We start from the raw sequence: 72,089 nt of genomic DNA, 5'->3' as shown, positions 1-72,089 counted from the left end.
TGCAATTTGGTTGCCTGTGGAGAAATATACAATATAAGCAAATTCAGGCTATCAAATTCAGGCTTTACAGACTCATTTCATATATAGGCACCAGATTTATACTTTATACTTGGGAACCTCAAACTAATGCATTTAACAGCAAGCGGCACAGACTAAAAATCAGATGTACAGCTTTTTTTGCCTTATTTCATGTCACAGAAGGGGCCTTATTTACATATGTCCCAAACACATGTATTAGAGTGAGTCTGGGGGGGGGGGGACCTGGTGATCATAGACAGACTGTCATGTTTTGTGCAATCAGGCATATTTGTGTAATTTGTACTGATTTCTGGAAGGTCAGACAGTGTTTCTGCACCTTTCCTACAAAACCCTTAAAGGGGTGATTCACCTTCAAGTCAACTTTTAGTGTTATAATGTTATAAGCAACTTTTCCATAGCCAGGGCGCCCCCTAGGCCCACTGCCGTTCATCAGCCCTGTCCCCTCCAGGGGGACAGGAGCAATGGGGATTGGTGCACACGAATTAAAAAAATTATTGTATCCCCAGCGCATCCCCAGTGTTTTTGAACCAATGTGGGTGTGGTTGGGCAGCATGCTGCCCCCCTAAAATCCTGCTGCCCTAGGCCCAGGCCTAGGTGGCCTTTCCACAAATCCAGGTCTGTCCATAGCTCTTTATTGTTTCTTCATTATAGTTTTTGAATTAATTGCCTTCTTCTTCTGACTCTTTCCAGCTTTCAATTTGGAATCACTGACCCCATCTAAAAGACAAATGCTCTGTAAAGCTATAAATAGATTGTTATTACTATTTGCTATTGCTCATCTTTCTATTCAGGCCCTCTCCTATTCATATTCCAGTCTCTAATTCAAATCAGTGCATGGTTGCTAGGTTCATTTTGACCCTGTCACGAGACTGGTGAAATTGCAAACTGGAGGCTGAATAAAAAGCTAAACATCTAAAAAAAACACAAATCATAAAAAACAATTGTAAATTATCTCAGAATATAACACTCTACATCATACTAAGAGTAAATTTAAAGGTGAACAACCCCTTTAACAAGCACATGTAAAAAGGGGGAGAAATATTTGAGCTGTAAGCAGTTTAAACTTTTAATTTTTAAACAGCACACCATAAATCGTTTTAGAGTTGCTTTTTATTTTCTAAAATTTAAAGAATATTACTTAATTCTCTTCCTATTCTTATAAACTGTCAGCTAAAGTTGCTACTTTAGTTGATACATTTCTTGGTGCCATCACAGAAATGTCTGTAACTAATGTAGCAGTAGCAACAGTTACTTTGTAACAGACTTTAGTCAGTAAAATATGAAGTATCTCCTGATGCTCAGCATCACATGTTAATACTGTAGGTGAACTGTAAAAACAAAACAATATTTTTTAAAATGTAAACACTTTAGAAAGAATAGAAATGTGTATGTACATACATGGAATTAGTACAGGACTTGGCTGTGTCTAGTGGCCACTGACTGGCACTGCCTAACTTGTGTGGCTCAATGGCCCACCGCTCATGAATACAGTACTACCAAAAGCAGGCAGTGCTGTATTCCTTGAGGAGGTGCAGAACTTTGTGCTCCATTATGGATCTCAAACACCTGTGCATATGGGCAATGAACACAGGGCAAGCTGTAGGGTGCAAAAATATGGTGAGTTTTTTTGGCACCCTAAATGAAGCCTCTAAACTACCAAGTTAATGTGCAGTTATGGGTGTTTAACCTAATATTGTGCCATTACATGTGTTTTCCCTAATGAAACAAATGTAAAAGGAGGTCCAAGACACACCACTTATAATACAATTGAGAAATCAAATAAGTAGGAAGAGAGCAATTAATATCTGTAAGGGGGCATAAAACATAATATAAAAAATGTATGTGTAAAGCAGCAATGAAACTGGGACAAAGAGAAAATAAAGGAATTGATTGCCACGAAAACAAACAACCTCAAAAGTTCTTATGAAGAGGAACTATGACCACAATAAGAAAAAGCAGAATTCTAATGGATCTTTAATAAATGTGATTTGCAAAAATGATTGTGCCCTGATGGGATTCTGGGGTGCAGATCTATAAGAGCTGGAGGTTGGCATATTTGATGTAAAATTAGCTTAATTGGGGGTTCTAAGCATATGCGCTTTCTGCCCTGCTCTAAAACTGGCCCTGGTCTGTGCAAGTGGAAAGATCCTACATCTACCATACAGCATGCTTGGGATCTGTGCACAGGAGGGGAGGGGGTGTCTGCTAGAGCTGCTTTCATGGGGGGAGAAAGTTCTCTCTCTTCAATTGCAGTCTGATTTTTTTTCCCGTGACATTATTCTGTGCAGGACAGTGTGATTTCAGAAGCAAAACAATTATTGTGTTGTGGGCCATGCTACTTCCTCATGTTCTGTGGTACTTCTAGACCTGTGATCCAAACCAGAGGCTTGTGAGCAACACGCTGCTTAACATCCTTAACATCCCCTTTTATGTTGCTCAAAGTCCCCTAAAAGCAGCTTATTTTTTATTACTGGCTTGGAGGCAAGTTTTGGTTGTATAAAACCCAGATGTACTGCCAAACAGATCAGTGCACATAGGGTCTACCAGATAGCCAATCACAGCCCTTATTTGGCACCCACAGGAACTTCATGCTTGTGTTGCTCCCCAATTCTTTAAATTTAAATGTGGCTCATGAGTAAAAAAAAGTTTGGGGATCCCTGGTCTAGACCAATGGTTTTGCAATTTTGGTTTTTGGGGATATTGCCAATATTAGCAGACAGCATTTATTGAAAAATAAAAATGGCATACCTCTTCAGCCCTGAAACTATATACAATGTATTATTCACAAAGGGCTTATATGCCTCCTACTCTAATTATTCTCAGATATATAATTAAAATCTAAGAAACAGCAACACCAGAAAATGAAAGTGTATCAATGTAATTAAAATATAATGTACTGCTGCCCTGTACTAGTAAAGGTTCTCTGTTTGCTTCAGAAAGACTACTGTAGTTTATATAAACTAGCTGCTGTATAGCCATGGGGGATGCAATTCAGGCTGGAAAAAAGGAGAAAGGGTGCAGGTTGCATAGCAGATAACTGAATACTCCTGGTAAAACACATATCTATTTTAAAGTTCATATCTACTGTGTAACCTGTGCCGTCCCACCCTTTTTTTTTCAGACTGAATGTCTGCCCCTATGACTACACAGCAGCTTGTTTATATAAACAATAGTAGTCTTTCTGAAGCAAACACACCAGTTTTACCAGTGCAGGGCAGCAGCATATTATATTTTAATTACATTGATACACTTTAATTTTTTTGGTAATGCTGTTCCTTTAAGAGAGATTCCAACAAATGGAATGGCTTAGGGGTAAGATGAGCAGCCCCTCTTTCTTTTTGGCTGCCAGTTTGGTAGAGGAATTCTGTGAAGGAGAAAGAGAGCTTGGAATAAACTCAGTTGGGGTGAGTCGGACTGGATGAGTCGGCAGGAAACTGGGACAAATCCCAGTGGGCCCCGGCCCAGTTTGCTCCCCGACTGGCCCGAACTAAAACAAAAATATGTGCGCGGAGCAGGCTGGCTTTTGCACAGGTGTGTGGGGGCCCCCAAGGTTTGGAACCTGTGGGCCCCAAGTGCTCCAGTCCCACCCTGGTGGGGAGCAGGACCTGAGAAGCTCTGAAGCGAGAGGCAGGAACTGTAGAGAATACTTGGGTGCTGCTGAACATTAACAACCAGAATAATTGTTGCAGTAAAGCAGTATGTAGGTCTACATACACCTGTTAGATCTATGATGAATTATGTTCATTCTCCAATGTTATGGTTGCAGTAATTAGGACTGAAGTGCCATAGTGTGATAAAGGATTTTTAAAAGCAAAATTGAGGCCTGCACAATCCACATTGCTACACCAATTAATTTAAACCACCCCCCTTGTAGCCACCTCCCTTTTAACCAAGCCCTTTAAAGCCACAACTGCATGGTTTACAATTCTAATTCTAATTGAAGTATTGGTATTATTTTAAGCCCCTTATTCAGGCAGACAGGCATGGTATTCCTATAATAAACTAAAGCTTGTTCTATTGTTTTAAAGGTCAAGCAGTGTGTAAACCAGTGTTTATTTATAGCATTACAAACAAATATGACAGCACACACAACGCAATGGGATATGAAGGAAAGGACGTAGCCTCAAAATGGAGCCACAGCTAATCATACAAAGTGGGTCATTTATTAAAACGATGTTAATTCTGCAGCAAATATTTCACTAACTGGAAAGTCTGTTTCTTATGCAGAATCTGGTGACTGCTGGACTCAAGGGCCTCACTAACAAGTCAACCATTTTAAAGCCATTCTCAAATAGCATTTGTAGAAATAAATTACACAGAAGCCACACTACATACAGCTACAAATCTGTCACCATTATGAATTGTAACAATAATTTGCCACAATATTTCAATTTCTGGGTAGTGCCAATGTTCTTTCCACAGTATTTGTAAACATTACTGCTTCTTTAACCTTCACTTCACTTAAGAAATTATAGGTGGAAACATGCATTTTACTTTTTAATGTCCCTGTGGCCAACTATGCATCCAGAACCACTGGTTTTATAGCACAGATACAGCCTCAAAATCCAGAGCCATATAACCAAACTTGCAGACAGCCTGATTCAGTTTTGTTAGCTCTCATCGGGCCAAAATATTGGAACATGGCTTCTGAGAAGGTAGGACTTGAAAAGTAGCAAATCAAATGAATCTTCGTAAAATAATAGGTATTTTCATGCATTAAAACCTAATTTTTGTTTTCAATGCAGTGCTTATACCTTCTGCTTCAAGAAGGCTCTCAGTGCATGGCTTACATTTGAGAAGGGCACTTTGGCTCCATTTAGCCCTTCTCACCTAACCAATATGGTTCTTTTGCTTTGCTGCTATTCAATTCCTACCCACTCAGAAGCCATGTTGCAATATCTTGCACTGACGAGATCTGAGAAGATAGAAACCAGCTGTCTGCATCTATCTGTTAAACTGGAGGTTCTTGATTCATAGTTGACCACAGGGACATTAAGGTGTAACTTGCATGACTCTGCCTATAATTCCTTAAGCAAAGGTAAAAACCTCTCATTTGTGATTTTAAAGAGATGCTGACACCAGCAATTAATATCTATTATAACATATTAGAGAAGGGCTCTTTGGCTCGTTTCAGCCCTTCTTACCCTAACCAATATGGTGCTTTTGATTTTTTAATATAAATCACAAAGCGAGTGCATTGTATTGTTACTTTTCCTAAAGCCTAAATAACAGGAACATTTAACACTCTGTTTCCTTTTGTCTTGAATTGATGAGGGAAATCTAATGCTCCCTGCATGCCATTATTATGATAGAACAGGGAAGAACGTGTTTATAAACTAAGGTAAAGGAAAGTAAAATCTGTGGACACCTGGCATGCATTTTTTGACCACTCAAGCTTCAGCACACACGCTCAAGGCCACAAAGTTCCATTTGATTTTAAAAAAAGGGGGCGTGGCCTGGAAGCCGAGGAAGATGGCTGCCTAAACGGCAGCTCCATCGCCAAAACCCGCCTTGAGCTCACATTAGCACCCTAAAACAGCTCAATTCTTCCGCCATCCGGTCTGCTAGGTTGCAGAGTCTCTGTGGACGCATGGGACGCACGAACAAAAATCAAACCAACGGTGCTGTTGCTATATCGGCGACGGGCGGCCTCCGCATCCTGTGAAGCGCACCTGAACACTTACCCGAACGCTGAAGGAAGCGGCTGCTTCCCCTGGGGAAGGAGTGCACCGATAGTCGCGCACATAGACTGCAGCTCGGGTGCCCCCTACACAGGTACTGTGAGTGGGTAAATCTAGTAGCCCCTTCTTAACCGGGCACATACAGCACGTGGCGGTGGGGAGGCCCTGCCTGCTTATAGCAGAGTAGCGGTTACGCCATTTCAGCGCCGCTCACAAGGCCCTGAACTACATCACTGCTGTACGACTAGGAGTGGAAGTGTTACCGTTTTTTTTTTGTTTTTTTTGTGACTCATCTGCAGTTCCTCCACGCTGAGTACCGGCGCTGTCCGGAGGTCAGTAGAAAGCCAGTATACGCAGACCCCGAGCACAAGGAGCATATTGCACAGTCACTCTCGCCTTTTTTCCACTACTGTCTATTTCGCCAGTCCGTGAGGCTGCAAGGTGGGGTCCATCCTATACACCTGCGGGGTTCTACTGAGCTATACGGTGCTTTTCACCCCCACACACGATTTACCACGCTATAGGCCTTATTGGGCCCACCACGATAACAAGCTCCACAAACAATATCACTCCTCTCTCCTCCCATGCGATCACTCTGCCGGAGAGACAGCACGATTGCCCATTATTTTGCACTTAATCTTGTGCACTGTCGGGGTCTTCCTGTGACTAATAATCAGCCTACAAGCTTGCACAGCTACCCCTCGCACCGCTTGTTTTTTCTCCCGTACCCGATACGCCATGGCTAGCGGCAGACAGAAACAGGCCACAAATCCAACCGAAGGAACAGCGGATTTCTTCAAAAGTCGGGCCTCTACGACCAGGACCACGAGACAACTCTCCTCTACAACTGACTCAGATTCGGAGGCCCCGAGCACCAAAAAAGATATGAATGAACTGAAATCGCTCCTTCTTTGCTTCAAGGAAGAGATCCAGAGTGAAATAAGGCAGTCCCTTACAGAGATTAAATCGGATCTCGCAGCAATGGATGGTAGAGTGCAACATCTGGAACAAGTTCAAAGCTCGTTTCAAGAATCCTCCTCCAATATGGAAACCTTAGTCCAGGATTTACAATTCCAACTGAGGGACCTCCAGGATGCACACGAGGATCTAGAAAACCGCACCAGACGGAATAATCTGCGGTTTCGAGATGTACCGGAATCAGTACAAATAGACTCTTTTTTGCCTAGACTTTTTAGAGCCCTGGTTCCGGATATCGAGGATAAATTTCTTTTATTGGACAGAGCACACAGGGCATTACGAGCCAGGCCTAAACCGAATTCACCACCTAGAGACATCATAGTACGCTTCCATTACTTCCAAACTAAAGAGGCTATACTGAAAGCATCTCGAACTTCTCCAGTGGATTTAGATGGAATACATCCGAAAGTTTACGCTGATTTGGCCCAAACCACCTTGCAAAAGCGGAAAGAGTTAAAGCCTTTGACAGATGTCCTCCGCCAAAAAAACATCCCGTACAGATGGGGTTTCCCATTTAAGCTCGTCTATCAACAAAACGGGCTCACTTACACTGTTCGACATCCCAATGATATTGAGGAGGCCTTGCCCTTTCTCCAAGGCAGCGCGGACATCCCCGTGGTGACTGCGGAGCAAAACCAGATCACTTAGATGCCTAACCTTTTCTTTCTAACTGTTTTTTGATGACCCACAGTTATAGCTGATATGGAACACTTTCTGTTCACACATTTATATTCGTCTCAGCGCTGCCTGGTCACCGAGCCTTATCATCTTAGCATCTTCCAGTTATCTGATTGTTGTCTTGTTAGATATATGTGTATGTTGCTCTCCACGTATCTACCATAAGGGTACTGGACAGTTAGAGAGAAATACCTTTTTAGATAAGAGATTGTAACATGTTTGCCAGTGTGGCGGGTCATGCGGACGTATTCACTCCTTCGACTCCGTTCTGTGACCCCCTCTCTAAAAAAGAGTTTTCCCAGAGGGCTGCAATTGAATTGCTCCCCCCCTCGGAAACCAGACGTCGCCTCATATTAGAAGACGACGCATTGTTTATTTTTGTTTGTTTGTTTATTACCACACCTTGATTACCATTCTGTTGTTCTTTTGTTCTTAACCTTTACTCTTTATACTTTCAGTTGCGCTCCACCTCGCTCTCGTCTAGGACCACCCCAGATTGGCTTACGATGGGTCCCGGGACCCCCTCCGGTTCCTCCTCTTTCGACCTGAAGGTAGGCTCCCATAATGTCAATGGTTTGAGCACTCCTCAAAAACGCACCATGGCCTTCTCGGACTATCACAGACAAAGGGTAGATGTCTTGCTGCTGCAGGAAACTCATTTTAGTAGAACATCATCACCTAAATATCTGTCGAAATACTACCCTCATTTCTATTTGGCTAATTCATCTACCAAAACGAAAGGGGTGGCCATCCTCCTGACAAAACAGATTAAGTTTCAACTTAAACAGAAGCAGGTAGATCCAGAAGGCCGATATATTATAGTCACGGGATTCCTTCAGAATCAACTGACCACATTGGCCTCAGTTTATGCCCCTAACACTTCTAAGCAGGCTTTTTTCAAAACTTTCTTTGACAAACTCGCGGAGATCTCGGAGGGCAGAGTTATAGTAGGGGGAGACTTTAACACTACTCTTAATAACAATTTGGACAGATCCCGAACCATCTTAGACCCTCTGACTCCCATCGCTTCAGACAGAGATTCCAAACACTTGGCTAAATTTCTAACCGCTGAAGCGTTAGTGGACTCTTGGAGAGAGAAACACCCGATAGACAGAGATTATTCCTACTACTCTAATGTTCACGATACTTACTCCCGCATTGACTTTATCTTCACCAAGGCGACACAGATACAATATGTCCAATCGGTCACGATCCACGACATCACTTGGTCAGATCACGGGATGGTAGAGATTATATTCACTAAATGGGATCAGCTGAGAGGGACAGGGAGCTGGAGACTAAATGAATCCGTACTTTTGGATGTAGATACTTACACTGACGTGACTAAGGCGATCACTGAATACTTCCAACTAAACAGCCCATCGGAGACATCGATAGCGATCCGTTGGGATGCACACAAAGCAGTGATCCGGGGAATACTGCTTAAACATGCCGCACGTTTGAAAAAGAGTAGGGAGGAGAAAACTCGACAGCTCTCGCTTAAACTTCATGAGCTCGCTGTTTTGCATAAATGTAACCCAAACAGAGACAGCCTCGAGAAAATACAGAATACAAGAGCGCAACTGCTTCAAGTGCTTTCGGATAGGGCAGCATATGTTATGCAGAAAACTAAACATGTATATTATGAATACGCTAATAAACCCCACACCATGCTTGCTCGTAAACTTAAAGCCCTCCAGACCTCACAAACTATACATGCAATTCGTACCTCAGACGGGACAACAACTAGAGACACACTACGAATCCTTAAGTCATTCCACACATTTTATACTAGCTTATACCCGGCAGACAAGGCCCCGTCCGCGACTTTAGCACATTGTTCAGATTTTTTGTCCGATTGGACTCCCCCCCCTTTGTCAAAAGATGTCCAAGATATGCTAGCTGCACCTATTGACACTGAGGAGATAGAGGTAGTGCTCAAAGGCTCTAAACCGAATAAGGCTCCCGGCCCTGATGGCTTTACCGCCGTTACTATAAAAGATTCTCCACCCAGCTGATCCCTCACTTAAAAGAACTCTTTCAAGCTCTCATGGAAGGTGCACCCTTAACACAACACATGCAAACGGCGAATATTATTATGATATTAAAACCGGGAAAAGATCCCCAAAACTGTGATAGCTATAGACCCATCTCCCTTATCAACACTGATGTCAAGATTTTTGCGAAGATATTGGCCAATAGACTCTCCACAACACTTCCACAACTCGTACATCAAGACCAAGTAGGATTCGTACCAGGCCGTCAAGCAGCTGACAGTATACGCAAGGCAATAAATCTAATAAGCCTGGCTCCTAGAGAAAAGTCTTCTTCCCTCCTCTTGTCTCTGGATGCACAGAAGGCGTTTGATAGGTTGGACTGGAGGTACATGTTTGCGGTTCTGGAAAAAATACAGCTACCACGACTTTTTCTGACTGGTTTTAAACAACTATATGTAGCTCCGTCAGCCCAAGTGGTGAACATGGGCCTCCAGTCGGACCGTATTGAGATTAGAGGAGGGACACGTCAAGGCTGCCCTCTATCGCCTTTGGTGTTTGCTCTATCTCTAGAACCTCTAGCTCATGCCATTCGGAATAATCCCAATATTAAAGGCTTTCAAGTAGGTGGACAAATTCACAAGATAAACCTGTTTGCTGACGATATCTTTCTTACGCTTACCTCCCCTCAAACCACACTGCCGAACTTAATCCACACTCTCGATCAGTTCCAACGTGTTTCTGGTTACAAAATCAACCCCACGAAATCGCATGCGCTTCCACTGAAAATGTCAATTTCAGAACTAAAGTTGTTGCAACTTAACTTTGATTACAAGTGGGGGACTGACTCCATAACGTACCTGGGAATCCAACTGACCTCATCGTACGACACTTTATACCAGGCCAACTACCCCAAGATGCTAGATAAACTTAAAAGGGACTTACTCACCTGGCATACATACCACCTCTCTTGGTTTGGTAGAATTGCTGCGATCAAAATGACATTACTGCCGAGATTGTTATATCTATTCAGAACACTGCCAATACACTTCCCAGAACGGACAGCTCTTGTCCTACAAAAGGCAATGTCGGACTTTATCTGGGGGGGTAAAAAACCCAGAATCAAAGCAGAGATCATGTCCAAGCCTAAATCTGTGGGAGGGTTGGGGGTCCCTAACATATACCGATATTATGTAGCTAGCAGATTGGAGGCCATGATACACATACACGCCCCAACCAACGAACCCTGGAAGGAAATTGAAAATCATTATGTCTCTCCTCTTCAGCTAGCTCACCTTTTCTGGATACCTAAAGCTTCCAGAAGTGCCCCCCTGGCCATTCTACCCACGTCACAACAAGCTTTAGATTTATGGGATGCAATTCACATAAAAACAGGACTGAGTACTTCTGACTCCAGATTTAGGACTATCTTTTACAACTCAGATTTCATACCAGGCTGCACCCCGCATGACTTCACTCCCTGGATAGCGGCAAACTTGACTACCCTTACTGCCTTCCATGTAGATCAGACGATGCTCTCGTTTCAGCAATGTAAAGAGAAATATGATATCCCTCATTCGCAATTTTTCAGATACTTACAAATTAGACACTATGTGGAAACTACACTCAAGACCAATACGAACCGTACGCTAACGTATTTTGAGACCATCTGTCACAACCGATCGTACCCCGACACACCTGATCACTAGCCTATATAGCAATATTGCATCAGACACAACGACTTCCCACCAACCCTACATGGCGAAATGGGAAGAAGACCTAGGTTTTCAGATTTCGGACAAAACCTGGTCGTGCATATGGGATACGGTCAAAAAGACATCCATTTGTGCAGTCTCTGCTGAGAGGGCATATAAGATTATATTTCGATGGTACTACACCCCGTCACGCATCAGTAAACTTAGTGGCAATCCCGACCATGCTAAATGTTTCAGGGGTTGTGGTGAACGGGGATCATTTTTACACACTTGGTGGACGTGCACAATTGCCCAAGAATTTTGGAAGAAAGTAGCTACTCTGCTCTCCAAGGTCCTCCATCTCACTATACAAGCCTCCCCACACACCTTTCTTCTAGGTATGAGAATCCCAACAATACACTCAAAAAGCTCGCACAAACTGGCCACGCATATTCTAACAGCAGCAAGATCATTACTAGCAGCTAACTGGAAACAGTTACAAATCCCGGGACTGCAAACACTTATCACTAAAGTGAATTGGATTAAAGCGATGGAATCCATCCGTGCCAGACTTTTAGACAGGAGTTATGAGGAGGAGCTGGAGTGGCATCCCTGGACCCGACACTTGGAATTGCTTCAGATGGGGCAGAATATCACGTTGTGAGGTACTACACACAGGTTGTGTGGAACGCGATCCTTTCACTTTGATGTACGTGAATGGTTGAACGCATTACTCTTCCTGACTCTTTCTTCTTCTTTCTTTTCTTCTTCCCTCCCATTTTAATTATTGATACAGTCACTTTAAAGCTTTCATAATGATAGTTCATATGTGGACACCACATTTTTTGATCTGCTACGTTGATACTTTTCATGTCTTACCATAAGCTGATATTTTCTTTTTGGACTTCGTTCCGCATTCTACACTGTATTGAAATAATTCAATAAAAATTTCAAATATTAAAAAAAAAACAAAAAAAAACAGAAAATGAATTTGTTAGCATGCTATAATTTGCAAGTGGAGTCATTACTGCTGTCAATGCTAAGGCAGCTCTCCATAGCAGAATTGTGATGGGAACCCTCTAAATTTTGCCTTCTTCATAAAATTTCCAAAAGAAAGGCGTGATGATACTCTTAATCAGGCCTGGACTGGTATTTTAAGTAAACAGAGGCCCAAACCCTAACGCCAGCCCAATGGCATAATGCAGCAGCCCCTCATTTTCCAGAACCCTCAGATTGCCAGTCAGGCCTACTGTTCACTCTAAACTATGCACCTATGCATAATACCTGGGCACGCTAAAAAACCTGTAGTGTAATGCAAACACACCAGTTTTACCAGTGCAGGGCAACAGTGTCATTGCTTTTAAACACTTTTTTTGGTGTTACTGTTCCTTTATCTTAAATCATTGGGAATATTCTTCCTTTAAGTGTGCAAAATGTAGATATTTATGTCTTTGAACTTTGAAGGGAAAAAAACATTCCCATCAATCCAATGAATCCAGTTGAATCCAGAGTGCTAAAATGTTTTCCAGCTTCATCAATGGAAATGGACAAGATACTCTTAGGGGGTTATTTACAAAACGCCGGTCGGGCTTTTTCTCAAATTTTTCATGGTTTTTTTTTTTTAACAAATTTTTTGAGATTTATTAAAGCCTGAATCCAAAAATCTGGTATCTCAGACCTGCCAAGGTTGTGAAAATCCAACCTTTTCGGGCAAAAATCCTAAAAATTCGGGCTTTTCAGGAAGAAGCCCGAAAAATTTAGTGATTTAGGAAAAAACTCAGAAATAAACGTACAATTTAGGTTTTCGTTCGATTTTATTTAGTTTTTACCCAAACCAATTAAATTGGGCTTTTTCTATAATGAGGTTAAATCATGGATTCGAAATCAGAAAATTTTGGATTTTGATAAATAACCCCTTACTGTCTGACACAGAAGAAGGAGTTTGAAGCCCAAAAGAGTTTAAAAGGAGAGTGAGAGCTCATCTGAAAGCTAAGCTGACAAAGTTTAATGACAAATGAAGGATTGCAACTCAGTATAAATTAACAGTTTTGCTTATGCATGAAAATATCGGTTTAGGTTTGATTCAACCTTTTTCTACTGACTGTTTGCAATTTTATGATATTCCGCAATCCTTTTCTGGAAATGTACATTCATCCAGACACCACATTACTGACCTTGTATCAGAAATGTAAACAACACTGTCTGTAACTGTCAGGGTGAATTTCTTCTGGATCAGTGGCAAGTTGTCTGCCACTTACCCTGGGTACAGTACACTGCAAAACTTTTAGACAAATGAAAAGAATTCCAGCCAGCTAAACATTGACTGCAGGCACCAGCTCTACACAGATCAGTAGCACAAAGCCAGGAAAGATCTGCCACCCCCTGGGTCATATACAACTGCTTTGTCATTGGCTTGAATGCAACAAGGTGCTCACAATCATTCTCTGTCTAGTTACATGACCTTTCACTTGACGTTTTGGGGGTTATATACTAAACTCCAATTTTTTTTTAGTCGGAGTTTAAAAGGGAAAAAAAATATTGTAAACCAGGCTTATCTATAGAACTACAGAAGTCGGGGCTTCTAATAGTTATCTCTGGGGCCCCATTCTAATAAGTAAGTGGGGCCTACAATGGGCTCCATGATGACAACCCTGATTGAAGCCACAGAATGGTTCCTTAAACATATATGGGGGAATGTAATAAAAGTCTGTAATGGAAAAAATATTCGCAATCTGAAAAGTTATGCCTTTGTGTGAACAAATTTGCCTTTGTGCGAATTTAATATAGCTTTTGCGACCACTTCCGACTGGGGAATAAAGTTTGCATATTTTATATTTTGAGCCAGTGCGCAGTGAATGTAATAAAACTTCTTACTGAAAAAGTTCCAAAAGATAACGACATCTTCAAGCACTAAAAGTGGGCAATGCGCAAATCCTATGGATTAATTAAATCTTAGATGGGGTCAAGTACAAGGTACTACTTTATTATTGTAGAGAAGAAGGAAATAAGTTCTAAAATTTTGAATTATATAATTAAATTGTGTCAATGGGAGATGGCCTTCCTGTAATTTGGATAATAGGTTTCCAGAAAACGGACCCCATGGCTGTAGTTGCTTGCAATAGATATGCTGTATCCAGGTCTGGGAGTAAAATTAGGCCCTGGCATTTCAAGTACACAGAGGTCAACCAGTCTCCCACCAGCCCACTAAATAGTGACTGTCTATGACATCTTAAAGCAGCCCCTATGGCATCTGCCAGAACTCACAGATTGCCAGTCCGGGCCAGGCTGTATCATTGCCCTTGTATCCCTTTTTCTGTATTAGTCACATGCTTTTGGTAATACTTATTATTGCACCAACAGTCCTAGGCTGGGGAAGCAGAACGCACAGACTCAAAACCAAGCTAATCCTCATTGTTTTAGCAGACTTCAAATGGCCCTAAGGCTCACAGGCTGCCAAGTACATCGGCTGGAATCCATTCACGCAGTTTAATTAGCTTGTTTTGATGAAGAGCTCACACATATTACCAAAGAGGTGCTGGTCACAGCTAAAATCACAGATTTGACATTCCTTGGTCAGGATACACAGGGCAGCTAGGAATGAAACATACAGCTTAGCACATAAACAACTTTTATTAGTTTTTCCTGTACAAAGTGTTGTGAGCCTATTTCCCTTTTCTGTGGGCTTATAAAAGATTGCATTGAGATGCACACCATCAACATTAAAGTAGACATGTTAGTACTTATTTTTACAGACGCGATAACGTGAAAGGAGAACCGTGTATTAAAACTTAAAATTAATGAATCCACCCAAAACCATTTTTTTTGAATAATGGAAAAGAAAATGTAATTCTAAGAATTTTTTTTTTTTTTAAAGCAGAACTGGAGATTAAATAGATTATGGCTAGAAATGCTTTATTTTATATACTGAACTTACTGTAACAGCAGCTCTTTAATATTAATGATCCAGGCCTTTAAAGTTGTCCTCAGCACTCCCCATCTCTGAACTTGTCAGGCCATCCTCTGCTTGCCATTGGCTCTGCACATGCTCAGTGTGCTCTGGGTTGCTACTGAGAAAGAAGCTAAGCTTAGGGGGGCTTTTCAAAACATCAGAAGAAAATGAGGTTAAATATGTCATAGTAGCCGACACTTCCAATCAACGGTGGCCATAGACGCAAAGATCCATTCGAGCGGATCTTTTCCCGATATGCCATTCACGAGCATGGCGATGTGCCATGGGCTCCGGCGGGATTTGTCGGGTCAAAATCAAACCTGTCCGATCGACCAATCAACCAATCTCCGCCGGACGAAAGATGTCGGCACTCTCCACACACGATCCGAAAATCATACGAATTCTCGATTCGTACGATAGGATCTGTGCGTCTATGGCCAGCTTTACTCTTCAGTTCGCTTTTAAATTTTGGTGCACGTTATAAAGCTTCTCCATAGCATACATGTATTTTCCCAGTGACAGCACTCTTCATTTTCATTAATATTGCCTTCAATTATTACATTTCTGGGCAACAAAAGATATGCAACGTTTCGAGTGCCACTTAATACTTGCATATGTTTTGCTGAGGCTCTGTTTTTTGTGGCTCAACTGTAAAGAGCAGCCGATTGTTGCCAGCAATCCCGGGTCTTCTGTTCCTCCACGACTTTAGGTTTGCCGGGGGGCTTTGAGGGCTCTTGTCGGAGCTGGGGTCGGAGTTGCTGCGAACTCTGGGCTTGGATGCAGGCCGAGGTGCCGACTTCTTATTTTCCTCAGGCTTGTCATCAGCTGCCTGCTAGCATGGGAGAGAGCACTGGGGCAGCGCTCAGTGTTCCACAGTCCTGCACTACGAGGTAAGCTGGGGGGAAAAAAGGGGATCGCTGCCACTTCCCACAAAATCCGGCTTGTATGCTGTGTAATAGAATGGGCTGCTGTCACAGTTGTAGCGCTTAGCTTCCGGTTTTGGCAGAAGTCGGGTTAGGGGAAAGATGCAGAGCTGCAGAGTGAGTCGACTTATTGCCGTTTTGCAGTACACAGGAAGTAGTGTTTTCAAACAGTATTTTTTTAATAAAGTATTGATTTTAATAAACTTTATGCAGGGTAGACCTATTATTCGTGTGGGGGGGAATGGATTTTTAATACAACATTTTTTAGTGTTACTGTTCCTTTAAAGGGATACTGTCATTATTTTATGGTGTAGTTTTTATTTTCTAAATTACATTGGTTACACTGCAAATAATTCATTGTACCACATAAAATTTGCTTCCTGAACCAAGAAGTATATATATTTTTTTTACTTGCAATATTGGTGTCTAGGCAGCCATCTCAGGTCATTTTGCCTGTACTTTCAGAAAGAGCCAGCACTTCAAGATGGAACTGCTTTCAGGCAGGCTATTGCTCCTCTTACTAAATGTAACTTGAGTTGCAGTGGGAACTTCTCAAGGTTCTATAAGGTTACCTTCTCATTATTCTATTGTTGGGCTGCTGGGGTGAAGGGAGGGGAATATCACTCCAACTTGCAGTGCAGCATTAGGGTTAGTTCACACGCCTGGCGACTAATCGCCTCTTCTAGGCGACAATCTTCCCGAACTCACGAGGAAACTTCGGCGACTTCGGAAAATGAAGCGCTGCGTGTGCTTTAGCGCAGGCAACTTTTTATTATAGAGGATGGGAAGACACGCAGAGGCAGTCTCCCCGAATCTCCTCGCGTGAACTCTCCTTTAAGGACAGAGACACACTGTCAGATTCGGGGAGATTAGTCGCCTGGCAACAAATCTCCTCTTCTTCGGGGCGACTAATCTCCCCAAACTGCCTTCACACCAGCTAGAATGTAAATCACCAGCTGGATGGCACTCAAAGAGCTTCGTTTTCCAAAGTCGCACAAAGTTTACTTGTGAGGCAACTGTGGGCAACCTCGGGAAAACAACTAATCTCCCCAAATCTGACCGTGTGTCTCTGCCCTAAAGAGTGACTAAAGTTCACCAGTCATATGACAGGGGGCACCTAGAAAACTAACAACATGTCTAGCCCCATGTTTCAGTGCAGAATTCTGCTGTAGCAGCACTATTAATTGATGCATTTTGTAAAAAGCATATCCCGTGACAGAATCCCTTTAACACACCTGAAGGAGAATTGACTTCTGTCACATTGTTTGATGCATTAGAACCAGAGAACAGAAAGGAAGAAACAAATGCTAAACAATACTTTTCAATTGCAATTACTTGTAAAAATCTTTAAAGTTACTGAATGTTTAAATTGCTAAAAATGTAAATCTCTGCATTTCTCCACAGGCCAAGAAAAGGTGATACACTGCCATGTGTTTAGCTGCACTCACAGGCACATCGTTGGACTGATATACAGAGTGGATTTTGGCACAAAATACTTACTTTTGCCTTTCTGCACAAAAATCCATTCCTTGTACACAGGCAGACTGTGTTTGTCAGTGAAACTACACAAAGGAGCAGATGGGAGTGCATCAGCTTCTCTATGCATGCAGAGAAAACGGACATGGAGAGAAGCTGAGGCACAACACAGTGTCCTTAGCTTAATAAAATTTACTGTACATAGGATATTTTTTTGCCAACATACCCCTTTGTTCAGAAATAAGAATCGTGCTATACAAAGTTGTTGCCTGTTTTAATTTTGAATTATCTAGGATTTTATTATTGCACTAAACAAGCAAAATCTGAAACTGAAAGTCTCACTACCAAGCCCCTTTTAATCTGAAAGCCTAACAAGAAAAGAGCTGAGAGAAGGGAGGGGTTTGTTTATACAGAGCTCATTTGGGAATAACTACTGATAAAGTAAACCCTGTGACAGCTGGGGGACCCAGCAGACTAAGTTTCATTATATATTAATGAAGTGTCTTATTGCCAAAGTTTAGGGGGTCCTTAAAATCAAATTGTTGTGGGTTCCAGAAACTTCTAGTTATGCCACTGGAGCTCATTATTTCAATTTAAATATCTTTATATATCTATATATATATATATATATATATATATATATATATACACACACATATATATAGATTTTGGTGTAGAAAAGAGATTTTTTTTTAAAAACACTTTTGCAATACACACATTCAGGTATGAAAACAGCAGATCGGCCCTTCTCTTATGGTGTATACTATATATATTCTAATGGAGAAAGAGTCACCCATGTCAGTTAGCCTAAGAGAAATGGAAAAAGTATAAATAAAACAATGAACCTTTAGTGCTTTTCAACAGAAAATGTGCATTTGATGAATTCGAATGGGCAGAATAGCTTTTCAACAGACATCCTATATATTGTAGCAGGGAGAGGGTCATGGGGGCAGACAGTGATAAGACATGGGCAAAATCTAGTGTTTTTATAACAGGAATAGTATGAGTTAGTAAACAGGTGGACATTTGGAAAGAAATGTTGTGACAGTGAGAAGGTAGATTATTAATAGATGAAAAGGAGACCGGGTGAAAGACAGTATCAGAGGCACAGAGGAAAAGTTGTTTGAGGATAGGAAAAAGGGGTGACACAAGAACAGTGTGAATAGGTGAACTCTGAGGGATACAGTGGAATCATGGGAAAACTCTATGCCTAAAACCACTCTCTGTGACATTGCCCTGTAAGCAACACCACATGGCATTTCTCTCATCTTTCCTGATGTTACAGAATATTCACACTATTTCTTGGTAAAATCTCCCCCCCCCCTCCCAAACCTCTCATATGGGTTCCTAACGGGATCATTGCTAATGCCGCTATATTTCTAAATCGACTCTGCATTTACAAAAGCTAGTTTCTTCCTTTAGTACTATATCTATGAGGATGACATTCAATTTACTTCCTTTGCCCTGAACTTTTTTTCATCTCTTACGTCTCAAGTGTCCATTTTCCTGTCTGCTATATCCTCCTGGATGTCCTCTCGTTACTACAAACTTGACTAAAACACAAAATGTTTGCATGCCTATACATTCCCAAACATTAAGTTGGTTGTGGGTGTTCCAGTCCCTGGAGTAAGTACATCATGGACAAAGCTTAAAGGTGGGGAATTTATTCTAATATGTACACAGTACTGGTGTCTACTGCAGCTGTTGGGCAGTTTGCAATCGTAGTTTCAGCCACCACATATAAAATGTCAGGGTGCAGAGGTTTCATCCCCGGCACACGTTGGCTGCGGACACTGCTCCAATATCAGGAGTGTAGCAGTTAAGATTTTGCTGTATGAAATAATTTTTATACCTTTAAAACAAAAAGTGCCCCAAGGACCAGTGTTTGTCGTTACACTAGACACCAGTTTTATAAAGGAGTTTGTTGTAGTAATGTGTGGGTCAGGAATAATTCAGCCCACACTCAACCCTAGCCCACAAAACCTTAACCTTCAAAATGCTGCCATTGTAGGACCTGCACCCAACCAGTAACCACTAGTGATGTGCAGGCCGACCAATAAATTGTGTGTTTGGGTGGACTACCACAAACAATTTGTGAGCGGGTTCAGGTGGAGCTCTTCCTCCCGCTCTTGGGAGCTAGCAGGTTAGGGTCGGGTCCACCTACACATCACTATTACCCACGTCTTCTTGCCTCTGTTTCAAGATAGAGAATCTTCAGGAGCAATCGAGTAGTGCACTTCCCCGATCTGCACTCAAACCAAACATGCACTGGTTGGCCAAATTTCAACCCAAAACCCTCATCCTGTGTCAAACCACACATCATTAGTCCGTATCTTCTTTAAAATGGAAGTCCTGAAAAGACCAACATGTTTTCTTTGACACACAGTGATTTGTTGTTTAAAGTGGACCTGTCACCCAGACATAAAAAGCTGTATAATAAAAGTCCTTTTCAAATTAAACATGAAATCCAAATTTTTTTTTTTATTAAAGCGTTCATGGCTGTTGTAAACTCATTTAAAAATCTCAGCTGTCAATCAAGTATTGCCTGCCCCTCCTCTATGACTTAGGCATAGAGGCAGGGTAAGTAGTTAAAGGGATACTGTCATGGGAAAAACATTTTTTTCCAAAATGAATCAGTTAATAGTGCTGCTCCAGCAGAATTCTGCACTGAAATCCATTTCTCAAAAGAGCAAACAGATTTTTTTTATATTCAATTTTGAAATCTGACATGGGGCTAGACTCTGATAAACTTCAATCACTCTTTACTGCTGTACTGCAAATTGGAGTGATTATCACCCCCTCCCTCCCCCCCAGCAGACAAACAAAAGAACAATGGGAAGGTAACCAGATAGCAGCTCCCTAACACAAGTTAACAGCTGCCTGGTAGATCTAAGAACAACACTCAATAGTAAAAACCCATGTCCCACTGAGACACATTTAGTTACATTGAGAAGGAAAAACAGCAGCCTGCCAGAAAGCATTTCTCTCCTAAAGTGCAGGCACAAGTCACATGACCAGGGGCAGCTGGGAAATTGACAAAATGTCTAGCCCCATGTCAGATTTCAAAATTGAATATAAAAAAAAATCTGTTTGCTCTTTTGAGAAATGAGTGCTGGAGCAGCACTATTAACTGATGCGTTTTGAAAAAAAACATGTTTTCTGATGACAGGATCCCTTTAACTTCACTTTCCATTCAGTCACTGCTCTCCCCCACGTCTCTTAACCATTTAATTGTGAAGCCAGAGCATGGGGATGGACATCAGGTCTCCCATTCTGGTGCACAAACAAGATTCTGAGATGATGCAGAGCTTGTCTTAATAACAGTGTCCACAAAATGGCTCCTGTCTGCTTGCTATAATTATAAGTTCCCAGACCGATGGAAACAATTTAATACAGTGTAATTAAAGTTAATTTTGCTTGACTAACATGATAAAATAGGATTTGGAATATTTTTTTTGGGTGATGGGTCCCCTTTAAGCACTTTAAAATGTGCATTAGCAACATTCGATAATTTCTGTAATCTCCCGAAGATACATCAATTTTAATGAGAATAGAATTTTTATTTACAGTTTTAGATACAAACTCCATACAACAAAACATATAATTACACTGGGCTTCATTCCTAAAGCTAAATAATTTAATCAATACATATATATTTTTTAAAAAGACACTGTAAAACGGGAGGCTAAAATGCACGTTTACAAAAAGCGTCGACAAGAAGCAGGTGAAAAGAGCCATGGATTACTGAAACGAGAGGGAAAAAGAAGTTTATACAAAGAATATAGATTTAAACTAAAGCCCTGAGGGAACAGTGTATTGCTTTAGGCTAGAGAAAGATGGGGCTGAAATCAGCAGGAAGATTTTAGCCCCGACCACTAGCAAACTGCTCTTCTGTTCGCGTCAGGAAGCCTTTTATCGGCTCCGGCATGAAAACACTTGGCAGATTTCAGTAAAGAAACTCAAGACTTTGCATTTCGGGACTATTTTGGTTGGAAAAGCAAAGTCTTGAATTTCTTCGCCAAAACTCACAGGGGTCTGGATTTCAGCAGACTCATTTCAGCCCCATCTGGTTCTAGCCTTAGGGTGGCCATACACGGGCAGAAAAAAGCTGCCTATATTGGTCCGGCAGCTTATCTGCCCATGTATGGGGGCGTCAGATGGGTCACCCCAATCGATATCTGGCCAAAAATCAGCCTGATATTGATCGGTCAGGTTTGATTATTCCGGAGATTGAGGACCGCATTGGATAGATTTACTCACTCAATAAGCAAAGGGGCAAAGACACTATACTTTATTACTTATAATAATGAATGAGATGTAGGAATCGGACCGACAAATAAAGGGGTTGTTCACCTTTGAGAACTTTTAGTATGATGTAGAGTGATATTCTGAGACAATTTGCAATTGGTTTCAATTTTTTATTATTTGTGGTTTTTAAGTATTTAGCAGCTCTTGAATTTCATCTTAAGCAATCTGGTAACTAGAGTCCAAATTACCCTAGCAACCATGCATTGATTTGAAGAAGTGACTGGAAAATGAATAGGAGAGTAGCTGAATAGAAAGATCAATAATAAAAAGTAGCAATAACAATACATTTGTAGCCATTTGTCCGAAGAAAAAGGCAAATAACTATAAAACATAAATAATGAAGACCAATTCAAAAGTTGCTTAGAATTAGCCATTCTATAACATAATAAAAGTTAACTTAAAGGTGAACCACCCCTTTAAAGGAACATTAACACCAAAAAATTTAAGTGTTTTAAAGTAATGAAAATATCATGTAGTGCTGCCCTGCACTGGTAAAACTGATGTGTTTGCTTCAGAAACACTACTATAGTTCATATAAACAAGCTGCTGTGGAGCAATGGCGGAAATTGAAAAACGGCTAAATGGCACAGGTTAACTAATGGATAACAGATAACACTATTAGACAAACAGAGCTTATTTGCTATCTGCAGTGTAACCTGAGCCTTTTCTCCTTTGATTGGCTGCCCCCATTGTTACACAGCAGCTTAGTTATATAAATAATAGTAGTGTTTCTGAAGCAAACACTCCAGTTTTACCAGTGCAGGGCAACACTGCATTATATTTTCATTACCTTAAAACACTTATTTTTTGACGTTACTGTTCCTTTAAGTCAACTTTAGCCCAAGTGCTTGCAGGCCATATTTTATCATTATCTATAAGCAGGGTCTGTAATTACACTGGTTGAATTCGATAACACTTACAGAGGCTGTATATTCCTTGTTCAACATGAGTGCAATGAATAGTGCTTGTGCTGAACAATGCACAGACAATACACTATAATGTAATTCTGCTCTTCTGCGCCATGGCAATCTATTTATCTACTTTGCAAGGACCAAACAATACATAAAATCAATGTACCTGTTTAGCTGAAGAAATGAGCCACAGATTTTGTGTCATTATAGACAAGCCCTATATTCATTGCACTCCTAATCAACCAGCAGTATACTGCCCTTTAAAAGGTCATGCCAACCCCCAAAAAATGTTTTGCCTATTAAATGGATACTGTCATGGGAAAAAACATTTTTTTCAAAATTAATCAGTTAATAGTGCTACTCCAGCAGAATTCTGCACCGAAATCCATTTCTCAAAAGAGCAAACAGATTTTTTTTTATTCAATTTTGAAATCTGACATGGGCTAGACATATTGTCAATTTCCCAGCTGCCCCAAGTCATGTGACTTGTGCTCTGATAAGCTTCAATCACTCTTTACTGCTGTACTGCAAGTTGGAGTGATATCACCCCCTCCCTTCCCCCCCCCAGCAGCCAAACAGAACAGAACAATGGGAAGGTAACCAGATAGCAGCTCCCTAACACAAGATAACAGCTGTCTGGTAGATCTAAGAACATCACTCAATAGTAAAAACCCATGTCCCACTGAGACACATTCAGTTACATTGAGAAGGAAAAACAGCAGCCTGCCAGAAAGCATTTCTCTCCTAAAGTGCAGGCACAAGTCACATGACCAGGGGCAGCTGGGAAATTGACAAAATGTCTAGCCCCATGTTAGATTTAAAAATTGAATATAAAAAAAAATCAGTTTGGTCTTTTGAGAAATGGATTTCAGCGCAGAATTCTGCTGGAGCAGCACTATTAACTAATTCATTTTGAAAAAAATGTTTTCTCCCATGACAGTATCCCTTTAACATACCACATTTATAAGCAACTTTCCAATGTGAATTTATTAGTCCTTCAAAAGTAATTTGTAAATGTAATTGTTAATGAAAGCGGCATTTGCTTAACTCCTGGTAGTTACTTTTTAAACAATGTTGTCTAATCTAGCAAAACAGTCCGTTGGCTTGTGTTACATTATTTCTAAAACCAGAGCCACCGGGGCAGAGAATAGAAAGTGGCATACAAGCACTGCTTTCAATAGCAATACATATACAAATAATGTTTTTTTATGAAAAAAAATATTTTTGGGGTTGACACGTCCTTTAAAGGGATACCGTCATGGTAAAACATGTTGTTTTCAAAACGCATCAGTTAAAGGGGACCCGTCACCCAAAAAAATTATTCAAAATCCTATTTTATCACATTAGTCAAGCAAAATGAACTTTAATTACACTGTTTAAATGATTTGAATCTTGTTTCCTTCAGTCTGGGAATTCAAAATGATAGCAAGTAGGCAGCAGCCATTTTGTGGACACTGTTTTTAAGGAAAGCCTTGCATCATCTCAGAATCTTGTTTGTGCACCAGAATGGGGTTCCCGATGTCCATTCACATGCCCTGGCTACACTATTAAATGGTAAAGAGAACGGGGAAATGTGGGGAGAGCAGTGACATCCAGGAATTGCTGAATGGAAAGTGAAAGTAATTGTCTGCCCCGCCTCTATGCCCATGGCATAGAGGAGGGGCAGACAATATTTGATTGACATCTGAGATTTTTAAATGAGCTTACAGCAGCTATGAATGCTTTAATAAAAAATAGAAATTGGATTTCATCTTTAATTTGAAAAGGACTTTTATTATACAGATTTGTGTGTCTGGGTGACAGGTCCACTTTAATAGTGCTGCTCCAGTAGTCTGCACTGAAATCCATTTTTCAAAAGAGCAAACCGATTTTGTTATATTCAATTTTGAAATCTGACATGGGGCTAGACATATTGTCAATTTCCCAGCTGCCCCCAGTCATGTGACTTGTGCTCTGATAAACTTCAATCACTCTTTACTGCAAGTTGGAGTGATGTCACCCCCTTTCCACCCCAGCAGCCTAACAGAACAATGGGAAGGTAATCAGCTAGTAGCTTTCTAACACAAGATAACAGCTCCCTGGTACAGGACCGGACTGACAACCTGTTTGTTCGGGCGTTTGCCAGAGGGGCCATTACTGCATCCGGCAGGCTATAGGACCGCTCCTTCAGTCTATCTCCCACTATGGTTCCACCCCTCCCACTTCTCTCGTGCTGCTGCCATGCTGTGTGTGTGTCCCAGCATGGTCAGCATGGAGTTTCTGCGACTTCCTCTATTGAGTGGGAAAGCAGTAGGGTGGGTGGGTGTCAGATGAGTTCGGAACAGCGTTATTTGGTCACATTGTACAGTGGGGGCAGGCACAAGCTGTGCTGTTGAGGGACACGGGGCTGCTGGAATGCACAAAGGAGATTCACTACACGTGAGCTTTCTACCTGCCCTGATTGTGCTACATCTCTTTTGTGCCTCTACACACCCCACACAAACGCTTTTCTAGTAGATAAAGTGTAGCATCTCCCTGACATTTCAGTATAGAGATCCAGAACTCTGCCAATGAAATAGTGTCAGGTACTAGAGTTTCCCAACTTCAATCTATTGGTAATCTTTTAGACCCATACTGTACCTATACTTACTTCAATTGTGTGCACATTTGTGAAAGGTTCTTTACTTTATCTATTGTGCTTAAACAATTATATATGTTTTGAACGGATAAGCGCTAGTTGTGGGCAGCAGTGTTTTTGTAGTTGACCAAACAAAAGCAATTTGCTAGGGATTATTACTTCAGACTAAAATTATTTCAGAGTTGTGAAGCACAGTTCAGCAAAATGTACAGAGAAATCCCATAAAACTATGGTACATGGGTATTCCCCTGTACTAAGCACAATTTAGCAGGAACAGCCCCTAATTTTGCTCATAGCCTGTACAGAGAGATACCACAAAACTATGACAACATAGGTATTCCCCCATACTAAGCACAATTCAGCACGAACAGCCCCTAAGTTTGCTCAAAGTCTGTACAGAGAGATCCCATAAAACTATGGCAGCATAGGTATTCCCCTGTACTAAGCACAATTCAGCAGGAACAGCCCCTAAAATTATGGCATAGTAATTCCCCATTTTTGAGGTGGCTCTGATAAACGTGGGTCTGCACCTGTAAGTGGACACAGGTGGGCTTGTTCAGTTTATTTTTGTGTTTTGTGAGGAGGGGTCATTTGAGACATTGCATTTTATTCCATTAATTATAAATTACACTATAGTTTTAATGTTGCTTTACTGTAATATAGGGATATTAGAAGTCTGAGGGGTTCTGTGACCATATAAAGGGACATGGCTGCAGGATCTTTAACATATTTTAAATGAATTACACTTAAGTCAGAAAGGCAGCTCTTTATGTAAATATTTTTTTCAGTTTATATGAGTGGATGAGTACAAGACCATTGCGTGTTTACATGTGGGCTGCTTTGATTTTTTTGCCCGGGCTGCTTTTTACCCCCAGTCTGGCCCTGCCCTGGTAGATCTAAGAGCAGCACTCAATAGCAAAATCCAGGTCCCACTTAGACTGATTCAGCTACATTAAGTATGAGAAATAACAGCCTGCCAGAAAGTAATTCCATCCTAAAGTGCAGGCACAAGTCACATGACTGGGGGCAGCTGGGAAACTGACAAAATACTTTTTAAACTTCATTAGCTTTTTTTTTTTTAATTGGACCATAATAGTAAACTAAAGATTACCTTATCAATAAAAAATATTCAATGCAAACTGCATATAAGGACCAGTAAAGCATCTTTTTTTGCATACCTTAAGACAACAGAGAGATAAGAGCATCCAGGAACTTGCTGCGGTCCTCTGTCCTTAACTCAATTACTAAAACACAAATAGTGTAGTTTACAACAACATTGCATAATACATATAAAAACTGCTAGACGCACACGTTTATCCCAATACAGGTATGATGTTTGTAGGCTTAATTATGAGATTAGAGGGCTTGAGTCAGTGAATGCTTCACACAATACAGGAAGCTAACTTTTTTTCCTCCCTGCCCAAGTACCTATACAGTAACCGTCTTTGTTGGCAACATTCCAAAAACTCCCAACATTTTAAAAGGGACAGGTCAGAATTCCTGTGGCCTGACCTCATTAGAACTCTTGTGACTGGGGTAGACAGCGACTGTGCATGACTACAGTTTTAGTTCAAAAGGAAAATACCACCAGCAATTTGTTTTTAGCTTTGAGGAAATAAAGGGACAGAAACACAAAAAAAAAAACAAAAACAAGTGATTTGTATTTATTTAACTACAATGTATTGTTGCCATGTTAAAAGTACAACCACATGGGGAAGTTTCTCAGCTTGCCTAAAGTATTTTGGCGCAAAAACGCACACTTTCAGAGCTGAAATCCACTCCGTGTGTCTGGACCCAAGCTGACAAGGCACTAGCCTTAAAGATTAATAAACTTTTAAAGATGAATGTCCTAAGATAGGACAATTGTTGCCAAGACAGTTTATTTATAGGTGCAGGAGCAGCAGACACAAAGTTTTAATGTTACTTGTTCTAAGTTTTTGAAAGTCTTATAGCAGAGTGTGAAAAGAAACCAGTCACTTACTGGACATGTCAAAATGGTTGTGGAGCGTCCGAGAACTTGTGCTCTCTGCTGCTTTCTCAAATGCACGGCCAAAGAAACTGCAGCATGACAGAAAAAGGAATATTAATTCACTAATCCAGTATAAAACACCACTGAATATTTCTAGAATTTAAAGTACGACCGTTTAATATCTTGAGAAAATTCTTGGTTTAAATACAGAGGCTACAAAAGGCCTCATTAGTGTCTACAAATCAACATTCTGTAAATATGATAAAGGCAGATTATAGGCAGAACTATAGGTACCACTAAGTACTTCACCAACATCTTGTCTCTTGTTCCAGGGATCCCTTGCTGCCGCCCACAGTAGAGAGTAAATCTCAGATTCTGATTTTTCTCTATTGCTCATGCACTCAGCTCAGAGCAGCTGCAAGGGATCTCTGGGACAGGAGACAAAGATATGTGGCAGTAAATAGTCTAGTACCTCAAACAGTCTGAGGTTAGCAATTATAACTGGGGGGTGCCTAACAAATTGGCAACCCCTGGAGATTAATAAAAAGAAATCTGATTGTTTTCAGAATCATGCAAGTTTGAAGAAAGGAAACCACTATAAAATGACTTACTTCTTCTTGTCTGAGCTCTCTGCTTCAGGGGGGATTCCCACCATGATCACTGTCCCCTTCTCTGCATCCAGAGGAGCAGCCAACACCAGTGGTAGCAACTTACAGCGTTTGTTTTTAGTCTTTAATACAAAAACATACAATAAGGGCCATTTCAAAACACATTTCCGCTTCCTTCTGCCCCATCTGAATGCACGGATAGACATGGGTTTCAGCAAAGAAAAGAAACGTATGCTTTTTCAGAGAAAAATAACCCATCTGTGTTCGATAACAGGTCTGTCCGGGCACCAATAATCATTTTGCCATTTTCTCCCCCGGTCTAGGCAACACCTGGTGTAACAGGGCCCTCAGGTTTTTCTTTTGGCAATAAGGTGGGTAGAGATCATCTAAAAGCTGTTAATGAAAGCTAAACAACCACAGACTATTTTGAGGGGGTGAGGGGGGAGACACTAACTACCCATAACTTTTTTTTTATAGGGGAACTATCGGGAAAATTAAAATTTACTAGAAGCTTCATCATACTGAAATAAGAAACTTGTAAATACAATCCATTAAATATTCTGCATACTGTTTCTCTTCATTCTCTATTCATGCAGCAGTTGCATATCAGATTGCCAGTTAGATCCAATATATCTTATAGAGGGGCTTCCTTTCCTAGCAGATGTATTAGGGCTCATTCAAATAATTGATTCAAGTACAAACAGAATCTAACAAAATAACTGCCTTTTGCACAAATTCTGCATGTAGAGAGATGATGTCTGGTGATTTTAATAGAGTGAGCGCTAATATATCTTCTAGGCAAAAGGAGCCCCCCTATAAGATATATTGGATCTAACTGTCAATGATTATCGACACCCATCTCCTGAATAAAGATAGAATGAGAAGAACAGACGATGAGTGAAATAATGAAGATGAACTTGATTATTTCAGGAACAGTACAGACTATTTAATTGATTACATTTAGAAAGTTTCTTATTTCGGTATTTTATATTAAATTTTCATTTTTGCAATAGTTCCCCTTTAATGTCTTCCCCAGTTTTTCAAATGAATAGATGCAAAGGTTCTGGTATGTAGAAGAGAGATTTATTATTATAAGAGGTATTTGTAAAAATTTGTGACACATACAGTGCTATATAAAGTAACAACTCAGATTAGGATGGCCTGGCACAGCAGCCCTCAGAAAGCATCAGTCCCTAGACACCCATCTGACTACAAACATGTTCCTGATCCATCAAACTCCATGTTCTGTGTGTATGTTGTCCAAAAAAAATGGATTGGTGGACTGCAACACAGTTGACCTACCAAAAAGTAAAAGCGGGCCAAACAGTGATATAATTTTTTGCCTGTGTTGGGTCATTAGATGATCTGGAAATGTAAGGACGATGTGTCCCTTGGTCAATCTGATTAATCCGCCTGCAGTCTGATGGTTTTTGACGTAATCTGGAACATGGCCAGCAAGTGTAAAGAGATATTGTCAATGCATGATGATGTTTGGTACAGCTATTTCACCAGACACACACAAAACCAGTACCATTTCCCCCATCCCTTTTTTTATTTTTTAACAATATTAGATTGAGAGAAATTACTACTTACAGAACACACAAAGGACTTCAGCAAGTATTTACAGAGCAGGCAAAGAGAAATTGGATTGGAAAACATCTTAACATCTGGTGTCCCCTGTTTGGAAAGAAAGTAAATGTGTGTAACAGCAGCTCCTACTGGTAGTTCAACCCAACTGCAGTTTATTTAACTTATTACAGAAACCAAAAACACCTTCATTTGTTTTTTTTAATGCTCTGATAAAACAATATGCATATCAGAGAAAGTGCTTTGAAATAGGTAGGATTTGTTTTTTTAAGATGGCCATACACAAAGATTTGTTCATTTGGTAAGGTTGCCATCTATGTACTGGGCCAAATTGGGCAACCCCATCATCATCCCAGGGGGGAGAGCATGTATGCAGGACCCTCAGGAAAGGACCATGTCAACGTGCCAACGCATTCCTCGTCCACTGGATTTTCAAACCTGCCAGACATTTGTCAAGGGGGCAGTCAGAAAATACACATGTGCTGACTCGGCCTGCTATATTAAAAGTGAAAGTTATTACTTTTAAACCAAATGATACCTACTATGTTGACAGTAACACTTTCTTCCATTAATGTAGTTATATCTTTATAAAATTACAAATATTTGACAGTTTTCTCAAAGCTATGCATGTCCCAGCAGATTCCCCTTTGGTCGGAAAATACCTGAAACTGCTACGACCCCTACCAATGAGTGTTATGGAAACTACCTGTCACTACTAGAAAATACACATTACAGCATACAAACATTAGAACATAGAGACAAGCCACTATGAGGGACAGTAATATTATATATTTGCAACATTCATAATCTGCATCAAAGCCAGGTTCAAAATAGCATACATCATATGGAGCAAGACACTTCCAAAATGGATTACACACAATCTGCAATAGGGACTTTTACATTAAGAAAAATATGTATAAATAAGACCTCATTAAAAATTAACTATACAAATTGAGCCTTACTCTAGAGTGGATAACAGGCAGACAACAAAACATAACAGATTATGCATTACACTGACCTCCATCAGGTAACAGTAGAGGAAGGGGCCCTGGGACAATATGAGGTTTGTGCAGATGCAGCTGGCCACTGTCTGTTGAATAGCACATAAGCACTTTTTGGCCATTTCCAGGCCAGTGTGCAGTTTATCCAGATTACTCCTGAACAAAGAAAAGAGATTACATATGGTTCATCACTATAGCGTGTTTTATTTTCTTGTTGATGTTTCCTATAACATTAAATTTGCTTTAAGATTGCCACACAACTTTCTGGACATAACTTTTGCGGTCTGTCAATAAATGGCCAGAACACAGGCTTGTTTGTGATTTATCTTCGTTGCATAAAAATTGATATTCAAACTTTCATCGTACAACAAACAAAATCTGAAATGACCAGCTTTAGACAGCACAATCAAGTTACAGAAAGCGTAAAACAAAAAAAACCCTCATAAGATACTTAGGGGCAGATTTATCAAAATTTGAGATTAGAACTCACCACCACCTTTTTATCAATGGTTTAGCATTTGATAAATATGCTTTTAAAAATCCTATAGAATCGATAGGGTTGCCACCTGGCCGGTTTTTACCGGCCTGGTCGGTAAAAATCTTGCTTGATGCCAATTTTATTTATAGGGAAAATCCATAAAAATATAGGAAGGCCTGTTTTTTTCAGAAAAGGTGGCAACCCTAAGGATTGAAGAGAAAGTTTTTATGTGGTGATGTCTAATCGTACACTTTGCTAAATCTGCCCCGTAGTGTTGCGGATCATTCTTACTATTCTGTCAGCTGAATGAAGGTTACTATGGGAAGATGGACATACGTACGTACCTTTCAGACACCATAGGGCAACAGACAGTGTATGACAACTTTAAAGCTATGGCAGATGGGTCAGTTTCTCTGCAACTGTATATCCACCAGCAGAGAAAAATAAAATACATCCACTGCCTTCTGTCAATCTGTGCCTGCACTCTTAGTGGACTTTAGCACTAAAATGCAAACCTTAGCATTCTCATATCAAAATTCTCTGTGTGCACCCTGAGGCAGATCAGCTTTTTTCCACTTGCAAAAATTACCCATGTGTCATTAAGCTAACGCCACACAGGGGCACTGTGGAAAAAGCAAGTCGAGAATCAGCGCCTATGCTAGCATCTGCTTGCTTCTACGCCTGCACCCGGAACTACAACATCAGCCCGCACCGCACTTCTGCACCTGGGCCAAAGCAATGGTTCCTGGTGCAGGCAAATTAGGAACCAGAGGCTGAGATCAGCCCTCCCCATGTGGGCTGAACTAAAGGGTGGGGGGGAGGAGTGTAATAAACTACTTACCTGGAGAGGCTATCTAAGGCCTTGATAAAGTTATCTGTTCCCTTCTCATCTCGTTCAGTGTTTTCCAGGAGAGAAAGCACAGCAAAGACTATGTCACTAGCCAGAAACTTGTACTTAAACCCAAACTGTACACTAAAGGTCTGCACCCTCACGTCTTTCATTCTGTCAAAACAAAATCAGCAAAACTGTGGTTGTTATTATAAGGGATCATTAAAATTTAGGGAACATTATTTTAGCGGACAAATTGTTACCAATATATAAAATTCAAAAGATGCATCCATTAATACTGTGAGATATTTAGTGGTAATCATAGCAGATGGATGACATACATTTAAAATCAGTTTTGCAATAACACTTCACTATATATCAGACAAGTGACAAAAAACAACACAACTGCATTCAGTATCCAATACGTTAGATAAGGGGGATCATACTAATTCAATAGTCTACAAATTTGGAGCAGGCTAAACAAATAAACCAAGTTGATATGGATAGGATAAACCGGGGCTGACAATCCACTTTTCTCCACCTGCATTTTGTATACAGATGGAGAAAAGCAGATCTAAACATTAGAGTAGCTAAACTGACAGATGACCGGTGTGCCCTTAGACTTAGTATCCAATTAATTGTTTTCTAATTCTCTGTTAGACATTTAAACATACATTTGGGTGCCTCAGCATTTGAGCTAAATTCATAGTGTATTACAAATCAGTGGCGGCACAGTAGAATGTAGAACCCCATATTCACCAGCTATGTAATTCCTCCTTTGTAAAGGGCATGAGAATTATTTATGTATAGCCACACGCACTCTGGATGAACAAACTTATACAACAGAGCAATTAAACATTTACCCAAATTTGCCGACTCCTCAAGCATTTCTCGAAGATTTTCCTTTAAAGATATGTCCATAGAATTAAACTTCTGTTTTACTTGCTTTAGAGGCATCCTGAAAATATATAAAGAAAATACTTGTACATTTAAAAATTATACCATAAATTTGGCTACGGTGTTAGGATGAAAGGCAGATTCAACAGGCACTGAGTGAGATATTGTAAACAATCAGCAAAACCATGTTTATAAATACAAAGTAAACTAAGCTTACCCCATGTCTGCAAGAAATTCTTGAAGTTTTTTCTGCCCCTGCAGAGACCATAGCTTGAGACTGGCAGATGTATAACAGGAGTTACAGATGCTTTCATACAAGGACCAATGCTGATACAGCGAAAGACGCAGACTGGTACAAATGGGTTAAGGATGTTGCCAAGATCAGTTCCATCATCACATGTTACACTATACAAATGTCAGTTTGTTCCCAGGAACAATATATAGGTCTAGCTCATTCATTTTTAAAAGTAAATCGTGAGGATTAAACGTTTAGGATAAGATACGGATTACTGACCAGTAAGTGCACATTTTTAAATGATTTTGAAAACAATTATGATGCTTACACATTGGCTTGCAATTTGTGAATTCATATTTGAAATATATTTGCAGCACTTAAAAACAAAATGCCAGTCCTATACAAGTCCGTATATATGCTCTGTATGGGTGCAAGCTGGTGGCCAGCTTGACCAATTCAGGATCTATGTGCGGTCATGTGATATTAAGTAGGCTATAACCAATAATAAATAATTAGTAGGTTAAAATACACATAGGTCCCTGCAGTTGTGATGAATGGAAAAACAACATGGTAGTAATCCGCTTAAAAAGGAATTTGCAGGTTACAACTGTCAAACTATGATTTGTAATACTGACTTTTACTCTTAAAGTACACATTGTTTAAATTCCACAGAAAATCTGGTCAAAAGCAACAGTAATATATCTCAACGGTAAAGATCAATTCTAAACTTTTTAATTGTACAGTACTGATGCTTTCATGGAGCACACCCCTTTTGTATTTTAGTTTTCTGGTACAACACCCACTTCTGTTAGTATGGAGTGTTCTGCTGTAGCATTTGTAGCAGCCAGCTATATTGTTATATGTGGTGGCTTGATTATTTAATATACAACATGTTTGGGGACCATACTGCATACTGGGTTTTCCAGCACTATTCAAAGAAAAGGATAATACAGTGGAGGTGCCAATGTGTTACTTTTTTTAGTTTACTTTTTTTCCTGGACCGATGCTTCGGTTTAGTAAAAATTGCACTGGTACAGAGATCTCACTCCATCTTTATAGTATTTTCGATAGCTCCCCAGTGGCCATAATAAATAGGTCATTTTTAAGTGTGCATATTCAAGCAGGAAAACCAGTACAAAAAAAAAAAAAAAAATTCTATGCTTTTAATAAATATATTTTTTATATATATATATATATATATATATATATATATATATATATATATATATATATATATATATATATATATATATATATATATATATATATATATATATATATATATATATATATATATAAAACCACAAACTTCTGATGACGTTTCTTTAACTATAACAATTAAAGAAAGGGATGGGGTGAATAATCATGTCGTTACACATATACACAGAGGTGATTTAAGCAGAGGCACTTGAAACTCAATTTCTTTATGTTGAACCCTATATTACAAGGATACTCATATTCAAACGCTATCCTCATGCAGTCAATAGAGAGTGAATTTTCTTCATCCTCATTGCGGTGGTTGTGCCTGGAAACATGGCGCTGGAGGGTTCCCACATCTGTCACATATTTCATTCTTAGGAGTATAGCAAGTGCAAGTGTCACACTAATTATAGCAAAGTTGAAAGTGCATTCTTCTAGTTTTACGCGTTAAACCATGTATAACAATACATGTACCACTAGCCATATTTTTCTAGTACATATTTTTTTTAAAGGGAAGGCATGCCTGGAACCAGCAACAGTTGTAAGGTCAGGACATGGATACTACTTGTTTCTACTGTTATTTTCACAGTGCCACTCTGCTCTAAAATTCCTAATGTAATGTAACCTGTCATGGGAAAACATTTTTTTTCAAAATGAATCAGTTAATAGTGCTACTCCAGCAGAATTCTGCACTGAAATCCATTTCTCAAATGACCAGGGGCAGCTGGGAAATTGACAAAATGTCTAGCCCCATGTCAGATTTCAAAATTGAATATAAAAAAAATCTGTTTGCTCTTGAGAAATGGATTTTAGTGCAGAATTCTGCTGGAGTAGCACTATTAAGTGAGGTGTTTTGAAAAAAAAAAAAAAAAAAAAAATACATGTTTTCCGATGACAGGATCCCTTTAAAGAAAAACTAAACTCTAGCCTAGTCTCAGGTCTTCCTTTAAGCACCCTCCTCACAACACCTACTCTGTTCGAAAGTTCCAGAGTACCGTTCTTTCATCTGCAGATTTTTTTCCCAATAAAAGAAAACCGTTCTAAGCAAATTTGCAATTTATAATCATTTTGGTTTTTAAGTTATTTGTATATGTATGGCTATTGAAAGCAGTGTTTGTCCCTTTCTATTCTCTGCCCTGATGGCTCAGACTGTTGATACAATGTAAGACAAGCCAGTTGATTAACAGAAAGAACCAAATAAATGGAGCACCGAAGAAGCCAGTATAAAAATTAAAAAAAGTAAAAATGTATTTGATAGCCATTAAAAACTCCAATTACAGCAGCATAGCATCAGTCTTGGCTGCCTGCTTGACGCGCTTCCAAATTGCACCCGGTTGCACGGTTTAAACATAAGTATATGTCCATAGAAAGAAAGCAGCAACCACAGGGTATTCTTAATCAATCAAAAAAGTGTATTAAAGAAAAGCATATACAGCCAACGTGACGTTTCGGTCCCTGTTGGGACCTTTCTCACACACATACACAGGGAAGACAAATCACAAATATATACAGAATCATATCAGGACAAGGAGCTTAAGTGCTATGTGGTAAGAGACTTAGTGGGAAGGAGGTCCCTGCCCTGTAAAGCTTACAGTCTAAGTGGATGGGAGGCCAACATACAGGCACAAATTGGAGATGAAAAAGTGCACAAGGTCAAGCATAACAGTAGGCATAGGACTAGGCTAATCTTTTAGTGCTCCAAAGGGTAGGCTTTTAGTTTTTTCTTGAAGAGATTGAGAGAGGGTTCCTTACAGAGGAATTCATTGATGGAGTTCCAGAGGTAAGGAGCAGCAAGATAGAAGGGTTTGAGACGAGAGGTGGAAGTGGATGGTGTGAAGAGAAGGTGGCTCTGAGAAGAGCGGAGAAGACAACCAGAAGGATCCTGGTAGCAGAGTTTAAGATTGATTGGAGGGGAGAGAGATGGGAGTCAGGAAGAGATTGCAATAGTCTAAACGGGATAAGATAATGGCATGGATTAGTGTTTTGTGAAAGGGGCATATCTTTGCTATATTATATTAAACTTTGTTTAAAACAAAGTTGTTTTTAACAAATAACTTTAAAAGCACGGACATGTTTTAATAAATGTATAGCGAAAAGTTTAGAAATGTTTTTCTCTTTTTTTTTTATTAGGCAAATTTTAAATTTGGGGTTGACTTGCCCTTTAAGCTATCATTTTGTGATGGTGTAGGCCTCCACATAGATCAACCGTCAGGAAATAATGTATCTAACTGTAACACAAATGTGGGAGTAAAAGACTGAGCTACATCCATTAATTTGCCGATATAACAGTGTGTATGTGTGCCCTTGATTGTGTGTAAGCAAAGTGAATTGAGCAAGGTGGTAACTTTTAAGATCCACTGGAATTTTCTATTTAGAATTATCCAGTGGCACATACTACTAGAAAAGTATATATCTATAAATATTGTTCTAGATGCAGCACCATTTTACATATCTTGATATTTTGCAATACATTTTATAGAGACCTGCAATATTCAGGGATGTAGTTTCCTTTAAATGTAAGACAATAACTATTGGTAATATGATGGCAACAGTCTATTCAAGCCCCTATGGATACTCTGGGGAAGTTAGGATGTGAGGCAAAAACTGCTTATGTGGAACTTAATTAATATAAAGTACAACTTTATAATTTAAGTCTGAATAGCTCCACTTGAATAATAGCACAAAGCACACTGGCCACTCATAAGAGTGGGATTCCACATGTATTTCCATAATGCAGACCCTAGTAAAATGATAATCTTAATCACAGCATTTAATTTTTGCTAACACAACAGCACAAAATTTGACAATGGTAATATGAAAGCAGTTTAACATTCTTACCGAGTTATTCGGTCCTGAACCCATTGATCCGTCAGCCCAACAATTGCCCACCTGCCCACCTGAAGAAAATAAGCAGTCTCTTTAGCAAATCAAAAAAAATGCAAAATATGTTGTTACAAAGAAATGCATAATCTACAAGGTAATGTCACAATATACTAACCATAGTACACCTACCATAACATATCGTTTGAATCCTTAGACATAATCCAAGCCAATTCAAACATCATCATTGCAGACTATACAAACAAAATAAATAATGAGTTATTATAAACGTAAGAAATCAAATCATGACCAACAGTACCAGGTGCAAAAGCTATTTCATGCAATTGCGGAGGATGCTGGGAATTAAAAATTCTAAACAATGATAACATTGAATTGCAAAAGTGGCAAATTGATGGATTCTAAAAGAGAAAGTTAATTAAGCACTAGTTCTGGTACTATTTAGAAGAAATTATGTATGAATGAAACTTTCCTTAGCATGAAGGAAGCACATCACGAGCTTTGCTACTTACTGATGTTCCATGGTATTCGTATTGCTCATAGTCAAAAAGAATCTCTCTCCTGCAAAGAAACAAGAGACTCTTAAAAAGCCTAGTCTGGAAAGCAGAAGTATACAAAAAAAATAAATTTTTCTAATAAAATGTTACTAAAGGGTCATGCTAAAAGTTTACCCAAATGAACATGCTCAGTGGTATTCCCATTCATTTTTACAGTGATCTGCTATTGTGAGGTTAGTCCCAGTAAGGCAAGTATTTAGTTGATCGGTCTCATTCTGGGTAATGGTAATTATTAAAGAAAACTACTTCTGGACTGGAGTAACATTCACTTGCTCATAGGTCTTAAAGTAGACGGTAACAATCTATATTTTTTGCCTTTGCCAAACTGTTGTACGATGGACAAACCTTTCCTACAAAAGAGGAAGCATTGAATTGGCAGAAATGTACACTGCAGCATTCTTTCATTAGAAGCAGGGGCGCTAACACTATCCAAAAAAAAAAAACTGCCTAGACCTTTATTCTTCCTCCATCAAACTTTACAAACACTTGATGCTACACAGACAAGTAGCACCAATGATTATGCAGAGCATAACCATTAGCAACGCCAAGCATCAACTGAAATTGTGTAATGGGCAGCCCACACTGAACTCTGGGACAGTGGAAATGCATGCTCTGGTAGACGTCAGTTAAATGGTAAAGTTTGGTGGAGGAGGCATAATGTTCTGGGGCTCTGGTTTGGGCTAGGGTTGCTGCTTTCAATAAGAGCAAATCCTAAGGCTAAAGCATACAATGCCATTCTTCAGTTACCTGCCATCTAGCTAGTGGCAACAGTTGGGAAGACCCTTTCAGTTTTAGCACAATAAGCCCCTGCGTGTGTATGAGGTCCATGCACAAACTTGTCATTGTACGGAGAAGGGAGCAGTAAAACCTGACTAGCCTGTACAGAGCCTTGACCCAAACACATACCTGTGAGATGAATAAGAATGTCAATTGCAAACCAGCTCTGATGCCCAGCCTTACAAATGCTTTTGTGGCTGAATGGTGTGGTCTTTTAATGGTAGCAATTATGCCCCCAGCATTAGTAAAGTTCTTGAATATAGTTTGTATAAGCACGATACACAAACTGAAAAGGTATGCGGTACTACCTTCGAGCTTCCCACTCCCTTCTCTGGCGTCTCCTCTCTATCCTTCTTTCCACTGCTGCCTGTAAAAGGACAGACAGAAGAGTGGAATAGTATGTTATGAAAGTTTTTCAAACAGAACGTGAAATAAAGGGAGATAAAGCCACAAGACAATATGACTTAACACGGGTTACAAAAACTGAATTCTCTCTCTTTCTACAGAAAATGATTCTTGATCCAGTAATATTTTCCTGTTTTTAAATCTACAATCACAGAGTCATGGTGTTTTGGTAACTTGTGATGTGTAAACACAGTCTGACATCTACCTCGTCAAACCACCTTCTCTTTCCAGAGGGTTCTGTTCCATCACTTTCATTTCCAGAATCCTCCCCGTCCTCCTCCTCCTCATCATTGAAAATATCATCATAAGCAGGTATTTCCAAGTCATCATCCTGTCGGATCAGCAACTTGATCTTTAAAATTAAAGAAATTATAGTTTAATTAAATTAGCATGTTTTGTTTTCTCTGCAACCTTTTCTATATCACCGTTTAGATTATATACCTGACTATCGTTGTATATATTGATCACATCGATTGGTCTGTGAGTGTCACAGATGTAAAATATGGCCTCTTCTTGGGGCTGTAGAGTCTCTAGCAGGTCTATGTTTGCACCACAGTTTAGGAGCACAAAGTAACGAAACTGCAAATATAAAGTGGGGGAAAAACATTAGCTATACAGGCAAATAGGGCACTGACAAGCACAAACACACGTTACAAAACTAGGAAGGCAGTCGGCAAAGTGTAGAAAACAGGCACAATCTACCATTTTTTTAAGTTTCTGCACAACCTCTCTTTCTACTTGAATTGCCAAAAGTCAGACCAGTAGGCTTCAAATATAAAGAGAGCCCTCCCGTCTTTAAAATATCATGTGATTCAGACACAGCGAATGATACAGTCTGCAGTGGGGTCCTGTATTTATAATCTCCCTATGGCAAGCTGAAAGGACAGGCCTGCCCTGCAGCACCCGGTTCTCTGTTCTGCACCTAACAATGGATTTGTTTTTCTGGCACTAGGTGCAGAGCACAACCAGACCTTGGGCAGAAGTTCTCCAAGGGGTTGGGTATTTGTGCCCCTTAATACAAGTACAAGAGCACAATGTAAATGGCCCCTAATGATGCAGACATTCTGAATTCTACACATACAGCAATTTAGGAAATTATAACAATTAAGATATTCTACACTCTTTAACCTCAATTAGAACTCAATTAGAACCCCCTTCCAACCAGAATGCTTCGTTTTTTATCTATGTAGAACCAGCTGACCTCACTAGGACTGCTGGTTTCCCAGCCCTCAATTGCTCCTCTCCAAAAGAAGGCTGCTTATATCTAGCCAGAGGAAACAAATACCAGTATGCATGAGGAAAAACAGATGGATCAATACAAGAAAAAGGAAGGAGATGGGGTTCCCCCAAAAAGATTACATGGAGAAGATACTTGCTACATGCCAGCCTAGCAGTTCAAAAGTGGATCAGAATCTTTACTTCCTGAATAACAACACAGACCTGCTATCGTCCCCTGCAAACAAGTTTGGCACAAATCTGAAACGTTATAATCTAAATGTATAATTGAGGTTATCTGCTACTGGACTTTAAATGGCTAGTGCAATGCCTCCTGTACACCAATGTTCTGTAAATAGATAAGAATGATGCAGGATTATAAACTGTAACGGGAATGTCACAAGGAAGAAGCTTTAAGAGACTATTAAACATATATAAAGTGAAATAAATCTTTTTACATTTTTAAACATTTCTTTTCAATGCAGCAGGTTTGTTTGCATTAGCTGTGTTTTCAGCCACCTGGATCATTATGTTCAATGGAACCTTCAGCTTAAAGTTATACTGACACTAAAACACTACTTTTTAAAATACGAATGTACATTAAAAGTTACCTATGGTCAAGCCAATTGTTTTTTGCAGTTTAGTTTTTGTAAGTAATTGTTAGTTGAAGTTCCTAAACCTGACTGTCCCATCTCAGCCTGTCAGTTAAAGTTTCTAATGCTAAAGGACGCCTGCTGCACAAATATGGCAGCCCCCTCATAGGCGATCACATGGAGTCAGTTAGATAATGTAAAAGCATTGGGCAAATACTTTATGGCAAGATTATAAGAAGCATGCAAAGTCAATTTTATGGTAGATGTTAAAAAAAAGTTTAATTTCTGGTGTCAAGGTCATTTATCAACACTGGGCAAATTTGCCCATGGGCAGTAACCCATGGCAACCAATGAATTGCTGCAATCGGTGTTCTACTTGCAGCTGGCTTCAAAAAGCTAATCACTGATTGGTTGCTACTGATATCACGACAGCCTTTGTATGTAGAACAGCACCAGACTGTGAAACTTAAGTGTTTGGGCATCACCGCAACGTTTCAGGCCATGCACCCTTTTGCCGCATGGCCTGAAACGTTGCGGTGAAGCAGGCTGTCGTGATATCAGTGGAAAGTGGCCACTGTGGAACGTGCACCAAGTCTCTACAGGAGAGATAATCGTTTTGCTGACTACTTTTCCAAGATGCTATAGGTAACTGCCCATGGTCAAATTTGCCCAGTGTTGATAAATGAGCCCCAGTATCTCTAAGTCACACAGAGAACGGCCTGTCACTTTGAACATTGGGCTGTATTTTGTTTGTCTTTGCATTTAATGTCATAAAATCTGTCCCATGTGGCAGTGACAAGAAGATCTTAAGGTGGCCATACATTCTAAGATTATGAACTTTTCCACAACCATTAGTCGTACAAAATCTTTCGTCCACTCTACTTTAGCTTCCTCTTGCGGCTGCGCATGTGCATTACAGTGAAAAGCTGAACTTTAACTAAAAAGTCGGCTATTTCATTCTACTGCGCATGCGTCTGCCCCGGGAAATTTGAAAAACAAAAATAATTCTTTAGCTGATGATTTAGCATTAACATTGCAATGTTCTGGAATCTTTAAAGGTGCCCAATCAAAATTTTCAGTACTGCTGGGTCGACGAGACAACAGATACCCATAGAATGTGGTGTTCAGCTAGTTTGCAATTGAAGCAAAAATAACCTCTGGTCTCATTTGGGTAGAAGGTAATTGCATTATTCTGCTTCTCTACAATTATTACCAGTCACCTACACTAAAATGGAAATCAACAAAATAATTACCTGTTCTTTATGTTCAAGGAACAATGTTTCCAGTTCCTGCCAGCCGGAGACTGGGACCAAAGTGTACTGTACATGATCACATTGAAATAATGCCTGTGCACAAACAGAACAATTAAGAGACAAGACTTGAAAACCTTTTCTATTAAACATAGATTACAAATACAGAGAGATACCTAGAGAATTTTTCCGTTTCATTATGCAGCTTTTATAGTTAGAAAATATAGAAGTAAAAAAACGAATTAGCAGTCATCCATGAAGCAATAGAAAGAGAAATTGCACCCAAATAATGAAAAAAATTTGGATATGAAAATAAATCATTGTAAACAACTCTCCAATGCACATTAAATGTTACTGCTATAGCAATAATTTGTCAGACCGTTTTGTTCTTATCCCAACTGTTGAAACAATGCAGCATTCATTTAGCCAAGTCCCACAATGCCTTAAAGGGGTTGGTTCACCTTCAAACAACTAGTTGTTTTCAGATAGATCACCAGAAATAACTTTTTCCAATTACTTTCTCTTTTATATGTGTGAGTCTTTTTCTAATATTGAAGTGTAAAATGTAATTTTTCACCTTCTAAAGTAGCTCTGGGAGGGGGGGTCGCAGACCCTGTAAACTGTTCTAAATTGATACATTAGTTAAGTTACTTATCTTTGTCCCTGCTGAGAAGAATCTGAGTTTATTTAAAAGCAGCTGTTAGAATTGATACAATAGTTGCTAATACTAATAGTTGCATCATTTAGTTGAGAAATGTATCAACTAAATGTTGCAAAATTGTAACAGTTTAGAGTCTGCACCTGAATTACTGAGTTGTCAGCCCATGGCTACAAAGTAGCTTCTTTATGTAAACTATAGTATAGTTTCTGAAGCAAACACACAAGTTGTACCAGTGCAGCACAAAAGTACATTATATATATATATTTTTATAACTTCTCTATGTCAAGTAGCAATGTTGCATATAATAAAGGCATTTATACAATATTGTTCTTTTCTTTTTCGCTTTGTACATCTTTGTACAATAAACTTGTATCAGAGTTACAATTCAAGTCATAGACAACACTATAATCTGAGATAAAGAGTAAAACAAAGGTAGAGGGAACAGTAGTAATGTCCTAATATGCAGGTCCAGTGGGTCAATTAGAACACTGGAAACCCATAGGAATCAGTTCAAAAATAGGATTTATGTACTCAATGTTAAATCCGTTTCTCTTAGTCGACAGGGGGGACACAGGAGACCGATGGGGTAAAGCACCATCCTTCAGGAGGCAGGACACTTGATTGACAGATCAAAAAGAGGGCGTGCCATGACTCCAGCTTTACCCCTAGCACTTCCTCTTTTACTTCAGTTGATACCAAAAGAACTGGCCACCAGTCATAAACAAGGTAGCACAGAAAAACTATTATAACTTTAAAAATGAACAATATCAACCGGGTGGGATGTCCTGTGTCCCCCTGTCGACTAAGAGAAACGGATTTAACGGTGAGTACATAAATCCTATTTTCTCTTACGTCTCAGGGGGACACAGGAGACCGATGGGGACTTACCAAAGCAGATACAAGAGTCCTCTGCACTCAACCCATTCTCAATATATTTAAGACAGCGACATTTTGTGCATACTGCTACTAAAAAATGCCTTACCCTTTAAACAAAACAGGGATTGTTTGTCCATATATTGCAATATATTTAAGCTGGCCAACTACGTCAAAGTCATCCCATATCTGGCCAGTCCTACGCTTAATTTTCATCTGATTCATTAAGAATTCTATTGCTTCATTATACATTTTACAAAGGGACTAGGTTTTACCTGCAACTTACTAGCTGCTTTCAAAGTAAAACTCCCAAACTTGGCTGCCGTTTTATTAGACACCAGTGGGATCACCTGACTATAGCTGGGAAGGGTGGGAGCTACAACATAGAGCTGGTCACTGCTCTTGTATAACTATAACAAACAGACTCTTGTATGTGTCTATATGTATTTTGTGGTCACAGCCTCATTGCACCCCCGCCTAATGTTTTTAAAAAATAGTGGTGAGCACAACTTTCCCTTGTTTGTTATAGTTATACGACCAATAGCTCTTCCAGATTCTATGATAAATTCTGGCTGAAACTGGTTCTCTCGCCTGCATTAGGGTAGGAATAACTTCCTCAGAAAAACCCTTCTTTCTCCAGATGGACTTTTCAACAGCCATGCCGTCAAATTGAAGAGGACTGGAGTGATGAATGGGACCTTGCTGTAGCAGATCCCCCCTTCGAGATAGAGGGATAGATTCGTCTGCTGACAGATCTTGTAGGTGGTGAAACCAAGTTCTTCTTGGCCAAAAGGGGCTGTTACAATCACCAGAAGTTTCGACTGTCTAATCTTTGAGAACTCTGGGCAGCATGGGAATTGGTGGGAATACATAGGCCAGGTTGACACTCCACTTATGTCGTCAATTTCCGATTTGCAGTATTCCCCACTTTTGAGTGATTTCTTCGAACATCTCGGGGTAAAGCTCCCATTCCCCTGGATCTATTTGGTGATGGCTGAGGAAGTCTGCCTGAATATTGGCTATCCCCAGAATGTGGATTGCCGACAGCTGTACTTGGTTTTGCTCCACCCAATGGATAATCTTTTCTGCTTCTTTTAGTGCCCCCCTACTTCTGGTGCCTCCCTGGCGGTTTATGTATGCCACGGCTGTGGCATTGTCACACTGTACTCTGCCTGCTTGTGCCCTCAGTTCTGATGACCAGTTGACTAGGGCCATTCGAATTGCTCTCAGTTCTAACAGATTCATTGTAGAAACTTAAATTGCGAGCACTCACCCAACAGATTCATTGGCATCTTGGTCTCCTGTCGAGACCATTTTCACTGTGCTGTGTTTCTGTGACATGTTGCTCCCCATCCGGAAAGGCTGGCATCTGTTGTCAGAATAGTCCATTCCGGGGTTGCCCAGGACTGGCCTTTGGCCACTGTACTCCGTCAAAGCCACCACTTCAGAGAAGCTTTGGTCTCGTGGGACAGAGGAAAAGTTTGCATCAGGGAGCCTCTCTTCCACCATCTTAGAATGTCTGACTGTAAGGGTCGTAAATGAAATTGTGCAAATGGGACTGCTTCTATGGTCGACAACATAGAGCCCAGTACTTTCATGGCTTGATGTACCGTTGGGCGAGGAGATCAGGTTGGAAATCTGTTTCTGCAACTGTGCTTGCTTGTTCTGAGGCAGGAACACTTTTTGGGAGACTGTATTGAATTCCAACCCCAGAAAAATCATCCGACGGGATGGATATATTAGCGTATTAGCGATTTCTTCCAATTGATCCACCAACCAAATTGTTGGATTATCATTGGTGCCTGATTCAGGGCAGCATGAGCTTGCTCCATTGTGTTGGCCTTGAGGAGGAGATCGTCCAAGTAAGGGGTCACTGATATTCCTTGGAGTCTCATGGTCACTGCTGTGACTGCCATTAACTTCGTGAATACCCTCGGGGCTGATGACAGACCGAAGGAAGTGCCACAAATTGATAGTGTTTGTTGCGAAATGCAAATCTCAGGTACCGTTGGTGTGGCGGCCAGATTGGGACATGTAAATATGTGTCCTTGATTTCTATTGACATTAGGAATTGATTCGGTTCCATACCCCGGATGACTGACCGTAAGGTCTCCATCTTGAATCTCACTGCTCTGATAAATTTGTTCAGGTCTTTGAGATCTAGCACTGGTCGGCATATCCCTTCTTTTTTCGGAACCAAGAACAGATTGGAGAAGAAACCGTATAATTTCTGTTGAGGGGGTACTGGAATGATTACTCCCGTTCTTTGAAGCGTTGCAATACAGTCGTAAAACACTTATGCTCTGTTTGGATCGGTGGGTATTGTGGATATGAAGAACTTTCTGGGAGGGGGCTTCCAACAATCGAGATGATACCCTTCTGTAACGATTTCTCTTATCCAGGATTCAGGGGCATGTTGAATCCACATATCCTGGAACTGAAGTAGTCTGCCCCCTGTGGGCTTAAGGGGCTCGCCCCGTCATGCTGAATTTGATTTGTCTGGAGAGGGCTTGCTCTGGGTTTTGTTTGATCTCCAACTTGGCTTATTCGTGTCAGAGAATCTTTTTTGCGAAAATTGGATCTGCGTGGAGAAGAGGAACGTTTTGCCGGTCTGCTACTTTGGCCACGAAAATATTTTCCCCTGCGAAATGTGTTAGCTGATCGAGACTTTGATTGAGGAAGAAAGGTACTTTTGCCCCCTGTGGCCTGTGATATCTTCTCGGGATATGTGGGGACTCCGGGATACGTGGGGACTCCTGAGGTGGCAGGCCCAGTGGGCACGGACCCCCCAGTGAGACGTATATACATGGAACCACGGATAACCAGAAAACTGGATACATGGCTGAAAAGTTACTGGAAAGCCATCTATTTTAAGTAAATAATCATTTAATTGTATTTTCCTCTGTAATAATAAAACAGTATTTTGTACTTTATGGGAACTAAGCTGCACAAACAATTATTGGGGCAAAACAAGCATATTGGCTTTATCTCATAGTTACATTTTGTTTCTAGGAAGTAAGGTGCAGAACAAAACCCATCAGATCAGTACTAGGCGTTTATGTTTCAGTTGTCCTTACCTGAAGTATCTTACAGGCGCACAGGGCATCAACATCAGGGGCAACAAGAAGAAGAACGCGCTGCAAAACATCGAGGAGATACGGTGAGAGGTGCCATAGGATTTATTAGTAACCCTCGTTTATCTCAGTTACCCTTCTCACCTCGGTAAGAATAACATCGTAAAACTCTTTACGCAGATCACTCACAAACATCTCGACAGGGTGACGGCTGCTCTCGAAAGTGGCGCCAAAACCCCTTAGAGCTGCACTGTCCAATCAAACAGCCAATTTCTCCGTGACATAGTCAATCCCGCCCAGTCGGTAGAGGCTCAGCGCAAGCTCGAACACTGTACTTGCTTTCTAGAGCTTAGCAGCCAATTGGTTGCTTCCCCATGACAAATAACTTCCGGTTTTGCCGTGCTGCTTGCTGGGACTTGTAGTTTCTGTCTTCTTATTTACTTCCTGGAAGGACAGTGACTAGGATAGTATTAGATCCGCCTTGTACTAAGAGAAAGCCGGCAATAAAATGGTAAGAGCTCTCTTCTACATATGTGTTATCCTCATGAAGCACTATGTCTGTATTTAGCACTGTTTATCTGTCAGGCCTTATGGAGTGTGAGGGTTAAGTTTAGGGATATGTACCTTTTAGATGCTGTTTGTACTGTTACCTGGGATATCTACCTGGGATGCATGGAAAATGGATAGGAGGGTTGTCTTTTTTTATCCCATGTAAAATTTAAACTTGAAATTAAACTTGATTTGAAGCCACTCACAATGCTTTTATTCTGAATGCCACTTTCTCCTCAGAAACCACTTGAATAACAATAAAATGATGAAAACAAAGTAAAAATGAAACATTACAATGTTTGTCTAAGTTGTGCCTTGGGATACAGCAGCTCCCACACCTCAGTAATTCCGTTCTCTTTCAGTTTTCCTTCAACATGTTTGACCACCCGATTCCCCGGGTCTTCCAAAATCGATTCTCTACTCAGTACCGTTGTTACTCAGTTTCCATGTTGGCGGGGCCCAATGACCGATCTGATGTGGAGAAAGGAGGGAAGAGTAAGTGATATAAGGAATATTTTACATACATATATAGGTTTATTTTGTTAGATAATATAATTTGTAATATAGATAACAATAGTAAGATCTAATTACCAGAGACAGGGACAGTGTTTTTTTTGATGGACCACAAATCTTGACACCTCTTATCTTGTTGTACACAATGTAAAAGGTGGACATGATCGTTATTCTGATTTCTGCACAAGATTCCACACTATCTTGTACAAACCACCCACCTGATTTGTCATTAGTAAAACAGAAAGAAAAAGTATGTCCCATAAGTTGCACCTTCCCACTGACTCAATCTAAGAGTCACCAAAAATTGATAAAACTTAACTTTTACTTCTAGTGATAAAATCGATAAACCGAAAGTACATTTAAAAGAAAGATTAGGAGAGAAAACACTGTTGTGACTCTAGGCCATCAGCTTTTAAACGGTAGCCAAAAAAAATCCTTTGCTGGATTGATTAAACACAGTTCATATATTCACTGTTGAACCAATTAATGGTGAGGTCTGGTGGGGACAAACGATGTGTTAATTAATGTTTACAGCACAGTTATTAATGTCCTCATGTATTATACAATGTATATGATTCAGAGGTATTATATCAACACCGTGATTAACTTAAATTCTTAGCGTTCTGTTGCTTGTAATAGAATCCCCACAGATGCCGATAACACAGCGACTCAACCTGAGTGATTAATCTGTGGGTAATGAGTAGTTAATGGTGCGATCCCCTAACTGGAGACTGCACCGTTTACTCCCAAAGTGCTCCAATTTGTGCGATATTAGTGGAGAATTGCACCAATACCGCCTAGAGAGAGAACAGCAGCGCACGCCAACTGCTTCTTCCCACACCACCCTTCTCCCTCAATCTCCCCAGAACCAATGTGTGTTACGCTAATTGCAGCGGATATCAAGCTGCTTGCGGCGCACCAATCACCCTTTCCCCGCCAACCCTTCCACCCGTTCACCCCAGACCAGGATACTGTTTTCTCTACCGAACAATTTTAAAAAAAACTTTTTTTAAAATTGTTAGGTAGAGAAAATGGCATCCTGGTCTGGGGTGAACGGGTGGAAGGGTTGGCGGGGAAAGGGTGATTAGTGTGCCGCAAGCAGCTTGCTACCTATTATCTCTTTGACACATATATTGATTTGTCATTAGAGCTGTACACATTAGTGGGTTCCTCCCCAAAGGTACTTAGAAATAAACATGATCAAATTAGAAAAGTTATACAGGTATCTCTTACCCAGAAACTCATCTCTCACAGTGTCCATATCAAGCAAAATGTTGTACTAGTTTTGATTATTTCCTTTTGAAGGAACAGTAACACCAACGAAAGTTTTTTAAAATAATGAAAATATAATGTACTGTTCACTGGTAAAACTGGTGTGTTTGCCAGAGAAAGTATACTATAGTTTATATAAACAAGCTTCTGTGTAGCAATGGATACAGACATTCAAAGCTGTAAAAGGCACAAGATACAAAGCAGATAATAGATAAGCTCTGTAGTATACAATCTACAGTGTATCCTCTGCTTAAATGGCTGCCCCATGGTTACATAGCAGCTTGTTTATATAAGCTATAGTTGTCTTTTAAGTTTTACCAGTGGAGGGCAACAGTACTTTATATTGTCGTTCCTTTAAAATACTTAAATTTTTTGGTGTTGCTGTTCCTTTAATCTGTAATTGTAAAGCAGTACCTTGAACGTGATCCTAACAAAGCTGTATAAATTCCTATTGGTGACAAAACAATTCTATATGGTTATATAATGTCTAAATGTGTTTTAGACTTGCGATATGGCAATCCAAACTTCGAAAAAAAACCTTATCCAGAACCCCCAGACTTCAAGCTTTCCGGATAATACATCCCATATCTGTACATGGCATTGAGCACTAGGTAGTTAACTATTTTTGGTGTTTCTGGTAATTTATAGCTTCTCAATTATTAAAAAAAAAAACAGTGATACCATCAAGTGAAAATGTATTTTAAAATGTTGGTATCTGTTGAATCGGCACTACAAATGCACTGACAACAAATATCTTGTATTATTTGAGGTTTTCAATCTTTTGTTCTGTAGGCAGCCATGAATGACATTTGACCCGCTTGACCCCTGTTTATAATCCTGTGTAAAAACTAGAACCATTGTTTCCTTCGGTGCAGATGTGTTCCTTTTTGCCCTATTCAGTTGGCTGTGCCTATGGCTACACAGAAATCATCATCATCATCATTTATTTATATAGCGCTGTTGTCTCATATAAAGTGTAGAAGTGTTTCTGAAGCAAACACACAATTTCTACTAGTAACGGGTAACAATACTTTAGATTTAAATACATATAAACCCCCTTTTTTTGTTATTACTTGTCCTTTCAAAAATTATAGGGAAAAAAAACTGCATTATAGTAAAAGGAAATACTTTGGGTATATAAGTGGTGTACTTCGAGATACAGATTTTTTTATTATATAACAAAATGTTAAAGGGGCTTTCCCTTGGAAATAACGTGTATAGCTATTATAACTGATCTTCTAAACCATTTCTTCTTGCTTTTAGTTATCATGCCACCATCTGCTCTAGATCAGCTCAGTAAGTATGTTCTTTTTTTACTCGGTGAATCCTGTTAGCACATTAAAGCTCCCAAACTTTTCTATGACAGCACTATGAGGAAAATATATGCCTGTGTCTAAGTTTCTTGACATGCCTAAGCAATATAGAACAGACTACATATTAGTGATGCACCGAATCCAGGATTCGGTTCTGGATTCGGCCTTTTTCAGCAGGATTCGGATTTGGGCGAATCCTTCTGCCCGGCCGAACCGAATCCTAATTTTCATATGCATATTAGGGGCGGGAGGGAAATTGCGTGACTTTTTGTCACAAAACAAGGAAGTAAAAACTGTTTATCCCCTTCCCACCCTTAATTTGCATATGCAAATTAGGATTCAGTTTGGTATTCGGGCAAATCTTTCATGAAGGATTCGGGGTTTCGGCCGAATCCAAAAAAGGGGATTCGGTGCATCTCTACTGCATATAATGCATTCTAATTGATTCCTTTAGTAAAGATAACTGATTTTTCTTTAAAACATTTTGGTTAAATAAAGTATGCGCTAGAAAACCTTTGTATTATGTGACAAAGTTGTGACTTGCTTATAGGGATGCACCAAATTGCGCTATTTTATGATTTGGCCAAACCCCCGAATCCTTTGCGAAAGATTTGGGCAAATACAGAACTGAATCCGAATCCTAATTTGCATATTTAAATTAGTGGCAGGATGGGACATTTTTCATTTCCCTTGTTCTGTGACGAAAAGTCACATGATTTTAAGCATTTGGTTAAGCCAAATCCTGCTGAAACAGGCCACATAGCAAACCGAATCCTGGATTCAGTGCATCCCTACTTGCTTATTGTGTTTGTTTAAAAATCAGTGGGCAGTTTTATCATTTTACTGTCAAACAGAGCAAGTGTGGCACCAAAGTTGATAACTCAGTTTCAAAATTTGTTTTCCACAGGTCGTTTGAACATTACTTACCCAATGCTCTTCAAGCTGACCAATAAAAATTCTGACAGGATGACACATTGCGGTGTTCTTGAATTTGTTGCAGATGAAGGAATATGTTACTTGCCTCATTGGGTAGGGTAACATTTACAAACCTGTTATTGTCTATAGTGATGAGAGAATTTTAGCCGCAAAAATGACGCTCATAGACTCCAATGGGTAAAAAGAGCGACAAAAGAAATTTGACTCCCATAGACTTCAATGCATTTTGGCAAATGTTCACCATTTTGCGAATTTTTTGTGAAGCGAAACGGGTCACATTCGCCCATCACTTATAACCTGTGATCTTTTTTCATGCATATATTACACAGAAGCATATATCCCTAGAATTCTACCTCTTACCTTTTTTAATACCTTTTAAGGTATTTAAACATGAGTGTTTCCAAAATATTAGTACATATGTGGGATATGTTCTCCACAAACCCATTATTCAGAAAGCTGAATTATGGGAAGTCCATCTCCCATAGACTCCATTTTAATCACAATTCAAAATTTAAAAAAAAATATTTTCTTTTCTCTGTAATAAAAAAACAGTACCTTATTAGAGGAAAAGCAATCCTATTGCATTTATTTTATGTTTAAAATAATTTTTTAGTAGAATTAACTATGGAGATGCAGATTACAGAAAGATCCCTTGTCCTGATAACCCCAGGTCTCGAGCATTTTAGATAACAGGTCCCATACCTGTACTTAGAATGCGGCTTTGATAGGTTTGCAAACACTGTGCATTTATTCTCATTTGGTTAAGTCAGATGTGTGTCAGTATGCTTGTGTTTCAGTATGTTTATGCAATTTCTAGCTAGTATGCAGAGAGGGGTCATGCTTGTGTAAATGTTTTGTGCAAAGTATCTTCTTTATTTAATTTGGGCTCATATATGCATTTTTATTTTCTTTAATAATTTCATTCGTGTTTGTGCCTTGGCAAGAGCAGGTACAAAAAAGATATAATATTTTACATGCAGTACTCACAATTGTATGAAATAGTCCTTTTGTGTTTGCATGGTATTGAATTAAATTTCAATGGTTTGGAAAAACACGGTGCTCCTGGATAAATTGTAAATGACTCGCCAAATAGTAAATGTGGTCCGGGTGCTCCAGCCCCAGTCCCCCCCCCAGCTTTAGGGAGCAGTACCGCAAACAATATGTAGAAGAGACAGGGCCGACCGGCACTCAGACAGATCCACAGGACCAGAGAAATAGTTTAAAAAAATATTTTTATCTGTACAAAGTTTAAAAAATGTATATTTGCATCTCCAACCGCACTACAGGTTTCGCACCCTCTCAGGGCACATAGTAATGGGCTTTGATGTCAGCCACAGGATATGAGCATTCATACAGAAAACAACCAATCAAAACACAGATAAGATAATGATAGAGAAAAAAAAAAGGGGGGAAAAAACCCAAATAATCTTTAAAGCGATAACTTCTCATACGTATCTAAGAGGCTAAATATTACAAAAAATGTTTAAAAAAAAAATATATAAAAAATTTACAAAAATGTTTAAAGTACTTGATAGAATTATACAATAAATGTGTCTTAAAAAAACAATACGTCGATATGTATAATAAGAGAATGCACCAAATATAGATAAAGTACAAATGTACATATTGTATGCTATTGATTTTGTGCCTTGATTCCTAGATGATGCAGAATTTGCTGCTAGAAGAAGGAGGATTGTTACAGGTGGAAAGTGTCAACCTTCAAGTTGCCACATATTCAAAATTCCAGCCACAGAGCCCAGATTTCTTGGATATTACTAACCCTAAAGCTGTGTATCCTTTCATTGGATTGTTATAGCAGTATTTAATTAAATACTTTAAATATGTCTCACTTAAAGGAGAAGGAAAGCTACAGAGGCATTTTATTGCCAATAGATTAGCTGCAATAGTGCAAGCTAGAATGCTATATTTATTCTGTAGAATGCTTTACCATACCTGAGTAAATAGCTCTAGAAACTCTCTGTTTGTTTAGGATAGGAGCTGCAGTATTAACGTGGTGTGACATCACTTCCTGCCTGAGTCTCTCCCTGCTCACTTATAGCTCTGGGCTCAGATTACAGTAGAGAAGGGAGAGAGGGGAGAAGAGGAGCAAATTGAGCATGCTCTTGCCCAGGGCAATGAGGTTTAAGCTGAAGGCAGGAAGTCTGATACAGAAGCCCATGAGTACACAATAGAAGGAAAGAAATGCAGTGTTTCTTTTGACAGGGGACTCAGGGCAGCACTACTTTTGGGGTTTACTGGTATATTTAGATGGACCTTTCTGATAAGGCTTACTTAGTTTTAACCTTTCCTTCTCCTTTAAGCTATATTTAAGCTGGTATTCAGTTTCTGTCTTCTATGCACTTGCACTGCTGATCTAGTAAGGACAGTTTAGAAGTTACAGCCTCTGTGTGCAACACATTATGAACAACTGGCTTTATTTATTTGTATTTATTTAAATAATACGTATATTATTCCTCTTCCTTGACTTTTGCCATGGCATATTATGTTGCTCTGTCAGAACTCAAAATAACACTTAAAATATCATGTAGTAGCTAATGAAACAAGTTCTATATATGAAGCTGAAAAATATTTCCCAACCCATGTAAAATTATCTACATTTCATTACTTAATAAATGAGGGGTCATTTATGCAGTTTTTATTTAGCTCTTTTACACCTTGCATTTTTTACACTGGATACTGGCCTATGTCCTCCATTCATGACCTGAGCTTATCCCATGAATACGTAATTGAGGCCTCTGGTTATTACAGAGGGTTATTTCAGAAAGTCTATCTAGACTTCATTGAAGTCAATACTTTTAAGGCATCATATAAGCAGTCTTGCACCACTCTTTCTCCATAGATGGACAGAACAATTTCACTCTCTCAGACCTCCCCACGTTATGACTTCTGATTTAATTCAACTTAACACTGATCTCAGATTAGAGAATGCTTTGAGGAATTTTGCTTGTCTTACCACTGGAGATGTAGTCGCCATTAATTACAATGAAAAGGTCTGTGGTAACTTTACTCACCCAGCTTGTTCAATGTTATGAAGGCAAAATAATAAAGGTGCTGATCCTAAAGGGATATACCAGAAATTGGTTCATGTTTCTATTGAATACCATCAGCTAAAATTTTGTCTGAACCAAATGAAAATACACAGTAATTAGACTTTACTGTGCCTGACAATTGAAGTTGACAAGGTTGTTCTTGTGTAGTGCAGTTTTGTCTTTGCAATGTAGGAAGCGCTACATTTTAAGGATTATCATTGTACACTCTATTTGCTTCATTGAAAGCAGTGCTAGTCCAAACACAATTTCCTATAACCATTTTGTTTGCAAAAGGGGCCAAAGAAAAATATAATTTATAGTGAGATTTGCGGTGGAAAATTATAACCATGTAATAATACAGGAAAGGTGGGGAGTCTTAAAAAGGGTTGGTTAACTTTTAGCATTTTCCAAAATGACCTATTCTTAGCAATGCTTTGTTGGGTCTTTTTTTTATTATTTATAACTTTTGAAGTGGGGGTCACTGACACCAGCAGCCGGAAAAAAAAATAATATTGTTCTGTGAGGCTAGAATTTTATTGTTACTTTTTACTACTTATATTTATAGTAAGGCCCTCCTCTATTCCTATTACTGTTTCTCTTTTAAACCACTGCCTGGTTATTAATTAAATTGGCCCCTAGCAATAAGAATCCTGCTAAATTTCCAAATTGGAGAGCTGCTATATAAAAAGCTTAATAATTAAAAAAATTCTCAGAATAGCATTCTCTACATCATTCTGAAAGTTAATTTAAAGGTGAACAGCCCTTTTATATTTTGAACTACAGAGATGGGATTTAAACCTGTAAAGTGTAAACCTCTATGCCAAATGTATGTGTAAATAAATATATTAGAAACTGAAGTACTAATTGTCTGTTTAAGGCTTTATAAGCCACTCTGTTTAATGTTGTTAGAATAAACAACTTTAATTTGTATACTTAGGGGCAGATTTACTAAATTTCGAATGGTAAATTCAAATTTTCTAATTGTTTATTTGGACAAAACTCACAATTTCGAATTTGAAACCACTAACTCGAATTTGAATGTGAGATTTATCACACTTTGACCCTGGAAACCATTCTAATTCGATACTTTACCACCTAAAACTTGCCAAGTTCACGTAGAAGTCAATGGCAGAGGTCTGTTGAACCATTTGATGTTGTTAATAGCCTTCCTGACATCCAAGGTTTTGTTTTTTTTCAGGAAAACTCGTTTCAAAATTTTCCTATTTGATCTAATGTTAGATGTTCAAGTTTTTTTCATAAATAACCTCATATTTGAGTTGAGTACATTTGAATTTTGTAGAGTTTAAAAAAAATTCACATAACTAAAATTCAACCTTTTGATAAATAACCCCTGTGTTTTGTCAATTGAAGGTCTGTGGCCATTTAGCCTGGTTTAATATGCTATCAAGATCATTCTTTTTACAGATCTATGAACTTCGAGTTATGGAGACAAAACCTGACAAAGCTGTGTCCATCATAGAATGTGATATGAATGTAAGTTTGAGATGTCAGTTGTGCATCTGATTATAAGTACAACCTTCATGTTACCACATCATCCTTTCCTTAAAGGGTAAATTGTTCCTACAATAACACATTTAGCTGTAGTGGATGTTTAATAAATCTGCTTGGATGTATGGGGGCAGATTTATCAAAATCAGAATTTTCATGTTTTCTATGAATTCAGAAAAACTCAGATCTCTAATTAACCATAGCCTATGATTAAGGGAGTTATTCCCAAAATGCATCAGGCCTAGTTTTCTTAACAGCCTGTTGTAATAAATTATTGCCTTTTAACTGGAATGCCACCTGGTTTGTGGTCGAGGGGAACTTGATTACAGCTGGGACGCTGGAGGCTGAGCACCCGGTGGGTCTGAGATTGCACAGACAGGAGCTGCAGAGGGAAATATCGGATGGAGGGTGGGTCTTGAGCAGCCATTACTACAAGGAGCAGCTGTCATGTTTTCATCAGCTGAGACTTTGCTCTTAGAAAATGAGGGGAAAGCACCTATAGAGGTAATATATAATTTAAACCATATCAGGTGCAGAAAACCGCACTGGCCCAGGGTTCTTCCAGAAAGCACCACGGAGCATTCCTCTTCCGTCTTCTTTGCTCTTCAGAATTCTCAGGGCAGATGCATGTGCAGTAGAGAGAAATAGCTGGGTTTTTTTTGTTAAAGTTTCGCTCTGAAAGAAGAAGCAGGAAAAGTATTGCTTTTTGGTCCTCGCTGGAAGAACCCCAGGGCTGGTGCAGTTTTCTGCTGATAGGAGCACTGGCCTGGAGGCTTTATTTTGCAGAGAGCCCAGAACGCTCAGCACTTGCACTTCTATACATTTGTAACCATTTAGGATAAGCAAAGATACAGTTGTAACTAATAAGATATGCAGGTCTCTTGGGAGAACAGAGACTCCCAGTGTAAATGTAAATTTCACCTTCATTACCAAAACACATAAAACATGGCCCTAAAACCCCCAGAAATGTGTTCCAACTTTCAAAACCTGCCAAATTTTGTAAAATGGGCATGGGAATTAAAGGATGTGACCATTAAATAGGATTGTCAAAAAATTGTCCCTCTTTCCATTTTTCAAATCTTGGGAGGTATGGTTTCTGTACATAGCCATGAAAAAATGCCAAAGTAGAGGCTAGCCCTATGGTATTTCTCTCTTATAAATGTAAACATTAATAGAAGTGTTAATTGTATGCAGTTTGTAAGTTCATGTCATTAAGCAAAGCATGATTAATATACAATTTGTTGAATTAACGGTGACATTGTATGACATACTGTACATGTTAAAATGTGTACCATCATTGTTGCAGCTGGACATTACACTAGCTAGCTACAGTCCAGTGTATTAAGTAATCCAGATCATCGCAGGCAATGTCCCAATATCTTTTAGTGTAATTCATATTATGGAAAGATTATCTGGAAAACCCCAGGTCTCGAGCATTCTGGATAATAGGTTCCATACCTGTACAACCTTAATACACAATGCTGCCTCTTGGTTCACTAAATATAATCAGTTATTGGACTGTTCCTTTATATCAGAAACACTTGCTATCTGTAACGGTCAAGTATTTCTGCTGTTGCCAAATTTGTGAGCACAACAGATTTTTGTGGTAGCAATACAGTAGAACCTCCATTTTACATCCCCTGATTTTAAGTTTTACATCATTTTACATTGTTGTTTTGTGGTCCCACTTACATTTTATGCATAATACATTTTCCTGATTTTTAAATTTTCCTGAATTTTATACCATTTTTTTCTGGTCCCCTGCAAAAAGGTAAAATGGGGGTTTTACTATAGTTTATTTTATTAATGCTTAATAAGCAATGTTTGTTTTGTAGGTTGATTTTGATGCCCCTTTGGGATACAAGGAACCAGAGAGACATACACAGCAGGAAGAACCAACAGTAAGATCCAAGCCCCCAGTCCCTATAATGGGGACAGGTGGTACCATATGATTTAAATGTAGAATAATGAGCAGTTACATGTTTTTTTGTGTATTGCTTATATGCTGTATATATCCCAAATGGGTAATTTACAAATGCAAGGGCAGGTTTTTTACCCACAATTCCAGCTTTGTATCTGTTGCTCCAGAAAAGAACCGGTGCATTGGCACTGGGGAAAAAGCATATATTGATGCAAATACCTAAGTGTATGGCCAGTTTTAGGAAACTGGTGCATTATCTTGCTTTAGATCAGGGGTGTCCAACCCGTGGTCAAAGGGCCGCATGCGGCCGAGGATGGATATGAATGCGGCCCAGCTTGAACTTCCACCAATCCAGGAAATGTCATGTTTCAATGTCACGCACAGAGAGCGTATGTATGCGGTCACTAATTGTGTGCATACATTTGTGAGCAACTTTTTTCAAGAATGAACACACTAAGAGTAAAATTAGAACCAAATTATCTGATGAGCACCTTGAGAATTCACTGAGAATTGCAACTACTTCCATTCAACCAGTTATTGTTACATTAGTTTCTCAAACACAATGTCAAAAATCTCCCTAGGTTTATGATGCCCTCTTTTCTTTTACTTTTACAATAAAATAAATCAAAAGCTAGCGTTAGTGTTTGTGTGTATTTCGAGTGTGGCCCAAGAAAAATTTTCTTCTTCCAATGTGGCCCAGGGAAGCCAAAAGTTTGGACACCCCTGCTTTAGAAACAGATGACAGACCTAACTTAACAATACCGTTGTCCATCGAGAAAAGCAGGACCAGCATTTGCATCTTCTTTCCACATTTCCAAATATTTATAGTTCTAGTTATAATGTTGGATCTCCAAACAGTTCCAAAGATGTTGAATCATTGAGAGTGCTGGTCTCACCCTGTTGTAGATCATTTTATGTAAATAAATTTCAACTAACAATGACTTATTAATAAGTATTCGATTCAACATTTTCAGTATGTAACTGTATGTCAGCAAAACATGTGAGCCCAGTGAAAAAACACTTAATTCCTTTTTTTGTTTGGTGGTTAGAAGGCGGCAAATGTGCTTGAGTGTGATATCTTTGACTCATATATAAAATATATCATAGTGTTGAGACCTTAAACAGGACATATAGCATATAATTTCACAATGCATCAAACCATGTAAAATAGAAGAAATAGTTTTTATTTTAATAACTTTTGGGTCAAAACGTCTGTATTAGCTTGCTCGGATGAGTAGTGAAACTTATTTAATAATTACTCAGCAAGTCCAGTTATTTTAGAATTACTTATATTAGATATACCATGAATGAATGAATGAAAATCTTCATAGTCATATTCCTGTCCAGGGGTTTCCAGTATCAGGCTCTGGAGCCGCTGGCACCTTCTGCCTAAGTTACAGAGCACCCTTACTGCTTGTTTTCCCTTCCCTGCACTGCTCATTCCCCCCCTCCCTGCAATGTTTGTTACTCTTCCTTTATGCCCTGTTCTTGTAGCCCCCTCCCTGCAGTGTTCGTTTCTCTCCCTCACTGCCCTGTTCATTTAACCCCTCCCTTCACAGTTCCTTTCTCTCCCTCTCTGCCCTGTTCATTTAACCCCCTCCCTGCAGTGTTCCTTTCTCTCCATCGCTACCCTGTTCATTTAATCCCCTCCCTGCACTGTTTGTTTCTCTCCCTCTCTGCTCTGTTTATTTAACCCTCTCCCTGCAGTGTTCATTTCTCTGCCCTGTTAGTTTTTCTTCCTCCTGCCCCCTCCCTTCACTGCTTGTTCCTCTCCCTTGCCCTGCTATGATGGGGGGGGGGGGAAGAAAAGCAAACTGCAGTATAAATAAAACCTAATCTGCTACTCTTAAGTATTTTATTGGGGGTGTGGCCTGGAGCTGTAACCTTCGTCTTACAGCATGTGTCAATGGTAGATGTCCTTATTAGTGTATAACGGGTAAACATGTTATCTAAATGTTGCAAAGTAATTGAACAAGCACATGTACTTTCATCACCCAATCTTTATTGCAACTCTGAACAATGTTGGCTTAAAGAATGCTTAAGTTGTTAACCTGTGTTAAACTACTGGCGTGCAATGTTGTTTTTTTTTCTACCTGAATTTACCTGAACAAAAAAAAAAGGTTGTTTTATTCTTTTCTGGGGGCAATGTGTATCAGGAGTTAGTGTAAATACCATAGTCATTTTCTACATAGTATTCTGTTGTATACAAAAAGCAATCAACATCTTTTGGGTTATACTTTGTAACTCCCGCATCTGTTATATGTTATACAATTCCAGAACATCAGCTGCATTTATGCCCTTGCAACTAACTGTAAACTGTTCCACAACAGCTGCATTTTTCCTTGCAACTCCCTGCACCTGATCGTAAATTGTTCCAGAACCGCTGCATTTTTACCATGCAACTCCTTGCACCTAATCATAAATTGTACCAGAACAGCTGCTTTTTTCCTTGCAACTCTCTGCTCCTGATCATAAATTGTTCCAGAACAGCTGCCGTTATTCCCTTGCAACTCCCTGCACCTTGCCAGGCTCTGCTGGGATTAGACCAGGGACCTTTGGGTTTCTGGCTCAATGCCTTAACCACTGGGCCAGGTGAACATGGTTGCTCACTATATATTACCTGGCCTTTGCAGCCCCAGCCCAGCAGCAGCCTGCTCTGCTCCTCATTCCAAACCTGATCTTGCCTTAATCTTATTCTGCCTTGACTTGACCTTGCCTTTCTGGTTCCTGTTCTGTTCTGACCTGTACCCTGTCTATATCTTCCCTCGTCTCGCTCTGCATCTTGCCTTGCCTTTTCCTTCCTCTTGCTATCCAGTCCTCTCATTATCCTGCCCTTCTGCTGCTTCAGTCTCCTGCTATCCAGTCCGATCTCAAGTCTGCTCCTGAGCTACACCCGCACCGTCCTGTCTTATACTTCTAGTCTGCTCATCTATGCCCGCACCGTCCTGTCCTATACTTCTAGTCTGCTCCTGTCTCCTGATCTGATCTAAATTGTTGCTGCCGTTATTACCTTGCAACTCCCTGTGCCTGAACATAAACCGTTCCACAACAGCTGCAATTTTCCCTTGCAACTCCCAGCACCTGGTCATAAATTGCTCGAAAACAGCTGCATGTATTCCTTTGCAACTCCCTGCAATTTAACATAAATTGTTCCACAACTACAACATGTATTCCCTTGCAACTCCCTGGACCTTATCATATATCAATATGCAGGAAAACAAACCTATAGCTGTTGTTCTGGAATTTCAGTAAATACTAATGTACACTGTTTGTACAACTTTTATAAGGGAGTTGCATAGTGTATAACAATGTATTATGGATAGATTATGTCCGGTTGGGCATGTTGGGGAACACAGGAGAATACTGTTGTACATTAAATTAAAGAAAATATTACTATTACATCTTTTACAGTTTGTTTCACATCTATTGCTTTATGTTGAGCATTTAAGGTATATTGTTATAAGTGAATGATCAGGCAGCAGCATAAGACCGTTATGTTGAGGCTGGGAACAAAGGACAGATGGTGGGAGGGGAGGGGTTTCCCTGCAAAGTTCAGCCTGTCAGTCAGTGCTGTGACCACTTCCTGTGGGAGATTGAAGAGACACTCCTATTCCTCATTTCAGTCTAGCTTCTGACCTGTAAAGATTTCTCTGCAGCTCTGGTATGACTGTTTTAGGAGGTAAAATGCTTTCAAAACATTTTTTTCTGCATCATTACATGTTTTGAAGAAGGATGAGTAATATATCTGAATATGAAGTTTATATAAAATGTCTCCTTTAAAGTTGAATTTTACCACAGAGTGCGGGTGCACATGCCTTAGACCTACAGCTTGTAGGTCTATACTCAAAAAAAAAAAATCACATGTGCACTGCTGCTTAATACATATTTGTATTTGATGTTCATGTACTAAAGAATTATTGTATTCATATATAGTTCCTGATATATCTTTGACATATTTTAAGTAGCTTAGTAGCTTAGTTTCTTGCAAATTCTGATGGGCGACGTTTCTGTCTTATCCCCTAGGAAAATGAGCCAGACCACAGTGAGTATGCTGTAGACCTTGGATTTAGGGTGAGTTGTGACCGTTTACTTTTTTTTTTTAAATAAATAAGGTGGAAGGGATACTTCCACCCATCCTCTCTTAATTAAATATAGAAATTTGATGTCCTTAAAGGAGAACCAAAACCTTTTTTTAATAAAAACCCCTACCCTACATAGACCCCCCTCCCTGCTCCCCCCCCCCAGCCTAGGTGGTACCTTTTGGTAAATGCCCCTAACTTTTCACTTGCCCCTCTGTGCAGATTCAGGGCATCGGAGTTCACGGCGCCATCTTCTTCTCTTCGATAATCTTCGGGTCTTCTTCCGGCACTTTAGCAATTTCCGTCACTTTCAGCATATGCGCAGTTGTTGCGGAACAGAAGATTGCTCCAACTGCGCATGCGCAGTTACGCCGATGTATTCCCTAAGATCACAGAATAGAAGAAGATGGCGCATGTGAACTCCGATACCCTGAATCTGCACTGAGTGTTAAGTACCACCTAGGCTGGGTGGGGGCAGGGAGGGGGGTCTATGTAGGGTAGGGGTTTTTATTAGCCAGGTTTGGTTTTCCTTTAAGGCCTCCTTGTAATTTTAAGAGGCTGGTGCTGATTGTACCAAGATAGTAACAGCCTTCTGTAATCAGTAAATCACTCCTGATCTTTTAAAAAGATGACAACATGCCAGTTCTTTAGTTATGCATATGCGGACTTGGTTTTGATCAATCTACTTCAAGTTAGAAAATGTAAAGCATAGTTCTGTCTGGTTGCTATGGGTAGCTATACTGGTGCAATTTAGCACCTATGCTTACATTTAAAAAATAACTCTCTTTCGGTTCAGGCATTTACTGGCTCTGGGAACCGGTTGGATGGAAAGAAGAAGGGCATTGACCCCAGTCCTTCCCCATTAAAGCCAGAAGACATTCGAAGGTCAGTTGTTTGTTACTTAGGCTTGTGCTGTTTAACAATGCTGATTATGCTTGGCCATGTGAAAAAAAATATTTTGTGCACACTTAAAAAAACATTTTGCACAACAAAATTCTATTCTATTCCCTATGCTACCTGTGTGACACACTCTGACTGCCCTATGCTCCCTGTGTGTGCCATACTCTGCTTACCCTGTGCTCCCTGTGTGTGCCATACTCTGCCTGCCCTACTCTATACCCTATTGGACACGAGCCTGGCTGTTGGGGACCCCTAAGGTGTTTAATCATGTGCTGGGGGGAGGTGCTGTGGTATACACAGAGGAGGAGGTGGAATATGGATTAAAGGTATGTTAATGGTATATTTAAGTGTATGACTTAAATTTTTCACATATGAGTGATATCCCTGCTGTGAGCACCTTACCCTGGCAACCACGCAGTAGTTTGGAAGTTAAAATGGAAGAAGAATAGCAGAGGGCCTCTATAGAAAGATAAGCAGTTTAAATTGCAGCCTGATGTTGCCATAAAAATGCAATTAGCTCGAAAACCATGAAAAAGGAAGACCAGTTAATTTTTACATAGATTTGCTTCAACTGAACATAAAGGGTCAGATTCATCAACATTTGAGATATTTCTTCATGATTTGAGAAAAAAACATTTAAAAAAATACTTGAGAAAAAAAAATGGAATATTCAAGATTTTTTGTTAAAAAAATGTGAACATTTACATTAAAAAACCTTTACAAGAAAATAACTTTGTAGAAGGCAATGGAAATCATGTCTGAATATTTCAAATAATTAAACTTTTTTCCCAGTTAAAATAGTTATGATTTTTAGCTTCATTGAAAATGAATGGAACAGTTGGATTTTTGTCTGTGTGCATCTTTTTTTTCCCAGCAACAAAACAGAGTTGCAACTGTTCTGAGTTTTTTTTTTTTCAAGTATGCTAATGGTCGAGAATAAAAAAAAAATCTTGAGTTTTCAGAATTCAGATAACTCCTGCAAACAGTGCTGGCATTCCTCCTACTGACAAAACAAATTTTAGATTTGGCGCATCCCTAATTATCAATAGCATGTGCCCCCCTCAAGTCACTGATTGGTTACTGCCTAGTAACCAATCAGTGGAAACCAAGAGAGCTGCAAAGCAGGAAGTAGTGTTCTGCTCTGTTATGTTAGACATCCAGTCACTCCAGGCTTTATACATTACATTTTGCTAACTAACTATATTAGAGAAGCCTATATATTTACACAATTTTTATTTTTATACTGAACAATTCCTTTAAGCCCCCATTCATTTTTTTTATTCATAGATGTAATTTTTAACATTTTTCTCAAATAGCAGTATGAAAGCTAGGGTTTGGAATTCGAACATTATGGATTCTGCTTGTATGAGCTAAAATAAAACATACAAAAAAAAGAGAATAAAAGAGGAACCAAGCTGCTTGCAGTTTACATAACATTCCACAAGAGTAAATGACTTGAGGTTTTACTTTATACGTTGATCTTGGTCTGTTTGTATATTGCTGTTTTCTTCTACAGAGGCATTCCAAATTACGACTTCAAGATTGGAACAATCACTTTCATCAGAAATTCAAGACCACAGGCAAAGAAGGTAGAAGAAGTGAGTATCCCACCCTATTGTAGTGAAACTGTCATGATTTTTATGGTGGTTTTTATTTTATTTTTAATTTACATAATTGACTCTACCATATAAAATGTTTATTCCTGAACCAACAAGTATATTTTTTTTACTTGGTGTGCAGGCAGCCATCTCAGGTCATTTTGCCTAATCCAGTGCTTTCCGAAAGAACTAGCACTTCATGACGGAATTGTTTTCAGGCTGGCTATTGTTTCTCCTACTCAATGTAAACGGAGGAGTTGCAGTGGGACTTAGATTTTTACTATTGAGTGCTATATTATTATGTAACAAGCAGCTGTTATCTTGGGTCAGGGAGCTGTTATGTGGTTACTTTCCCATTGTTCTATTGTTAGGCTGCTGGTAAGGAAGGGGTGGGGGTTATATTACTCCAATTTGCAGTGCAGCAGTAAAGGGTGACTGAAGTTCATCTAAATAATAATCTGGGAAACTGACAATTTGTCTAGCCCCATGTCAGATTTCAAAATGAAAAAAATCTGTTTGCCCCTTTTGAACAACAGATTTCAGCTCAGAATTCACTGGAGCAGCACTAATTAATGCATTTTGAAAAAAAATAACTTTTTCCCATGACAAACCCTTTAACTTGTTTAATTATCTCCAAAATAAAAATACAACTTATTCCTCCTAGAAATGTTACCTACCTATATGCAGATGTAAAATCATTCACTTTTAGGTATGTCTTAAAGTGGAAGACCTTTTTCACCTTTTTAGAGATCATTTGAGATACAGACACTTAAAAACATTACTAAATAGTAGTCACACAGAGCCATTCTTGTTCACCAAAGCAGTGTCTGTAAAGCATTTCCACTGAATTATATTAATATATATATTTTATATATATATCTCTCTCTCTCTCTCTCTCTCTCTCTCTCTCTCTCTCTCTCTCTATATTATAACTGCATAGAAAGAGCATTCGTAGGTTGCTTTTAGTTGTAGCAATGATAACACTTATAACTTGTCCCTTTGTGCTTCTAGGATGATGCTTTGAGCCGTTTTATTGCATTTTCTGGAGAAGGACAGTCTTTGCGGAAGAAAGGCAGAAAACCATAACTGGCTGTGGGAAGTGGAAATAAAATGAGGTTGCAGTGTATTGGTTTTGTGTGTCATCTGAGAAATTTTAGCAAGTTCTGCAGGAAGTGTGTTCACGGATAGTCTCAAAGGTCCCTGTTTAATGCATGAAGAGCTCAGGCTTACAGTATGTGGAGCAGGGACCCCCTGGTTTATGGAACAGTTCTGCTTGTCTGACAACACCATACTTGACAATCATTAAGCCAGAAATAACAGTGTGAGCCAAGCAATCATTAAAAGCAGACATTTGAATAACACTTTTTTTTTTTATTTATCTTCAGTTTGTTTTCTCTTTGACACAGGTTAGTTATAAAACTGAGCAGTATGTCTGCCGGTATGCACACATGAAATATACCCTGATATAATACATATATAATGAATATGAGATAACCTGCACAGCATGCTTGACGGAGTTGTGTCAGTATGGGATCATAAAGGCCAACTTAAGGTGGCCATACACTGAGAGATCCGCTCGTTTGGCGATGTTGTCAAACGCGCGGATCTCTTTCCGATATGCCCACCTTGAGGTGGGCAATATCGGGCTGATCCGATCGTGGGCCCTAGGGCCCAACGATTGGATCCTAACGCATGGGAAACGGGCAGTCGGATCGCGGAACCGCATCAACGAATAGATGCGGCCGCGATCCAACGGGATTTTTCATCCCATCCGATCGAGATCTGGCTGACTTTCGGCCAGATCTCGATCGGTAAATCCCGTCGGGGGGGCCCCATACACGGGCCAATAAGCTGCCGACACGGTCTGTCGGCAGCTTTTATCGGCCCGTGTATGGCCACCTTTAGGCTCTTCTAGTTTTTAAAATGCAACTTTAATCCACGTACAGCCTTATAGCTGACGCTGATGACGATTGCATTTTGAAAATGGCTGAAGGAGACAAGGACCTTAGTTTTGCCCATACCAAAACATAAGATGATTCTTATAGTGTTTTGGGGTTTTTTTGTTTTCATTTTTATACAGCAATGTATAAGCCTTTGACTCTTTGGGTTGTACAGACCAACTCCTGCTCTCTTTCTACTGGGGAACAGAGCAAGCTGTAGTCAAATAAGAGCAAGTAACACAATGGTTACATTAAGAAAAGAGATGAATGTCATACAGGTATGGAATCTATTTTCTGAAATGCCTGGGCCCTGGGGTAGTGGAGAAGCAGTATCAACATCAAGCTGCTAAAGAAAATTAGGATTGTTTTGCCACCACTGCAGATCTATGCAGCTCAGTTCCCATCAAGTACAAGGCACTGTTTTATTATAACCCGAGAACAACTCTGGAGAGAAATTTGAATTGTCTCAAATTTTGGAACTTTCTGAATAATACGTTTGCTGATTCTAGGTCTTATACCGGTAGTAAGATTCCTGCAGATTTTTTTTTTTTTTTTTTTTTGTAACCTAAGAGAAAAATGATTAACCATTATTTCTCTGTTGTCTCAAGGGGGACACAGGGACTATGGAGTTAAGCTCCACCCTCCAGGAGGCAGGACACTTATGTTAATGGAAAAAAAGGGGGCGTGCCAGATACTGTGGCTTAACCCCACACTGTAGTGAAACCAATCAGTTTTTAAGTGTCCTGCTTCCAAGGAGGATGGACAACTACAGCTCCAAGCTTTTAAGAGAAATTGGGGTTCATACCACATTCAGGGCTACCTGTATGGCTTGATTAAAACCCCCTTCGTGGGATGCCCACTGGAGTCAGTCCATGGCCTTCTGGCTAAACACGACTCGCATAGGCATGCCTGCGCTCCGTGGAGGGAGAGCAGAGGGCCTGCAGTGCGGCTACATGTGAGTAGATTCTCTTTTCATCTATTCCTACACAGTTGCTCTCCCCCCCTCAGGGCTGCTCAAGGTGTGTTACTCCTCTCCATTATGCCCTGACTGCTGCGCTGCAAGTTGTGGAGATGGCCTCTTAGAGTCTCTCCCTTCCTCACTCGCTTCCCCTGTGTTCCTTAGAGGAATTAGGCACTACTTGCCTTCCTTCGTCAGAGCAGGGGAATAGTCGGGTTGCCGGCGCCATTCTGCGCGCCTCCTGTGGAACGCATCCGGCTGCGTGTATAGGGGGAGGCGGTCCCTTGCGTTCCAAGCCTCATTCCAACGCCGCTGTTCTTCGCGCGCTTCCTCCACGCTCTATGTGCGGCTCTATTACTCGCAGCACACAGGCACCCGACAGCCAGCAGCGCACCGGCACTCTTATAAGTCCTTTCTCAGTCTTTCAAAGGCACTAGCAGTCGCTTATTGCACAACATACTGTAGCAATAACAAACCCTTCAGCTGGTACCATAGTCCCTGCTATGGCAGAAGGTAAGTCAGGGGGAATATTCCCTAGGGTGGGGGGGGGAGAGCACCAGCAACTGCAGCCCAAATTACCTATTTTGCCTGCAAACATTGCCAATTAAAGATTTCAGGGGGTCAAGGTGAGCCCCTCTGCAGATCTTGTGCCAAGGGAGCCCCCGCTGTGCCTGTACCAGGAGGTACCACTACTTCCACAACTGCTATGTCTAGCCCTCCTTCTGGAGAAGACACTCCACAAGACAACATGGCCGGCCCCTCCTCAGAGCCCCCTGCTCCACTATGGGCCCTCCAACTTTCACAATCTCTGGCATCTCTTCAAAATCTTCCCTCTATTGCAGATAACTTGGGCCGGGCCCTGGCCAAGCTAAATCAGCGTTCCAGCGGAAAACGCAAGAGACTTGAACTATCAAGGGCCCACTCGGGGGCCTTTTCTCCTACTGATGGTTCTCTGCATGGGGGGGATTCCTCTCATTCAGAAGGCGAACTACCCCTCTCCGATGTATCATCTGACGACGAAGAACTACTTGAAGATGAGGCTAAAGGTCATGACGTACAACATGACATAGAACATATCATTAAGGGCGTCACAGAAGTTTTAAAGATCTCTCAGTCACAAGATCCACGGTCTCAATCCTCCAGCCTATTTAAGAGAAAACACAAATCTTCTCTCTGTTTTCCTTCACATGATCAACTGCTGGATATTATACAAGAGGAGTGGAATTACCCTGAAAGAAAGTTTCAGGCCACTCGTAAATTTTCCAAGTCCTATCCCTTTTCTAAGGAATTGGTGGACAAGTGGTCAATGCCTCCTACAGTAGATGCTCCTGTCTCCAGACTGTCTAAATCTACTACACTACCAGTTACAGATGCCGCAGCATTCAAGGACTCTTCTGATTGACGTCTAGAAGGTTTTCTCAAAGCGGTGTACTCATCTGCTGGTTCTACCTTGCGTCCCGTCCTGGCCTCTGCCTGGGTAGCAAGGGCCATTCAGGCCTGGGCCGAATCCCTTCTTACAGATATTCAGGAGGGTGTCCCTCGAACAGATCTACTTTCATCAGTACAATCCATAGTGGAGGCCTCTGCCTACCTTTCGGAGACTACGCTCGACACAGCTCAGATCACTGCACGCACTTCAGCACTGTCCGTAGCGGCTAGGCGTACCCTATGGTTAAAGAATTGGACGGCTGACCTCAGTTCTAAAAAGTCCTTGACTTCGCTACCCTTTAAGGGCCTACGGCTTTTTGGTGAGGAGCTGGAAAAGATTATTTCCCAAGCAACTGGGGGTAAGAGTACGTTCCTACCCCAGTCCAAGTTTCGATCCTCTTCCACATTTCGACAGAGAAAGTTTTTTCGAGGCCAAACCAGCCGGTCTTCAAGGCGCTACAGCCCGCCCCAACGGTCTAATTTTCGTTCCAAACCTACAGACAAGGGACGACCAGCGTGGAAGAACAACAAATTCCACAGCAAACCTACAACAGACAAGCCAGTTTCAGGTTGACGGGGCATCCCCTCCGGAACCGCAGCAGTCCATAGGAGGCAGACTACTACGGTTCCGGGAGGTCTGGAACCGATACTCGTCGGACGCCTGGGTCAACGAGATTATCACAGAAGGTTACCACCTCGATTTTTCCTCCCGTCCTCCCAGAAAATTTCTCATGTCAAGGCTACCAACAAATACCACAAAGGCCCAAGCCTTTCTGGACTGCATCGACAAGATGGAACAGGATGGGGTGATCATTCCAGTCCCTCAGCCGGAAGCCTTCTCAGGTTTTTACTCCAATCTGTTCCTAGTGCCCAAGAAGGACGGCTCCTTCAGACCAGTACTAGATCTCAAATTTCTCAACAAATATCTTCGATCGGTACGGTTCAAGATGGAAACGCTCCGCTCAGTCATCCGAGGGATGGAGTTTTTGCATTTTGATCCATGTCCCCATCTGGCCTCCTCACCATCAATTTCTGAGATTTGCCTTCCAGAATCGGCACTATCAGTTCGTTGCCCTCCCCTTCGGCCTCTCATCAGCCCCCAGAGTGTTCACCAAGCTCATGGCGGTGACCGCTGCAACACTGAGGATTCAGGGAATTTCAATCACGCCTTACCTGGACGATCTACTTCTGAAAGCCAGAACTGTGGAGAAGAGCGTGAGGGATCTTCAGAAGGCGATAGCTCTTCTACAAGAATTCGGTTGGACGATCAATTGGAAGAAATCCAACCTCCTTCCCAGTCACCAGATGACATTCCTCGGTCTCGAATTCGACACCCTGTCTCAACGTGTACTCCTCCCGCCAGACAAGGGGGAGAAGATAAGAACTCTAGTCTCCAACCTGCTACAGACTCAGAGACCCACCGTTCATCTGGCCATGAAAGTACTCGGCTCAATGGTGTCGACCATCGAGGCGGTTCCATTCGCTCAACTGCATCTACGCCCCCTTCAGGCCAACATCCTATCAGCATGGCGGGGGGAACCTTGCTGCAGAAGATAGCACTCCTACCATCCACCAGGACATCTCTTCTGTGGTGGCTCAATCCGACCAATCTTTCCCGGGGTCAATCCTGGGCGACACCCGATTGGATAGTTCTTACGACGGATGCCAGCCTACAAGGTTGGGGGGCAACATTCAATTCTCTATCTGCACAAGGTCTATGGTCTCCCGCGGAGTCCAAACTGCCGAACAACATCCTAGAGTTGCGAGCGGTGAAACTGGCTCTTCATCACTGGTCCCCTCTCTTCCAGGCACAGGCGATACGTGCTCAGAGCGACAATTCAACCACTGTCGCATACATCAACAGGCAAGGAGGGACCCGCAGCAAAGCGGCCCTAGCGGAAGTTCAACAGATCTTGAACTGGGCGGAGTCTCACTCAGTCAGACTCTCCGCCATTCACATCCCGGGCGTAAACAACATCACAGCAGACTTCCTCAGCCTAAATACCCTAGATCCAGGGGAATGGGAACTTCATCCGGAATCCTTCGCCGAACTCGTCCATCATTGGGGTCTCCCTCAAATCGACCTGATGGCGTCCAGATCCAACAGAAAGGTCAACACCTTCTTCGCCTGCTCGCGGGACCCTCTCGCAACGGGAGTGGACGCCATGACACAGTGTTGGCAGTTCGACCTGGCATACATCTTTCCTCCGCTTCCCATGCTGCCACGGGTTCTGAAGAAGATCAGGCAGTCCGTCCTCACGGTCATCGTGATAGCCCCCTTCTGGCCCAGAAGAACGTGGTTTTCGGATCTTCAAGAAATGTCGATAGCAGATCCCATACGGTTAACCCTCAGGAGCGATCTATGTCAGGGCCCCATAGTTCACCACAACCCGGGCCTCTTCGCTTTGACGGGATGGCTGTTGAGGCAACCATATGGAGACGAAAGGGAATAGCGGAAGATGTCATTACAACTATGTTGAAATCTCGCAAACCCACCTCTTCCCGAGCTTACCACAGAGTGTGGCGTACCTATTGGGACTGGTGCAGAGACTCCGCAATTCCCATTCCAGATTCCGCTTCCTTCATGGAGTGCAGCATTTTCTTCAACGTGGTCTCCAGCTCGGTCTTAAACTCAGCTCCCTCAAGGTTCAGGTGTCAGCCTTGTCCGTTCTTCTTCAAAACAGATTGGCCCTGGATGATTCAGTTCGTACCTTCCTTCAAGGTGTGTCACACATCAGTCCTCCATTCCGTTCACCAGTCCCGGGTTGGGACCTCAACATCGTTCTTGCTGCTCTTCTGGATCCTCCCTTTGAGCCCTTGGCTACGATTTCAGAACAATGGCTTACCTGGAAGGTGGTGTTTCTCGTTGCCATATCTTCGGCTAGGAGAGTCTCTGAGATCGGTGCCCTGTCCTGCTATCCTTCATTCCTCATATTCCACAAGGATAAGGCTGTCCTACTCACACTGCCCTCCTTTCTTCCGAAGGTGGTATCATCCTTTCACATCAACCAGGAAATTGTGGTGCCTTCCTTATGCCCCGATCCCAAGAACGATAAAGAGCGCAGGCTTCACAGTCTGGACGTTGTCAGAGCACTTCGCTGGTATCTGGAGAGAACCAAGGTTTTTCGTCGTTCGCAGAACCTTTTTGTCATACCTTCTGGAGCCCGACGGGGCTTGGCTGCGTCCAAGACGTCCATCGCACGTTGGCTGAAAGAGACCATACGACAGGCCTACATAGCCAAGGGCAAGTCTCCGCCGGACGGCATCAGAGCCCATTCCACAAGGTCAGTGGGAGCCTCCTGGGCCTGGCGCAATGCGGCCTCCCTCGACCAGATCTGTAGAGCGGCCACTTGGTCCTCTGTTCACACATTCACTCGATTCTACAAACTTGACACGTTTTCATCTGCAGAGGCCACCTTCGGCCGTACGGTGCTGCACGCTGTGGTGCAATGACGTGTCTCTCCTCGCTCCCACCCTACTTTTGGGACTGCTTTGTTATGTCCCCATAGTCCCTGTGTCCCCCTTGAGACAACAGAGAAAACAGGATTTTTTTGTTACTCACCGTTAAATCTGTTTCTCTGTTGTCGATAGGGGGACACAGGGCTTCCCATCCCTGCGAGTTGACCCTGTTGGTCTATGGGAATTCTCCCTGAGTTACCAGTTTTGCATTTTTTTTTTTTTCTATGTCTTTGGTACCAACTGATTGGTTTCACTACAGTGTGGGGTTAAGCCACAGTATCTGGCACGCCCCCTTTTTTTTCATTAACATAAGTGTCCTGCCTCCTGGAGGGTGGAGCTTAACCCCATAGTCCCCGTGTCCCCCTATTG

The 72,089-nt window shown here is 40.5% G+C and overlaps 2 protein-coding genes across 3 annotated transcripts; one reads left to right on the top strand and one right to left on the bottom strand.

Annotated features, from left to right (window-relative positions):
• Positions 1 to 20,951: 20,951 nt before the first annotated feature.
• cdc45.S (cell division cycle 45 S homeolog) lies at positions 20,952 to 46,632 on the bottom strand. 2 transcript variants are annotated; one of them, NM_001093633.1, is given in 20 exon segments: positions 20,952 to 21,156; positions 26,427 to 26,492; positions 27,230 to 27,306; positions 27,829 to 27,947; positions 29,419 to 29,502; positions 30,431 to 30,569; positions 31,733 to 31,894; positions 32,584 to 32,587; positions 32,590 to 32,678; positions 32,835 to 32,966; positions 34,306 to 34,425; positions 36,891 to 36,941; positions 37,065 to 37,126; positions 37,403 to 37,451; positions 38,533 to 38,591; positions 38,835 to 38,981; positions 39,071 to 39,208; positions 41,691 to 41,783; positions 46,299 to 46,358; positions 46,440 to 46,506. In NM_001093633.1, coding segments are annotated over 19 exon segments (1,701 nt in total). In that variant the 5' UTR covers positions 46,491 to 46,506; the 3' UTR covers positions 20,952 to 21,156; position 26,427.
• A 146-nt stretch (positions 46,633 to 46,778) lies between these two features.
• On the top strand, positions 46,779 to 65,296 carry ufd1.S (ubiquitin recognition factor in ER associated degradation 1 S homeolog). The gene is made up of 12 exons (NM_001090169.1): positions 46,779 to 46,806; positions 47,207 to 47,339; positions 49,893 to 49,925; positions 50,850 to 50,971; positions 52,539 to 52,669; positions 53,817 to 53,889; positions 55,354 to 55,422; positions 57,273 to 57,338; positions 61,382 to 61,429; positions 62,234 to 62,322; positions 63,854 to 63,935; positions 64,947 to 65,296. Exons 1-12 carry the CDS (start codon positions 46,804 to 46,806, stop codon positions 65,019 to 65,021), a joined length of 924 nt encoding a protein of 307 aa, NP_001083638.1. The 5' UTR covers positions 46,779 to 46,803; the 3' UTR covers positions 65,022 to 65,296.
• The last annotated feature ends 6,793 nt before the right edge of the window (positions 65,297 to 72,089 follow it).

This window comes from Xenopus laevis, chromosome 1S (assembly GCF_017654675.1).
Source record: "Xenopus laevis strain J_2021 chromosome 1S, Xenopus_laevis_v10.1, whole genome shotgun sequence".
Classification (NCBI taxonomy): Eukaryota; Metazoa; Chordata; class Amphibia; order Anura; family Pipidae; genus Xenopus; species Xenopus laevis.
This window is presented reverse-complemented; position numbering and strand designations above follow the sequence as displayed.

What these genes read in the sequence shown, in the direction of transcription:
- cdc45.S (XM_018237643.2), bottom strand. Translation starts at nt 46,490, where the DNA reads ATGTTTGTGAGTGATCTGCGTAAAGAGTTTTACGATGTTATTCTTACC. An exon ending in ATATATACAACGATAGTCAG is followed by an intron (nt 38,982 to 39,070) that starts GTATATAATCTA and finishes TTAATTTTAAAG; the next exon opens with ATCAAGTTGCTGATCCGACA. An exon ending in AGAGAAGGTGGTTTGACGAG is followed by an intron (nt 38,592 to 38,834) that starts GTAGATGTCAGA and finishes GTCCTTTTACAG; the next exon opens with GCAGCAGTGGAAAGAAGGAT.
- ufd1.S (NM_001090169.1), top strand. An exon ending in ATTACTAACCCTAAAGCTGT is followed by an intron (nt 52,670 to 53,816) that starts GTATCCTTTCAT and finishes CACTGATCTCAG; the next exon opens with ATTAGAGAATGCTTTGAGGA. An exon ending in AAGCCAGAAGACATTCGAAG is followed by an intron (nt 62,323 to 63,853) that starts GTCAGTTGTTTG and finishes TTTCTTCTACAG; the next exon opens with AGGCATTCCAAATTACGACT.